Source organism: Passer domesticus, chromosome 13 (assembly GCF_036417665.1).
Source record: "Passer domesticus isolate bPasDom1 chromosome 13, bPasDom1.hap1, whole genome shotgun sequence".
Taxonomy (NCBI): domain Eukaryota; kingdom Metazoa; phylum Chordata; class Aves; order Passeriformes; family Passeridae; genus Passer; species Passer domesticus.
This window is the reverse complement of record NC_087486.1, coordinates 19,715,015-19,779,024: the sequence shown is the minus strand read 5'-3', so window position 1 is coordinate 19,779,024 and position 64,010 is coordinate 19,715,015. Positions and strand designations below refer to the sequence as shown.

Sequence of the window (64,010 nt, the reverse complement as noted above, 5' to 3'; positions counted from 1 at the left end):
CAAGTCCAGCCTGGGACAGTGCACACATTTGCTTTAGCTCTGTAGTGATTTATGCCCAGCCATCCTGCCAACCACACCCATTTCAATGTTGCAACAACCTAACTCTGGGTTGCAGTATGTGAATCACACTCTGCTGTGTGAGATGGCAGAGCACCAGAGCAGGCACTGAAGAAGGGGCATTCGGTACATTAGTGAAGTGAGTGCTGGAACCTGGGCTAGCTCTTAGAACTCCGGCACTACGGCAGGAGTCGGGAACTGCCTCGCTATGGGGATTTACCAGAGGCAGAACCTTTAGTGCCACTTGCTCTCCAGTGCCAGACACAAGCCACGACAGGGACGAGGCACAGGAGAAAGGAGGAGGCTCCCTGTCTTCAGGTGCGGCAAGGAACAGCTTAGTCCAGGCGAAGACAACAGGATGAAAAGCCCCTAGCTGTACTGCCCAAGGGGTTTTGTACACATACAAGTCATGGGGTGGATGCAAACAATGAGCCAATAGGGAATCCTCAGGAGAGGAGTGAGGGGATTACATCAAGTCTCTGGGGCCAATTCGGGTAGGAGGGTGGAGAGGATGGGTCACAAGGGCCAATGGAGCTTCCAGGAGTAGGGGAATTCCAAAGGGGAGTTGCAGTCAGGGATTGGCCCAAAGGTTCGGGAACCAAGGGGCTGGGTTGCCTTGACAGGCAGGGAAAGAGCTGGAACAAGGGGTGGGGAAGGGCACGAGGGACAGTTTGGAGGGAGGGTAAAACCCAAGGGTGAACCAACTCAGGAAAAACATGGGGGCACAACAGACCCCTTAAACAACACTTGAAATGGAATCAATAAAATAAATTTGAACTGCAACAATCAAGAGCATCTTGAGGGACGCAGCCTGGCCAGCACTGTCAGCAGGCAAAAGAAAGGTTTTGCTGAGCAATGGCCCTTTGATGAAGCAAAACATTTACAATCAGGGCAGTCCATTCATAGAGATGGGCGCACACTCTGGGGGTACAGCTGAGGCCATGAGGTCACAGCAGGACTCTGGGGTCACAGCAGGCTGAGCTCTCAGCAGGCCCTGAGGTCACAGAGGTGCCAGAGGTGCCAGAGCCCCGTGGTTGCACAGCAGCACAAGGAGCCAGCAGTCAGTCCCTGAGCACAACTGTTGCGGCAGCAGCGGCGGTGGCAGCAGCGGTGCTGACGTTGGGACAGCGGTGTCAGGACAGCGGTGGCAGCAAGAGCTGCGGGACTGGCGGAGGACAAGGCACCATGGCCCTTGCTCTGCGCCTCCTACTCCTGCAGCTCCTGGCCGTGGCCCTGCCTGCCAGGGCTGCCCAGGCTGCTCCGCTGCAAGCGCGGCGAGCAGGTGAGCCAGCAGCCTGGCTGCCCTTTCCCAGGACAGCGCTCCCTGCTCCCCGGGAAGCGCTGGGGATGGTTTTGCCCAGGGCTTTGGGGAGGGTTTCCTCTGTGGGAGGAAGAGAGACCCCACGGGCCCTGCGCTACTCCAGCCACTTCTCCAGGGATGTTGCCAAGGGCCTGCAAAGAGGCTGGAGATTGACCAGAGACAGCCCCTGTGCAGTTTTGGCCTTGTCTATTCACATCTGTCTCCCACGGCCTTACCCAACCGCCCTCCAGTGCCCAGTTCCCTAAGGCAGAAGGAGATCCCAGCACACATTGGATATGGTTCTGGTCTGTGTTCCATTCCAGATGTGGATCGTGACTTGGATTATTTGGAAATGCTGGTGAATGATGGTGTGAAAACCTGGCCAGATCCTGGAGGCAAGTCCTCAATGTACCTTTCCTGACAGAATAATAGTGTCAATCCTGCAAGAGATTACTTGTAACATTTCCCATAAGTTCCTCTGAAGGTTGATGTATTCAGCAAACCTTGACCTTCTGGAGCCCTGAGGGATCCCACAGGATCATTGTCAGTGGGAGGAAGGAGCATTTAGCTGTCCATCTTCCTCCCGTGTGCAATGCCAGTGTGTCCTTCCATGTGCTCTGTGCAGTCACAGAGAAGAGCAGAGAGGGAGGGGGCCGGGCCCAGGGCTGTGGCCCGGAGCTGAGCCTTGTGGGCAGCCTGAGGATCTCCTGCAGTGCCACAGGAGCTCTTCTGTCCTGCCTTTCTTTGCAGCTGAACCTGCTGGTGAAGGCCCCACAACCAGGACTGAGGCTCTGGGAGATGCTGAGGGTAGGTCAAGGCCTTTCCCCTGGGAGAGCTGCCAGCTCAGAGCCCAAAGCTGGGCCAGGGGGCCATCGCTGCAGGTGCCAGCACAGAACCATGCACGTGTGTGCCCGCGCCCTGCATGATCCCCTCACCGCTCCTGTGGCTCAGTGGTGCCCGTGCAGATCAGCAGAGATGACAGAAGCTTCTGTGGCTAGAGCCCTGGTTTTGTGAAATCCACTGGGAAATGGAACTATGTTGCTCTAAGTTTCTCTGACAGGGAATTACCCAGCTACAGGTCACAAGAAACCCCATGAGCCATCCATAGTCAAGATGCAAGTACTGAAGGAAATGCAGCAGGGTGGAGAAGGTGGGTGCATTTCCCTCATGCTTCCCCTGGGTCTCAGCAGCCGGGGGCTTTGGCTGCACATCTGGACACGCCATGCCCGGCACAGCGGGAAGGGATCCATGGCAGCCTCGCTGCCCCGCTGCTGCTTTCACGCCCTGCAGGGCTGCTTCCCAGCCTGGCCTGGCTGCAGCTTCTGCCCAGCCTCTGCAGGAAGGCATTTGGCATCAGCTGACAGGCAGCCCAAAATGCACCATGGGCCTGAGATCCCCTTCAATTTCTTGGTCTCTTGGGAGATCAGGAAGGGCACCTGTTTGGAGAAAGGAGGGCCCTGATTCAGCATGAAGACTCTGGCCATCTTCCTGAGCCTAACCCTTTGAAAAGCATTCCCTCTGAAAATGCTGCCTCCCCAGTAGGCAATAGCTCCATCTGATCCAGCTGTCCATTTCCTTTATCAAGCGATGGACCAAAAAGCTGTACTGAAGGTGGCATTTCCCTGGGTAAGTGGCGGCTCATTGGAAGGCCCTGCAGGAAGGAAGGCGATGCCAGACACGGGCACGGGCACAGCAGGTAATTGCTGTGCTGGGCTCAGCCCTGGCCGGGGCTGTGTGGCAGCAGGTCTTCCCCCAGGGCCTACCCTTGCCCAGCCCGGCAGCAGCCAAAGCTGGAGGCGCCTCGGCTTCCAGGCCTCTGGAGCTGGTTCAGAGCCCCGGGGAAACGGGACTGGTGCAGCAAGGTCCCTGGCGCTGCAGCTGCTGCGGAGCTGGCCCTGAGTGCCCAGAGGCCCAAGGCACAGGAGCAGCCCCGAGCGGGAGCCCTGCCGCCAGCCCAGGGCCAGAGCCAGCCCTGGCTCCCGACTGGGCAGGGGCTGCGCTGGGTCCTGACAGGGCCTGAGCCTGTCTCCTGGGGCTGGGAGAGCTGTCACGGGGTAGGGAGTGGTGAAATGAGTGACACCTGTGGCATGGCTGCCTGTAGTTTTTCTCAGGCCTTTAGGGAGGGTTTCTGCAGTGGAAATGAGAGAGTCTTGCAAGGCCCTGGTGTGTTCCCCCACCTTTCCAGGGATGTGTCACAAGGCCTGAAAAGAGTCTGGAGTGTGACCAGAAGCCAGCTCACAGCTCCCCAGGCTGCTGTGCAGCTTTGGCCTTATCCATTCACATCCAACTACCACAAACTTACCCGACCCCATTGCAGTGCCCAGCTCCCTGAGGCAGAAGGGGACTCCAGCACACCATGGAAATGGTTCTTATCTCTGCTCCCTTCTAGATGAAGTGTCTGGGAAGGCTTCTCCATTAGCTTGGCTGCATAAAGTGTTGGTCCTATCTGAGCCACTGTCAGGTATGTTCTCAGTGAGCCACCAAGGAATAATTGTTGACAACCTGGCAGGAATCAGGTGACAGAAGCTTCTGTGGCTGTTGTGTTACAGGTGTGTCTGCAAGGAGGACTTCTCCAGCTCCTTTGCTGATTCGTACACAGAAGCCTGGCTCCCATCACAGGGGTGAGTAGTGTGTCCCTGCTGACCCCACAGGCTGAGCCCTGCTTTTGTGGGATCCGTTCCTGGGAAATGGAACTCTGTTGCTCTAAGATCCTCCGAGGGGAAAGAACAAAGGCAAAGGACACCAGAAACCCCATGAGCCATCCAAAAACATGAGGCAAATGCTGAAAGAATTGCTGCAGGCAGGACAAGGTGGGTGCATTTCTCTCATGCTTCCCCTGGGACTCAGCAGCCGGGGGCTTTGGCTGCACATCTGGACACGCCGTGCCCGGCACAGCAGGAAGAGATCCATGGCAGCCTCGCTGCCCCGCTGCTGCTTTCACGCCCTGCAGGGCTGTTTCCCAGCCTGGCCTGGCTGCAGCTTCTGTCCAGCCTCTGCCGGAAGGCATTTGGCATCAGCTGACAGGCACCCCAAACTGCACCACAGGCCTTGCCCACCCTGAGATCCCCTGCGATTTTGCAGTCTCCAGGCTGATCACTAACGGCGGGTGTTTTGATGAAAGTGGGCCCTGTCCTACCCAGGATGTTTATGTCTTTGACAAGAATTGCCTCCTGAAGATGCCACCTCTCCAATGGGGATCAGTCTTACCTGATGAGCTGTTGCTTTTCCTTTCTCCACAAGTGGATGGAGAGGCTGTACGGAAGGCGGCGTTTCCCGAAGGAAGCAGTGGCTCCATGCCAGCCTCTGCTTCAGGAAGGGACGTGATGCCAGGCACAGGCACAGGAGGTAATTGTTGTACCTCTGGACCAGAGACCTGCTACGGTTTGAGCTGCCCTCTCTGCTGCCTGGCAGTGCGGGCACAGCTCAGACAAGACTGGCAGAGCCCAGGGGAATTATCCCGAGCAGGCTCAGGGCGCTCGGGTACTGAGCAGTCCTGCTGGGGTCCCTGCGTGGGAGGCAGATCCTGAAACCTGGGAGCGACTGCATTCCCATGGTGGGGAAAGGACAGAGGGGCAGAGCAAGGCTCCAATGTGTCCTGTAAGGGCCTGGCTATTGGCCCTTGGGCTGGGGGAGCTGTGCCAAGAGAGGGAGGGAGAGAGGGACTGCAGGAGGGAAGGAGGTAGGAGTGGTTCTGGCACTACATACTGTAGTTATCCCCAGGGATTTAGGGAAGTCTCCCTCAGTGAGGAGGGAGAGAGCCCCAGGGCCCTCGGCTGCTCCAGCTGCCCCCTAGGGATGTTGCATAAGGCCTATGGGGGGCAAAGATTGTAAAGGGTGTGGAGATTAACCAGGAGCCAGCCCAGAGCTCCCCAGGTCCCTGTGCAGCTTTGGCCATGGCCACTTACATCTGACTCCCACGACCTTACCCAACCCCCTTGCAGTGCCCAGTTCCCAAAGGCCAAAGGGGAACCCAGCAGAGCATGGAAGCAGTTCTGTTTTATGCTCCCTTCTAGATTGGGATCGTGACATGGATTCCATGCTTGTCTTTCTGGATGAGAGTTTGAAGACCTCGGCAGATAGTAGAGGTAAGTTCGCAAAGTCCCTTTTTACTTAGAGAATAATCAGTGTCAGTGTGGCAAAAGGTCATGCATGTCCCACTTTCCTTAAGAGTAGGAAGGTTGTTGAATTCTGGAAGCCTTGCCCTGCTCCCATCCTGAAGGATTCCACAGGATTGCTGTCAGTGGGAGGAAGGAGCATTTAGCTGTCCATCTTCCTTCCATGTGCAATGCCAGTGTGTCCTTCCATGTGCTCTGTGCAGCCAGGGAGAAGAGCAGAGAGGGAAGGGGCCGGGCCCAGGGCTGTGCCCCAGGGCTGAGCCTTTCGCAGCTCCTTTGCCAGCCCCAGGGAGCCTGAGCTGCTCCTGCTGCCACTGCCAAGCCCTGGCCCTGCCCGGGGCTGGCTTTAGAGCTGCTGGCAGCTCCAGGGAGTCCTTATTGCCCCGACTGCCCCGCAAGGGGCTCCTTCCATCCCAGTGTGGGGCCACTGCAGGCATGAGGTCCCCCTGCCCCTGCTCCAGAGTGGAAGGCAGAGCTGAGGGAGTGCCTTGGAGGGCAGCAAACACCCAGGTGCACCCACTGCCACTTGGGCCTGAAGGAGAATCTTCAGCAGGATCACAGCAGCTGTTCTGTCCTGCCTTTCTTTGCAGCTAACACGGTTGGTGAAACTGATCTGGCTTCCCAACCCACGTTCAGGATTGAGCCTCTGGGAGGTGCTGAGGGTAGGTCAAGGCCTTTCCCCTGGGAGAGCTGCCAGCTCAGAGACCAAAGCTGGGCCAGGGAGGCATCGCTGCAGGTGCCAGCACAGAACCATGCACGTGTGTGCCCCCGCCCTGCGCGATCCCCTCACCGCTCCTGCGGCTCAGTGGTGCCAGTGCAGATCAGCAGAGATGGCAGAAGCTTCTGTGGCTGTTGAGTTCCAGGTGTGTCTGCAGGGAGGACTTTCCCAGGTCCATTGGTGGATGTTGCACGCAGGCCCAGCTCCCATGGCAGGGGTGAGTAGTGTCTGCCTGCTGACCCCACAGGCTGAGCACTGGTTTAGTGGGACCCATTCCTGGGAAATGGAAATATTTCTCTTAAGGTCTCCTGACAATGGAGAACAAACTTAGAGGAGAGAGTAAGTTCCTGGAGGCATCCAAACACATGGAGAAGATGCTGATGATCTGGAGAGACGCTGTAGTGTGTGCATTTCCCTCATGCTTCCTCTGGGTCTCAGAAGCCGGGGGCTTTGGCTGCACATCTGGACACGCAGTGCCCAGCACAGCAGGAAGGGATCCATGGCAGCCTCGCTGCCCCGCTGCTGCTTTCACGCCCTGCAGGGCTGTTTCCCAGCCTGGCCTGGCTGCAGCTTCTGCCCAGCCTCTGCAGGAAGGCATTTGGCATCAGCTGACAGGCAGCCCAAACTGCGCCATGTGCCTGAGATCCCCTGAAATTTCATAGTCTCCAGGATGATCACTAAGGGTGGGTGTTATGATGAAAGTGGACCCTGGTCTACCCAGAAAATTTTATGGATTCCTGATCCTTAACCATGTCTTTCACAAGTACTAGCTGCTGAAGATGCCAGGGCCCAGTGGGGAACAGCCCCACCTGATCCTGCTGCCCCTCTTCCTTTCTCCAGAAGTGGATGGAAAGGCTGGGCAGAAGGCGGCGTTTCCCGAAGGAAGCAGTGGCTCCATGACAGCCTCTGCTGTAGGACTGGAGGCCATGCCAGGCACATGCCCAGGAGGTAATTGCTGTGCATCTGGGCCTGAGTCCTTCTGAGGCTTGAGCTGCTGTCTCTGCTGCCTGGAAGTGAGGGCACAACCCAGGGGAATTATCCCGAGCAGGCTCAGGGCGCTCGGGTACTGAGCAGTCCTGCTGGGGTCCCTGCGTGGGAGGCAGATCCTGAAACCTGGGAGTGACTGCATGGGCTGCCCATGTTGGGGAAGGGACAGAGAGGGAGATCAAGGCTCCAGTGTGTCCTGAGAGGGCTTGACTATGTGCCCTTGGGCTGTGGGAGCTGTCCCAGCAGATGGAGGAAGGGCGGCTGGGAGGAGAGGCAGGAGGGAGTTTGCGGGGGATACTTGCAGCACTGCCCCCTGCAGTTCTCCCCAGGGATTCAAGGAGCATTTTCCTTGTGCAACTGAGAGAACCCCACGGGCCCTGGGCTGCTCCAGGCACCTCTCCAGGGATGTTGCACAGGGCCTGCAAATAAGATAGGGATTGACCATGAGCCTGCCCAGAGCTCCCCAGGCCCCTGAGCAGCTTTGGCCTTGTCCATTCACATCTGGCTCCCATGGCCTTACCTGACCTACATGCAGTGCCCAGTTCCCTGAGGCAGAAGGGGATCCCAGCACATCATGGAAATTGTTCTGATCTTTGAAACTTCTAGGATGGGATAAAGACATGGATTATCTGGGAAACCTGCTGGATTATGGCTTGAGACTCATGGGAAATCCTGGAGGCAAGTGCTCAATGTACCTTTCCTGAGAGAATACACAGTGACCAGGTGGCAAGAGCTCATATATTTGCCCTTTCACTTAAGATCATCTGAAGGTTGATGGAATATGGAAAATTTTCCCTGCTGCCTTCTGGAGCCCTGAGGGATCCCACAGGATCACTGTCAGTGGGAGGAAGGAGCATTTAGCTGCTCCATCTTCCTCCTGTGTGCAATGCCAGTGTGTCCTTCCATGTGCTCTGTGCAGTCACAGAGAAGAGAAGAGAGGGAAGGGGCCGGGCCCAGGGCTGTGGCCCGTGGCTGAGCCTTGTGGGCAGCCTGAGATCCCCTGCAGTGCCACAGGAGCTCTTCTGTCCTGCCTTTCTTTGCAGCTGGACCTGCTGGTGAAGGTGGTGCAGCTTCCAAAGCCACGTCCAGGACAGAGCCTCTGTTAAATGCTGAGGGTAGGTCAAGGCCTTTCCCCTGGGAGAGCTGCCAGCTCAGAGCCCAAAGCTGGGCCAGGGGGGCATGCAGGTGCCAGCACAGAACCATGCACTTGTGCTCTGGATCTTCGCTATCCCCTCCCCGCTCCTGTGGCTCAGGCATGGCAGCTGTTTGGAAAGTGAGAACCCTGGCCCTGCCCCAAAAGCCAAGACATTTTCTGAAACCTATCCCCATGTTGGACAAGCATGACATCCTGAAGATGCCAGCACCCAAATCAGGAACTCTTCCATCTAATCCAGCTGTCCTTTTTCCTGTCTAAAGTGATGGACCAAACATCTGTGCAGAAGGAGGCACATCCTGGAGGAAGCATTTCCCCATGGGCAGCCCCTGCAGCAGGAAGGAAGGCGATGCCAGACACGGGCACAGGCACAGCAGGTAATGGCTGTGCTGGGCTCAGCCCTGGCCGGGGCTGTGTGGCAGCAGCTCTTCCCCCAGGGCCTGCCCTTGCCCAACCTGGCAGCAGCCAAAACTGGAGGCGCCTCGGCTTCCTGGCCTCTGGAGCTCGTTCAGAGCCCCGGGGAAACGGGATTGGTGCAGCAACGTCCCTGGCGCTGCAGCTGCTGTGGAGCTGGCCCTGAGTGCCCAGAGGCCCAAGGCACAAGAGCAGCCCCGAGCGGGAGCCCTGCCGCCAGCCCAGGGCCAGAGACAGCCCTGGCTCCTGACTGGGCAGGGGCTGCGCTGGGTCCTGACAGGGCCTGAGCCTGTCCCCTGGGGCTGGGGCAGCTGTCACAGGGCAGGGAGGGCCAGGGGTGGCAGTGGCTGCTCAGGGATGGCTTTGGCCCATGTCCCTGGCAGCAGCCACTGCCCAAGCAGCTGCGCTGCCCCCGGGCTCTCCTCCCGGCCTGCTGGGCTTTGTTGGCTGGCACAGCCTGTGCCAAGGGCCGGCAAGGTGCCTGCAGGCCTCAGCTCTGGGGGAAACAGAGAACGTCCTGCCCATATCCACCATGCTGCCAGCTCAGCAGTGCAGCACAGCATGGGCTCACGATCCCCTCGCTCCCTCAGATGCAGCCGGCACCACAACACATCTTCCCGATGCCCAGAAGGGCCTCGGAAGTGTCTTCTATATGGGAACAGGCTGCTGGGCAGGGGTAATGGCAGGCCTGCTCTTTTTGGACCTTCTTCTCATGTTGTGCTGTGTCAAAATCTGGTGTAACTGGAAGAAGAAATGGTGAGTGGTCATCTTTCCCAGAAAGAGCTTCTTTTGAAAGTCTAATGTAGACAGGAAGCATTCCCACTGAGGCTGCATTGGAGCTGTGGCCAGTCCATGGTTCTCCAAACAACTCTGCTGAGGGTTCTGCTGCTGCCCAGTGCTTCCATTGGCCTCTCAATTGCTGGGCCTTGTCCTGGGGGCCCGCTGGGGCTGCAGCCAGAGCTGGCTCCCACTGAGGCTGCCTGGCCAAGAGCAGCCCCAGGGGCACGGGGCAGAGGCAGAGCGAGGTGGGGAGGAGAAAGAGCAGGGCCGAGATTGCCCTTGAAAGGCAGAGGCGCTCTGGGGCCCACTCTAGCCAGGGACCCTGCCCAGAGCCATCCCTGCTGGCCGGGGCCTTGAGGGGCAGCTGTCCAGCTGGGCCCAGCTGTGCCAGCAGCTCCAGCCGTGCTGGGGAGCCTTGCCAGCTCTGGGCCCTGCTGTGCACGAGGGTCCCTGTGTGCCACTGGCAGCTGGGGCCTCAGCCACCTCCTCTCTGCACAGGAGCACCTCTGGAAGTTCACAAGACCGGCCAAAGGCCTCAGTCATGGAGAACTGGGCCTGTCATCTTTCATCTCCGTGCCAGTGTCCGTTGTCCCTTCCTCAGGTGCATTACCAGCTTATTGCTGGAAATATGCTGCCACCACCACCTACCTCTCTCCCCGAAGGGACTGACCTTGCTCTCCATCCAGTACAGGAGGTGCAGCCCTCTAGCCAGGGAATGTATTGTTGAAAAAGTTATATTTACTTCTAAAAATTTTAAATGTTTATTAAAAACTTCATAAAAAATTTTACAAGAAACCCAATAGGGAAAACGTTACGTCGCCGGGAGTAAAGGATTTTTCCCACCATGTGCTCATCCACACAATGGAGGTTTCACCTTTTAACTCTTTTGCCCTTCTTAAAGTTCTGTCCATCGACTCCTTCTTTGATGTCCAGTGGTGGAGTTTACTTCCTTACATCTCAATTGGAGGTCAGGTGCTGCTGTCGTAGCAAGGTGACCCTCTTAAATGTCTCAAACTCAGGTAATCCCAAGATAACAACACAACAGGGGGTAAAACATATCTATAAATGTATAAAACTTCTCTTAACATATATACATGATATTTATCCTTTATTGTGAGAGTCAACTGTCACATTACTCATCTATCAGAGGCTTGAGTCCAGCTTCAGCTCAGGTGTCTGTGTGCTACCACCAGCACTGGCGGAGCTGCTCGTCTGGGCACAGCCAGGCATGGGCAGGCAGCAGCTGGGCATGGGGCTCATCAGACCAACAGCACCCTCATGTTATCTTTGTCTTTAACTTTCAAACATTTAGATATATTTTCCTTTGTGGCATTTAGAACAGTTTCTCATAGAATACGGACACCAGATATTTGTTCCCCTTTCCTCCAACAGTTCTGTATTTTTCCAAGGAGTTTTACAGTCAGGGAAACCTAGAAACTTCTGACACTTTGACAAAAAAAAGTAAAATTGCTTTTAATTCTTAATGTTTAGTCTTACACAGCCTGGACAAGACCGGCATAGCTCAGGGGAATTATCCCAAACAGGCTCAGGGCACTCGGGTTCTGAGCAGTCCTCCTGGGGTCCCTCCATGGGAGACACGTCCCGAAACCTGGGAGTGACTGCATGGGTGCCTATGGTGGGGAAAGGACAGAGAGGGAGAGCAAGGCTCCAGTGTGTCCTTAGTGGGCCTGAGCCTGTCCCCTGGGGCTGGGGGAGCTGTCACGGGGCAGGGAGGGCCAGGGGTGGCAGTGGCTGCTCAGGGATGGCTTTGGCCCATGTCCCTGGCAGCAGCCACTGCCCAAGCAGCTGCGCTGCCCCCGGGCTCTCCTCCCGGCCTGCTGGGCTTTGTTGGCTGGCACAGCCTGTGCCAAGGGCCGGCAAGGTGTCTGCAGGCCCCAGCTCTGGGGGAAACAGAGGACGTCCTGCCCGTATCCACCATGCTGCCAGCTCAGCAGTGCAGCACAGCACGGGCTCACGCTCCCCACGGATCTTGTAGAGGTTCAAAGCAAGACAGGAACACATGCCCTGATTTCACTTTGATGAATCCCAATGATCTTCTGCTTGCAGGACGGGCACAAGCAGTGCATCATAGGTATAGCCAAGACTCTGTTCACTGTTTCACTTGCCATAGCCTCTTTCACAGTTGTATCTTTCCCCCTTCATATGTCCTGCCAAACACCTAAGGGAGAACTGGACCTCTAATTGCATCGCACATCTCCATGCCCATGCCCGATGTCCCTGTGCCAGCTGCTTTAACAGCTTGTTGCTGTGCAGATGCTGCCTCCAGCCAGACAAGGTCCTCTGCCCCTGAAGGCACTGGCCCTGCTCTCTGGCCCCTACTGAAGGTGGGCAGGGCTTGGCCCAGCTCTCCTCTTGCAATACAGAGATGGAGCTGTCACCCCAGTGTCCAGATGGTAGCAGCAGCAAAGCCCAGCCAGGATCAGCACTGGCTGAGCTCCGTGCCAGGGGCAGCTGGGGATGGCCACGGTGTGGGCAGGCAGGAGCCAGGCAGGGGCTGCTGTGACCAGTGGCGGGTCCCCGGGGAGGATGGGGCAGCCCATGCTGAGCGTCCCTGGGCTGAGGAACATTTCCTTCCCTGGGACCATCTGGGCCTGGACCTCCCCCGGTAGCATGCCCAGGAAAAGAGGGAAGCCATCAAGAGCCTGTGAGTTACGCAGGGATGGGGTGCAGCTTCCTCCCTCCTTGGTTAGCGGGCGGATTAAAAGAGGCCTCTAGGGTTTGCGGCAAACAGGAGTGGGCAAACAGGGCCGTGGCATGTCTCTGAGGGACAATTCACGAGACAGTTTGCACAGGCAGGGCAAGCAGGCAGGGTTGCAGGTTTTCTTGCTAGGAAGGTTTACTGTGTGTTGTTTGCAGTGTTTCTGTGGTTTTGGGGTTTCTGGTAGTAGTGGTTTTTATGCAATCGAAAACTGTAGTTAGTACAAGTGCATGTAACTAGATGGAACCCTCCAGAAAGGATGTGTCTGTCCTGACCCATTCCTGTGCAGAGTGTTTGAGCTTAGCAGTGGTTTCAGGGGGCAGTGCGGAGAAAAGCTGCCTGCACTGTGAACAGGTGAATGATCTCCATTCACTGGTGGCCGAGCTTAGGGGAGGAAGTTTAAAGACTAAGGAATATCAGGGAAAGTGAAAGGGAAATAGATTGGTGGAGTTCAGCCCTTCCATCCTTATGGGAGGCCCAGCAAGAGTCACAGGACTCCTATGCTGCTGGGGTCGACTGTCAGTTGTCTCTGCCCCAGCACGGGAAAAGGTGGTTCTGGGCATGCCGCGCTCTCGAAGAAGGAGTCTGGACTCTTGCTTTTCGGTTTTGAGTTGCGTTTATTGTTCCTTATCTGCAAAGTTTTTCTGTCTCTCCAGCCGAGGTCTGATCAGCAAGACAGCCAAGGGCACTCTCTCCCGCCCACGGGGCAGTTGTCTCTTTTATAGTGAAAACTACGTATTAGATATTTACCTTTAATTTCCAATACTTTCTGCCCTTGTTGGCAAGTGCACCTTCTCTATGAACCAATGCACACATGCCAACATCATCCTGAACATGGATGCCAAGAAGAAGAAAGAAGAAGGACAGGGCACGCCCAAATTCCTCCATCTTAGAACTCCTGACCCCCACGTACAGAATTTCAAACCCCCCTGTACAACATAAAAAAGCCCCTGTATAGTGCTCCAAAGTTTTTCCCCTCACCCTGTGATTCCTACTACTATGCTACTTAAAGTTTTGTGGCCTGTAATTCTTTATATAAGGTTGGCAATTTGCTCCGTGAATTAAGGTCAAATTTCCAGGTGTCTTTGGCTTCCTGCCAGGGTCTCCGAGCCCCTGCCAGGGCTTTGAGACATCCAGGGCATCCAGAGAGATGGTCTGGGTTCCGACACTATGCTGCACACTGTCAGGCAAGAGAAGGACACCTGGTAGATGAAGGGGAGTGGAAATGGTTCCTGCATGGGGAGGTTATGATAAAAATTCCTCCCGACCCCCGTCCCCTAGCCAGGGGCCACTTCAGAATAGGTATGAGCCTCTGGATCTAGAGACGCAGACAAATGATTAAGAAGAAAATTATCTGCTCAGAGAGCCTCCAAATTATGATTAATCTGTAACATGGATTGCCACCTCTAACATCAAGAAGGAAAGAAGGGTAATCGTGGTGGGTGATTCCCTTCTGAGGGGAACAGAGGGCCCCATGTCAACTGGACCCACCCCACAGAGAGGTCTGCTGCCTCCCTGGGGCCCAGGTACAGGATATTCCTGAGGCACTTCCTGGGCTCATTCAGTCCTCTGAATATTATCCACTGTTGAAACTCCAGCCTGGCAGTGATGAGATTGAGGAGTGTCAGGACCATTGAAAGGCACTTTAGGGCACAGGCACAAGTGGTTGATAGGACAGAGACACAGGCAGTCTTTTCCTCAGTCCCTTTGCTGGCTGAGAAAAATGGTGAAAGCAATAGGAGAGCTCATATCATCAACAAGTGGCTCAAGAGTTGGTGTCATTGGCAGAATTTTGGATTCTTTGATCAGGGCACAGCTTTTATGGCACCCGGCCTGCTGGAACCAGATGGGCTCCATCTCTCTGTTAAGGGCAGAAGGTTTTTATCTGATGAGCTTGCAGAACTTGTTGAGAGGGCTTTAAAGTAGGTTTGAAGAGGGGACGGGATGCAGCTGGGCTGTCTGGAAGCAGGCCCAAGGGTGGTAAGCCTGAGTTAGGGATGAAATCAGCAGCCCAGCTGAGGTGCATCGATACCAGTGCACACAGCATGGGTAACAAACAGGAAGAGCTGGAGGCCATGGTCCAGCAGCAGAGCTGTGATGTCATTGCCATCACAGAAACGTGGTGGGATGCCTCACATGGCTGGAGCACTACACTGGATGGCTACAAGCTCTTCAGAAGAGACAGGAAAGGGTCTCTTCCAACCTGGTCATTCTGTGATTTCTGTAAGAATTCTTAGCATCTCCAGGGACGCAGCCTGGCCAGCACTGTCAGCAGGCAAAAGAAAGGTTTTGCTGAGCAATGGCCCTTTGATGAAGCAAAACATTTACAATCAGGGCAGTCCATTCATAGAGATGGGCGCACACTCTGGGGGTACAGCTGAGGCCATGAGGTCACAGCAGGGCTCTGGGGTCACAGCAGGCTGAGCTCTCAGCAGGCCCTGAGGTCACAGAGGTGCCAGAGGTGCCAGAGCCCCGTGGTTGCACAGCAGCACAAGGAGCCAGCAGTCAGTCCCTGAGCACAACTGTTGCGGCAGCAGCGGCGGTGGCAGCAGCGGTGCTGACGTTGGGACAGCGGTGTCAGGACAGCGGTGGCAGCAAGAGCTGCGGGACTGGCGGAGGACAAGGCACCATGGCCCTTGCTCTGCGCCTCCTACTCCTGCTGCTCTTGGCCGTGGCCCTGCCTGCCAGGGCTGCCCAGGCTGCTCCGCTGCAAGCGCGGCGAGCAGGTGAGCCGGCAGCCTGGCTGCCCTTTCCCGGGACAGTGCTCCCTGCTCCCCGGGAAGCGCTGGGGATGGTTTTCTCTGTGGGAGGGAGAGAGTCCCAAGGGGCCCTGTGCTGCTCCAGCCACCCCTCCAGGGATGTTGCAAAGGGCCTGCAAAGAGGCTGGAGCGTGACCAGAGCCAGCCCAGAGCTCCCCAGGCCCCTCTGCAGTTTTGGCCTTGTCTATTCACATCTGGCTCCCACAGCCTTACCCAACCCGTGCCCTGTTCCCTCACGCAGGAGGGCATCCCAGCACACACAGAAATGGTTCTGATTTCTGCTTCCCTTTTAGATTGGGATCGCAACTTGCATTATCTAGATGCCCTGTTGGATGACGGCTTCAGAATGTTGGAGAATGCTGGAGGCAAGTTCTGGTGTGCTTTCCCTGACAGAATAATCAATGTCCATGTGGCAAGAGCTCACTCATCCTCCATGTCCTTGAACGTAATCTCATGGCTGAAGGAATCTGGACATCTTCCCCTGCTCCTTTCTGCAGTCCTGAGGGATCCCACAGGATCACTGTCAGTGAGAGGAAGGAGCATTTAGCTTTCAAACTTCCTCCCATGTGCAATGCCACTGTGTCCTTCCATGGGCTCTGTAGCAGCTGCCGAGAAGAGCAGAGAGTGAAGGCTGTGCCCCAGGGCTGAGCCTTTTGCAGCTCCTTTGCTGGCCCCAGAGAGCCTGAGCTGCTCCTGCTGCCACTGCCAAGCCCTGGCCCTGCCCAGGGCTGGCTTTAGAGCTGCTGGCAGCTCCAGGGAGTCCTTTCTGCCCAGACTGCCCTGCAAGGGGCTCATTCCATCCCAGTGTGGGGCCACTGCAGGCACGAGGTCCCCCTGCCCCTACTCCTGAGTGGAAGGCAGAGCTGAGGGAGTGCCTTGGAGGGCACCAATCACCCAGGAGCCCTCACTGCCACTCGGGCCTGAAGGAGAATCTTCAGCACTGTCACAGGAGCTGTTCTGTCCTGCCTTTCTTTGCAGTTGAACCTGATGATAAAGGCGATCCAGCCTCTAAACTCATGTCCGTGAATGACCGTCTGAGACATGCTGAGGGTAGGTCAAGGCCTTTCCCCCGGGAGAGCTGCCAGCTCAGAGCCCAAAGCTCAGCCAGGGGGGCAGAGATGACAGAAGCTTTTTTGGCTGTTGAGTTTCAGGCGTATCTCCAGTGAGGACTTTTCAGACTCCTTTGCTGGTTACTGCACGCAGGCCTGGCTCCCATCGCAGGGGTGAGTAGTGTGTCCCTGCTGACCCCACAGGCTGAGCCCTGCTCTTGTGGGATCCATTCCTGGGAAATGGAACTATGTTGCTCTAAGGTCCTCCGAGGGGAAAGAACAAAGCTAAAGGACACAAGGAATCCCATGAGCCACCTGAATACATGAGGCAAATGCTGAAGGAAATGCAGCAGGCAGGAGGACAAGGTGGGCGCATTTCCCTCATGCTTCCCCTGGGACTCAGCAGCCGGAGGCTTTGGCTGCACATCTGGACACGCTGCACCTGGCACCCCGAGATCCCCTGTGATTTCGCAATTTCTGAGCAAATCAGGAGGCGCAGCTGTTTGCAGGAGGGAAGGCCCTAGGCAAAGACCCCAAAGCCCATCTGATTTCCTGAAGCCTATCCATGAGTTTGACAAACCGTGCCTCCTGAAGGTGCCACCTCCCCGCTGGGGAGCAGCTCCATCTGATCAAGCTGTCCCTCTTCCTTTCTCCAGAAATTAAAGGAGAGCCTGTGCAGAAGGAAGCATTTCCCAGAGGAAGCAGTGCTTCTGTTCCAGCTTCTGCTGCAGGAAGGGAGGCAATGCCAGGCACAGGCACGGGAGGTAATTGCTGTGCCTCTGGGCCTGAGCCCTGCTGAGGCTTCAGCTGCCCTCTCTGCTGCTTGGCAGTCCTGGCACGCAGCAGGACCTGACCCCCTCACAGGGTTCAGTTCCCTAGAGAAGGGGATCCCAGCACACCATGGAACGCTTCCCATCTGTGCTCCTTTCTAGATTGGGATCGGGACTTGCATCATTTGGAAACGCTGGTAAACCATGGTTTAAGGATCTTGGAGCTTGGTGAAGGTAGGTTTTCAGCAACCCTTTCCTAACAGAGTAATCACTGTCCAAGTGTAATCATTGTCCAGAGTAATATTCCTCTGTCATTTCCCTTAAGATCCTCTGAAGTTTGATGGATTCTGGAAATCCTGGCCTCAAAGTTTCTACTATTGTGCCCAACAGCGATCATGCAGGATCACTGTCAGTGGGAGAAGGGAGCATTTAGCTTTCAGCCTTCCTCCCATGTGCAATGCCAGTGTGTCCTTCCGTGTGCTCTGTGCAGCCAGGGAGAAGAGCAGAGAGGGAAGAGGCCGGGCCCAGGGCTGTGCCCTGGGACTGAGCCTTTCGCAGCTCCTTTGCCAGCCCCAGGGAGCCTGAGCTGCTCCTGCTGCCACTGCCAAGCCCTGGCCCTGCCCGGGGCTGGCTTTAGAGCTGCTGGCAGCTCCAGGGAGCCCTTTCTGCCCCAACTGCCCTGCAAGGAGCAAGGGGCTCATTCCATCCCAGTGTGGGGCCACTGCAGGCACGAGGTCCCCCTGCCCCTGCTCCAGAGTGGAAGGCAGAGCTGAGGGAGTGCCTTGGAGGGCACCAATCACCCAGGTGCCCTCACTGCCACTCGGGCCTGAAGGAGAATCTTCAGCAGGGTTACAGGAGCTGTTCAGTCCCGCTTTTCTTTGTAGCTGAACTTGATGAAGATGATGCCGTTGATGAAGATGATCTGGATTCCCAACCCATACCCATTACTGAGCCTCTGGGAGATGCTGAGGGTAGGTCAAGGCTTTCCTCCCTGGGAGAGCTGCCAGCTCAGAGCCCAAAGCTGGGCCAGGGGGCATTGCTGCAGGTGCCAGCACAGAACCATGCATGTGTGTTCCCTCACCCTGCGCGATCCCCTCACTGCTCCTGTGGCTCAGTGGTGCCTGTGCAGATCAGCAGAGATGGCAGAAGCTTCTGTGGCTGTTGAGTTTCAGGTGTGTCTGCAGGGAGGACTTTCCCAGGTCCTTTGGTGGATGTTGCACGCAGGCCCAGCTTGCATCGCAGGGGTGAGTAGTGTGTCCCTGCTGACCCCACAGGCTGAGCCCTGGTTCTGTGGGATCCATTCCTGGGAAACAGAAATATTTCTCTTAAGGTCCTCCAAGAAGGAAGAAGAAACCTATAGGAGCTATTAAGTCCCTGGAGGATTCCAAACATCTGGAACAAAAACGGAGTGATGTGGACAGCCAGCGTGGTGGGTGCATTTCCTTCAGCCTTCCCCTGGGACTCATCAGCCAGGGGCTTTGGCTGCACATGTGGACACGACATGCCTGGCACAGCGGGAAGCCATCCATGCACCACAGGCCATGCACACCCTAAGATCCCCTGCAATTTCCCAGTCTCTGAGCACATCTGGAGGGGCCGCTCTTTGCAGGAGGGTGAGCCCTGGAGCAGCTCCAAAACCCGGGCCATTTTCCTTGTCCTTTTCCATGTCTTCGACAAGTGTTGCCTGGAGCAGAAGGGCACAGCACAGAGGAATTATGGCATGCAGGCTCAGGGGGTTTGGGTACTGAGCAGGCCTGTGCCAAGGGGCAGCAAGGTGCCTGCAGGCCCCAGCTCTGGGGGAAACAGGGAGCGAGAACGTCCTGCCCGTATCCATGGCACTGCCAGCTCAGCAGTGCAGCTCAGCATGGGCTCACGCCCTCCATTGCTCCCACAGATGCAGCCGACCCCACAGCACATAATGACAACATCTGGGAAAGCATGAGAAGAGTTTTCTGCTGGGGAACAGCTTGTTTGATTAAGTTGATGGCCATTGTTGCTGGTGTGGCACTGTGCCTGATGATGTGCTGTGCAGGAATCTGGTATTGCTGGAAGACAAAACGGTGAGTGTTTTGCGATTCTCTGCCTCAAACAGCTTCCTTTAAAGGCTGCTCATAGTCAGGGAACATTCCCACGGAGGCTGCAGTGGAGCTGTGGCCAGTCCATGGTTCTCCAAACAACTCTGCTGAGGGTTCTGCTGCTGCCCAGTGCTTCCATTGGCCTCTCAATTGCTGGGCCTTGTCCTGGGGGCCCGCTGGGGCTGCAGCCAGTGCTGGCTCCCACTGAGGCTGCCTGCCAGGGGCAAGGGGCAGAGGCAGAGCAAGGTGGGGAGGAGAAAGAGCAGGGCCGAGATTGCCCTTGAAAGGCAGAGGCGCTCTGGGGCCCGCTCCTGGCCAGGGACCCTGCCCAGAGCCGTCCCTGCTGGCCGGGGCCTTGAGGGGCAGCTGTCCAGCTGGGCCCAGCTGTGCCAGCAGCTCCAGCCGTGCTGGGGAGCCTTGCCAGCTCTGGGCCCTGCTGTGCATGAGGGTCCCTGTGTGCCACTGGCAGCTGGGGCCTCAGCCACCTCCTCTCTTCACAGGAGCGCCTCTCCATCTCCAGAAGACCAACCTAACAAAGCAGGCAGCGAGAACTTGAGCTGTGACCTCACCTATCCACTTCTGCCCCTATCTGCCCTGCCATGGCTGCAGCACTGTCGTCACGAGGCTGTCCCAAAACCCACCACTCCACAATGGGACCCTCTGCCCCTCAGCCCCCTGGTCCTGTTCCCCAGCCAAGACTGAAGGTGGGCAGCCCTTGTCTGCCAGGGCAGGGCTTGTCCCACATTTTATGTTGAAATAAAGAAACAGAGTTTTCACAACCATGTCCTGGTGGTAGCAGCAGCAAAGCCCACCCGGCACCAGCAGTGGCTGAGCTCCATGCCCAGGAGCAGCCGTGGATGGCCACGGTGTGGGCAGGCAGGAGCCAGGCAGGGGCTGCTGTGCCCAGCGGCGGGGCCCCGAGGGGATGGGGGAGCCCATGCTGAGCGTCCCTGGGCTGAGGGCACATTTCCTTCTTTGGGATCATCTGGGCCTGGACCTGAAGAGGCACAAAGGGATATTTTGGGGTCCCTGCTGAGGGGTGCAGGGATCCCTCATGAGGCACAAAGGAGTATTGTTGGCCTCTCCTAAGGTGTGCAGGGATCCCTCATGCGTTGGGCAGCAGGGTTAAATTTGATGGGATTTTTTACTCTTCTCAGCACAGCACAGGGACACTTGGCCGAGGTTTTGCCAAGCTGGGAGAAAGCCTCTTGCAACGCCTTGGGCCCAGCCTGTGGGCACAGCGGGCGGGCGCAGCCCATCCCCTGGGCCAGTCCGGGCTGCTCAGGCCGGGCCGGGCGGGGCCAGGCTCGGGCCCCGTCAGGGAAGGGCCGCGGCCCTGGGCTCTGCTGAGGCTGCTGAGCTCCGGCCTGCCCTGTGCTGCAGCCCAACACATTGACAGCCATGGCCGTGCCCTGGGCCACCGCAGGCACCCGGGGCTACAGCTGAGGCCGCGCCTTCTCCCACTGAAGGGAGGCTGGCTCTGTTCCCTCGGAGGGCACAGCTTAGCTCCCAGCACCTTTGTGAACCTGCCTGCTGGGGAAGTGCTGGGAGCCAGAGAGTTCCAACCCATCTCACTCGGAAGTGTGTCTGGTGGTGTAGGGATTTTAAAATTTTTTTCCCTCTAAATTTGTGTCCTGGCAGAGAGTTAAGTTTGCTTGCTCTCAGTAGGGCGCTTTTCTTCTTGGCAGTCAGTGGGGCTTCAATGCAGCCAGGGTTGAAGGAGGATCTCTGGCCGCTTGCGCTGTGGTTGTGGGACACCTTGGCTTCATCCTCCCTTTGGCTGTGATTTGCACTGGTGCTTGTGCAGGCATTTTACTGTAAGTGGCTTCAGTTTGTTCCTCATGGTACCAAAAACCGAGAATGAACCTCTTTTACACCACTGTAGTATTAAGAGGCAGGCCTTACTTTCTTGACTTGCTGGATGCACAGGCCATTGGCATCACAGGGCCTTCTTGGTGGGGTCTTCAGATACCCTGGTGGTCACTGAAGAAGGAAGCTGATTTTTCTGGGAAAAAGATTGTTTCCCATGTGTGGAAAAGAATAACCTGTCACTTCCCCATCCCTTTCTTTGTAAAGTGATACAGGCAAGTGCATTCACATATCTCTATCTGCCTTGTCAATCTATCTATCTATCTATCTATCTATCTATCTATCTATCTATCTATCTATCTATCTTACTAATCTGTTGTGGTGTTGCATTTTATTCAAATGGTATGCTCTCAAAAATGTACCTCTTGAAAATATATGGTTTATTCCAATCTGTGTTCCTCCCCTGAAGGCCCATGAATCTGTAATCCCATTGGCCCAAATCTTATTTCACACCTACTTTGAATTTCCCTCTTAAGCTGTGTGAGGAAGACCAGATTCTCTCATGGCCCATCTCTCCCCTAGGCTCACCCTCTCTCCCCCTCCCTTTCCCTTTCCCCCTTCTCCCTCTGAAACCATGTTACTCCCGGGGCTGGGTCCCCCAATAAACCCTCATCTAATCAGCACCCTCAGAAGCCGTGTGGAGTCTCCCTGTGTGCCTGCTGCTGCCAGCGAACTCACAGCCCAGGGGGCCCTCTGGGGACTCCCCGGGGAGCTCCCCTCAAAGGAACTGCTACAATCTATGAAATATTTCTATGCATGATATTTTGTTTATTTGGAAATTATGACATCTCTTGAGAGCTGGAAAAGAATACCATCCATCTTTGATACAGCAAAGCTTGGGTGCAGGAGCAAACCTGAACTGTGATTTCCTTCTTGCTAGACATATCCTGGATTGTTTAGATTGACTTTAAACTGAAATCCTGCAAAGCTGGAAAATGACTGGTGGCTGTAGCAGGCACAAGGCCTGCAAGGCCTTGGAGATCAGAAGCCTGAGCTAGGAAATACCAAAGTCAGCATGACTAAGGTTTTAGAAGCCCCTCTCTTCCGCCTTTCGGACCCTGTTATCTCCCTGTATATCCATAGGTCACTTTTCCCCTGACCCTTACTATTGGACAGTTTTCAATCCCCCTGTAAGGTATAAAAACCCCTAGCCCTGCCCGGTTCGGCAGAGAAGAGCTGTCACTGGAACCTTCGCGGAGACCCCAATAAAAGAACCCTGCGGAACCCACACAGCGCTGCTCCCTCTCTCTCTGCGTCTGCTGCGGCGATACCCAGGGTGACGGCCCCAGGCATGCTAAAAGAGCTGAAATCACTAAAGAGCTGACTGCAAATCACTATAGCTTGCCTGGGTTGCCTGAGCCCCCCGCTGGGCGATCCTGGACCCTCCATGCGCTATCCTGGCCGGCCTCCCCGCTGGGCTTCTGCCCCCCGGGAGCCATAGCTGGCGCACCAAACATAGCGGACGCCCGAACAGCGAGGGGCCCCTGGGACGAACATCTGAACCGCCGTGATAGCCTGGCCGCGGAACTGAATGCCGGACCTGGCATTTCAGAGGAGCAGCATTTCTTCGTGAAATTGTCACTGCCTCCGCTCGCCAGAGATCCTGGCAGGAGAAGCTCTTCGTTTTAGAAGGACTCTTCTGAACAGGAGGTCAGCCGACCCGCACCCCGACACCCGGGCACGCGAGTGTCCGTGGAGGCTGACGAGCAGACGACCCCCAGCAGAACTTTGACCCACAACAGGCTGAAAAGTGTAAGTTTAACACAGCCTCTCTTGCGCGCAAAAATATTTTTCCTTGGGTCCTTTTTTTTTGGGTTTTTTCTTTTTTTTCTCTTTTTTCTGCTGGCGGGAACTGAAAAATGGGATCAAAGCTTAGTAAACGATCCCAGAATGAGAGAGATTTATATTCCCTAATCCTAGAAATCCTATCTTCTAACAACTTTTCTTTTTCTAAAGGTAACCTTTCAAAAACTAACCTGAAACATTTTATAAAGTGGATTCTCTGCCACTTCCCAGACACTAATACACAGACTATTACCTTAGACTCCTTTTGGGATACAATTGGGACCACGATATATAAGTTTCAAACTAACCAAGACTTTTCTGTAACCCGGTTTTTACCTATGTTTCACGCTATCACTAAAGCTGTAGAAAAAACTAACAAAAAGATTTTAACCTCAGGGCTAACTTCTGTCGAACGAAACGAAAAGTTCTTATCTCACTTAACAGAAGCGCCTATTTCAAATGCTAATGGAGGAGATAACACCCCCTCCACCCTGGATTCCAGCACTTTGCTGGGTCCTAGTGCCCTGCCATCTGCGCCGCAACCCCCCGACCCCAGGGCGCCCATGGCCCCTGCCCACCCCCTCTTCCCCCCCGCCTTCCCCTCGGGAGCCACACCCTGCGCGCCTCCTTGCTCTGCGTTATCTCCGAGAGCATCTGCGCCAGTTCCCGCCGGGACCGACCCAAACCCCACCCCTCCCCCTGTTCCCCCCGACCCTACTGGGACCCCCCCCCACCCCCTTTGCCGTCCCTCCTGTCCCTGCCGCGCCCGCCCCCCCTCCCCCCCCCGCCCTCGCCCCCCCCGCTACCATCGCGTCTTTCCCTGCCCCCGGCACCGTCCCTGCTGCGGCACGGGATCAGCCCCCCTGGGTACCCGCGCCCCCCCCCACCACCGCGCCTTCGCCTGCCGCCGGAATCGTGTCCGCTGCACCCTCTTCCAGTCCCGCCGCCTCCTACATCCCGCACCCCCCCTGCCCCCATACCCTTGCTGCGCAACCCCATACCCACGCTCCGCAGCCCCCGGTCGGGACCCCCCAGACTTCCTTCAGTTCTGCCCCCCTTCCCCACGCCCCCCAGTCCTGTGCCTGCTGTATCACGCATTGCACGGCCACCCCGGCCATGCGGCCTTCCTGTAGCCACGTCCTCCCATGTGCTGCCTTATACCCGGTCCAGCCACATGCACCTCTGCCAAATGCTGCTCCAGCCAGCCATAAGAAACATAAGGCAAGGCCTGATAGCTCTCACTTCTCGTCACCTGATGACAGCAGTGACAGCGATTCTGATTTGGAAATAGAGTATATTGATCCGTGGGCAAAAATAAAAATGGAAGCCACACAGGCAGGGGACTGGCAATTAGCTCAGAGAATTACTGCCTTTCCAGTAGAATATAAGAAGGGAAAACGAGGAGGTGCCACCAATAGAAAGACATGGGAACCTATTACAAATAAAGAACTTGTGCAATTAAGATATACAGCCACAGAACATGGTAGAAGTTCACATATTTTTAGAAATTTCCTAGAAGCTACGTTCTCAGCACATGTTCTGGTACCCCACGATATTAAAAATATTGCCCAGTGCCTCCTTTCTCCCGCCGAGTACATGCTTTGGGAAAGGCATTGGAAAAAGCAATTAAAAACATTATCAGATAACTATGCTGCAGATGCTGATAAGACAAATTTTACACTCGAACAGCTGGCTGGTGAAGGGGATTTGCAGAAACCCTCTGACCAAGCTGATACTTTACCTAAGGCAACATTACAAGACGTGGCTACAGCAGCAAAAACCTCCTTACTTCTCACCCCAGATGATTCTACCCCCACCCAATATTTTTCTACTATCAAACAAGGAATAGATGAAAGCTTTATCAAATTTGTGGATAGAATTAAGGATGCTCTGGAAAAACAGATAGAGAGCACAGAGGCAAGAAAAGAACTGTTGTGTAAACTTGCCATGAGTAATGCAAATGAAAAATGTAAAGCAATTCTGAGAGCCTTACCCTTAGACACAGAGCCTACCATAGAGCAAATGCTGGAAAGCTGCACACGCCACTTGTCCACTGAAGATACAGTGGCACAAGCAGTTACTAAGGGTATTGCAGAAGGAGTTTCTAGTGCATATGCAGTAATAGCTTCTAAAGATCAGGTCCGCTGCTACCACTGCGGAGATTTTGGACATTTTATAAAGGACTGTCCAGAGAGGTCACCTCCCAGGTACCCTCGCAATTTCTACCAAAGGCCCCAGAACCAGCAGTACTACCAGCCGCGTCCGGGAAACTTCCAGCGGAGCGTGGTGGGGCCCCACGCAAGGACACCAAATCAAAGGCCATCCAGACCCAGTCACGCACCGTCCCAGGAGATTCCAGACCACATGAGGAGGATCCAACACACGGAGCAATACCAAAGGGAACGCGCCGTCAGCTGGTAACTGCACTGTCCATTGACTTTAAAAATGACAATGTTTATCATGTTCCCACAGGCAAACGTGGGCCAAAAGGAGGTCCCTCTAACATCCTAATTATAGGTGATTCTCTCCATAGCCCAAAGGAAATATTTGTTGTTCCAGAAGTACAAACAGTGCACCCGGGACAAGAAATCTTTGTCCAGGTGTACTGCACAGACTTACCATATTTTCTTCCAAAGGGTACCCCATTTGCACAAGCCTTTCTACTCCCTAAGAATCACAGGGAACAGCTTCCTCTCAACCCCACAGCAATGTGGATACAAGTTGTGGGACCGAGTAAGCCTGTCATCGAGTGCGGTCTTACCTGCAGAGGAGAGAAGTTCCACCTACCAGGGATGCTGGACACCGGTGCAGACGTGACCATCATCGCCTGCTCGGAATGGCCAGCACACTGGGAGCTACAACCTGTGGCAGGCATGATTACAGGGATCGGTGGAGCTACAGTTTCCATGCGGAGCAAGAACAACATCCTCGTCGAAGGGCCTGAAGGCAAGTTGGCTACCATCCGCCCATTTGTGGTAAGGGCCCCCATCACCTTGTATGGACGGGACATTTTATGTCAGTGGGGAGCCTCCCTACGTATTCCCAGTCCGGATTTCTAATTGGGGCCACTGAGGAACGCGCACTGCCAGACACTCCTCGTCTCACCTGGAAATGCCACGACCCGATCTGGATCGAGCAGTGGCCCCTTTCTAAAGCCAAACTACGCGCACTACATGCCCTTGTGGATGAACAGCTCGCCAAAGGCCACATCGTAGAGACCACCAGCCCTTGGAATTCTCCAGTCTTCGTACTACAAAAGCCTGGAACGGACAGGTGGAGGCTCCTCCACGATCTTCGCAAAATCAACGAGGTCATCGAGGACATGGGTCCCCTCCAGCCTGGCCTGCCCTCACCATCGATGCTGCCTAGAGACTGGACACTTGCTATCATTGATATTAAAGACTGTTTCTTCAGCATCCCGCTGCATGCCCAGGACGCTCCACGGTTTGCCTTCTCCGTCCCCTCTCTTAACAGAGAGGCTCCACTCAAGAGATATCACTGGCGTTTCCTTCCTCAAGGACTTAGATGCAATCCCAGTCTATGCCAGTGGTATGTTGCTCACATCCTGTCTCCTGCTCGGAACCTATTCCCAGGTGCGATCATCCATCACTATATGGACGATATCCTGGTCTGTGCACCAGAAAAAACGTACTTGGACAGAGCAGTTAAAAGGACTATTGAAACCATAGAAAAGGCAGGATTTGAGATCCGTGAGGACAAAATACAGTACACCAACCCATGAACTTACCTTGGACTCCAGATCCGGGAACGGACCATCGTACCCCAGCAGCTCGCCATCCAAGACGACCCAAAAACCCTGAGAGACTTACACAGTCTGTGTGGATCCATCAACTGGGTACGTCCACTGCTAGGAATTACAACAGAGGACCTCGCTCCACTGTTCAGCCTTCTCCGGGGCAAGGAGAATCTGGACTCTCCATGCACTCTAACACCAGAGGCCCGAGATGCCATCACCAAGGTCCAGGAAGCCCTGTCTTCACGCAAAGCCCATCGCTTCGAGCCCAGCCTGCCTTTCCAGTTCGTCATTCTGGGAAAAGCACCTAGGTTCTATGGACTGATTTTTCAATGGGACACTCAACTTCGAGACCCTCTACTAATCCTGGAGTGGATCTTTACAAATAACCAACCCACAAAGACAATTACCACCTTCCAAGAAATTATGGCACATTTAATAAAAAAGGCTAGAACTCGCCTCCGTTCCCTTGCAGGGTGTGAGTTCACATGCATATATTTGCCAATGACCACTGGGGATCTGGAACATTTGCTCCAGACCAATGAGAGTCTCCAGTATGCCTTAGATAGCTATACAGGCCAAATTTCAGTGCATATCCCAAAACATAAGCTTTTTAATCGTGATGTGACATTTCATCTGACTCCAAAATTAGTCCAAAGTAGGACACCTCTCAAAGCTCTAACCATCTTTACAGATGGCTCAGGGTCATCCCACAAGTCGGTAATGACATGGAGGGACCCTAAAACCCAAAATTGGGAATCTGACATTAAAATAGTGGAGGGATCTCCACAGATTGCGGAGTTAGCAGCTGTTGTCAGAGCCTTTGAGAAATTCAAAGACGAGCCTTTTAATCTGGTCACAGATTCAGCTTATGTTGCTGGCATAGCTATGAGAGCAGAACATGCTCTTCTCAAAGAGGTTTCCAATCCAAAGTTATACCAATTGATTTCCACATTAACACGCTTAATTTCCCACAGAAAACAACCTTACTATATAATGCATGTGAGGTCACACACTGACCTCCCAGGTTTCATTGCAGAAGGGAACAGGAAAGCAGACACCTTAGCCATGGCAATAGAGACTGCTAATGTCCCTAACATCTTTGCCCAGGCAAAGTTGTCACACTCATTTTTTCATCAAAATGTGCCTGCCCTTATCAGAATGTTCAAGCTTTCAAAAGATCAGGCAAAAGCTATTGTTGCCACATGCCCGAACTGTCAAAACTACCAGATACCATCTGTGGGGACGGGAGTCAATCCCCGAGGTTTAAACAGCTGCCAGCTGTGGCAGACAGATGTAACCCACTTTGCACCTTTTGGAAGGTCAAAGTACGTGCATGTATCGGTCGATACATTCTCAGGAGCAGTATTTGCATCAACACATACAGGAGAAACTGCGCAGCACACCATAAAACATTTTCTCCTCGCATTTGCAACCCTGGGAGTACCAAAGGAGATCAAAACAGACAATGGACCTGCCTATACCTCTCGTAAGTTAAAAGAGTTCTTCAGTGAGTGGGGAATACAACACAAGACAGGTATACCTGCAAACCCCACAGGACAATCCATCGTGGAAAGGACACATCAAACTCTCAAAAGAGTCCTCAATCAGCAACAGAGAGGAACAAAAATCACCTCTCCAGTTGAAAGACTTTGCAAGGCTCTCTATGTCATCAACTTCCTGAACTGTACAACCTCAGAGCCTGATCCACCAATACTTCGCCACTTTGCAAATACCACCCAAGCAAAGCTCACAGAGAAACCACCTGTGCTGGTGAAGGACCCAGAAACACATAAAGTCTCTGGACCTTTCGAACTCATTACCTGGGGAAGAGGATATGCGTGTGTTCTGCTACCATCTGGTCCAAGATGGTACCCAGGGAAAAACATAAAACCATACCTAGGCACTGCAAATACCACTTCCACAAGCAGTGACAAGAATCCTCCTGAGTCAAACACAAGACCTCCTCAAAACCAGACCAGCTCGGCCTGGAGACGAAGACGTCGCCAAACGTCCACAAGTGGAGGAGACGACTGTCCCATCACACAGCAGCAGACAAAACAGAAAGCTGAACAACATTCTGTGGCATCAAGCCCTAGGCCAGGCACAGCCTGAAAACAAAACTGTTCTCTGAATTAGATGTTATTACCCTTTTTTACCCTAAAAACCCTATTGTCCCTTTTATCTACCCTTACCAAAAGCCTCTAACCTTTTACCTACTCCCCCACCCTTAACACCATAGAAAAAAAAAAAAAAAAAACAGAAACAGTAAAAAACTAAAAATAAAGGGGGGAGGTGGAAGGAACAGAGGAAAGGAACAAGAAAGGAACCCTAACCCTCCCCTCCTACCATAAAAATAACAAGTTTTGCTTATATTCCCTATCAGAAGCCCCATTCCTGCCCAAAGATGAAAAATATCTCCGTTGGCGCTGTCCTCACTGCTGCCTGGATGTTCCTCACTGTGCCATGTGCCGTCGGTTGGGTCAGCCCACAGCCGAGCCATAATGTCTGGGTAACCTTAGCAAGAACATTGAAACAGGATAACATGTGCTTATCCATGGGGAGCGTTGATAACCCACTTTCCACATGTCTAGTAGGAATTCCTTTCGTAGCCGATGACTGGCCCGCCTATAATTCAGAGCTTCTCCGCACCACAGGTAAGAGACCCCACCAGGTAGAAACTTGGGACCAGTGGACAAAAATACTGCCCAATGCTCTTGAGGAACCTCAAGAATTGGATCTATTGGGGTCCTCTAAGGCCACATTCTGTGTCAAATTTTACTTTAGACGTCCAAAGAATAATTTGCCTGAAATTGACCTGAACAAAAACACATACCGAAAAGACATATCACCAACTAACAAAGCCTACAACCCTCACGATTGGTGTAATTACACTGCTCGTGTGATCTCTGTGTCCTCTCTCCATCCCAAAGTTCTACCCAAGGGAACGTTTCTCATCTGTGGTGACAGAGTATGGGCTGGGATCCCCTCACGACTCCAGGGAGGTCCCTGTACCCTAGGAAAACTTTCCACCCTTACTCCAAATATCACCTTGTTGCACGATTGGAAAAAAGAGAGCGAGTTAAAACGCCACAAAAGGTCCTACACAGCATTTGATGAAAATTGCGATCCCAAATTCTACGATTGGAACAAACCTAAAAAGATAGCGGTCTCTATATTCCTACCATGGATAGCTGCAGCTAAGGCCCTGGGTGACATAAATCACCTTGGGTGCTGGCTCAGTAAGCAAGCTAACGCTACTTCTGCTGCCCTGAGCGATCTCTTAAAGGAAGAAGAAACCACAAGACATGCATCACTCCAAAATCGAGCAGCGATTGACTTCCTGCTGCTTGCCCACGGACATGGCTGCGAGGACTTCGAAGGGATGTGCTGCTTCAATCTCTCTTCACGCTCGGAATCCATCCACGCCAACATCCAGAAACTGAAGGGACTTGTGAAGGACTTAAAAGTAGAAAAGACCCCAGACTGGGTCAATGACCTCTTCGGTCAATGGGGATTAACGGGATGGGTTGCATCTTTGGTTAAGGGAATGTTATGGATTTTTCTTGTAATTGTCATCGTGTTACTTATGTTCTCATGCCTTGTCCACTGTTTTAAAGGAACCATAGGGAACGCCTTTTTTCTAAATACAGAAAGTGGAGTTGTAGCAGGCACAAGGCCTGCAAGGCCTTGGAGATCAGAAGCCTGAGCTAGGAAATACCAAAGTCAGCATGACTAAGGTTTTAGAAGCCCCTCTCTTCCGCCTTTCGGACCCTGTTATCTCCCTGTATATCCATAGGTCACTTTTCCCCTGACCCTTACTATTGGACAGTTTTCAATCCCCCTGTAAGGTATAAAAACCCCTAGCCCTGCCCGGTTCGGCAGAGAAGAGCTGTCACTGGAACCTTCGCGGAGACCCCAATAAAAGAACCCTGCGGAACCCACACAGCGCTGCTCCCTCTCTCTCTGCGTCTGCTGCGGCGATACCCAGGGTGACGGCCCCAGGCATGCTAAAAGAGCTGAAATCACTAAAGAGCTGACTGCAAATCACTATAGCTTGCCTGGGTTGCCTGAGCCCCCCGCTGGGCGATCCTGGACCCTCCGTGAGCTATCCTGGCCGGCCTCCCCGCTGGGCTTCTGCCCCCCGGGAGCCATAGGTGGCCACAACTCTGGTATCCTTGAAAGCCCTTTTTTGATTTTAATTTTTTTCATTTATGGTGGCTGGTAAATACCTTTCTTCCTTAAGCTATGTGCTGGTAATATTGGAGGTAGAAAATAATATAATACTGCATAGTTTAGATACTTGATAGTTTTCTTGTGAAATTTTATGGCAGTATCTCCTGCCTAAAACTGCCTCAAAACTAAAGCTGTGCGGGCCAGGCACAGAGGTGGAGAGTCCTTCCTTGAGCACTTGGCCGGCCTTGGTGTGTCCAGGGCTGCATTAGACACTCGGGGCAACAGATTCCTTCCAACCGGGGGCACCTTGCCTTGGGAGGGGGTGGCCCCGGGGCACACGGCAGTGTCTCCAAGGGCCCCTTGTGACACGCTGCAGTAGGGTCACCGTGGGGCGGAGTGGGACAGGGTGTCACAGCAGCCTTTTGTGACACGTGCTGACATAGGTGCTGGCAGCGTCGCGGCCCGGCCACAGTGCTCGGTGCATGCGACGGGACAGGACAGGACAGAGCGGTGCTGTGAGGAGCCCCCACACAGCCAGCTCATTCCTTGCTGACCCAGAGCTTTTCCAAGGCATTACTCCTGCGGCTGGTCTCACGGCCAGACCTCGGGACTCACTGACTTGGAGCTTTTCCGAGGAACCTCCCATCCCTGCGGCTGGTGCCTTCGTGGCCAGGCCGTGGGACTTGGTGACATCCATCGTTCACGACGAGTCTCCTGTCATTGTGGCAGGAGCCCTCGGGAACACAGTGCAGGACTTGCTGTCCTGTAGTCTTTCTGAGGCCTCTCTGTTGCAGGTGCCTGCAAGACGCGACTGCGGCATCGCTGACTTGGACCTTTGCCAAGGCGTCTGTCTCGAAGGTGTCCTCAAGGTCGGACAGCAGGATGGCGAGCAGAGTGTTCAACCTGTTCAGGAGGCTTCGGGGGAAGAAAAAGAACGGCCCTGCAGCTGCCCCAGCGCAGAAGCCTGCAGAACCAGAGCAGTTGCAGCCACTGCAGGATGGTGAGTGGTGGAGCTGGGCTGCAGGGCTGGTGCCTGCAGCCAGCCTGGCCCCATCCCATCCCATCCCATCCCATCCCATCCCATCCCATCCCATCCCATCCCATCCCATCCCATCCCATCCCATCCCTGTGGACATGCCCACTGACAGGGCCGGGACTGCCCCCCTGATGGCAGCCGTGCTCCGTCCCCCCGGGCACGCAGGGGGCTGTCCCTGCCTGGAGAGCGCAGGGCTGGCCTGTGTTCTCCAGCCTCTCCCACGGCCCCTCAGCTCTGGTTTGCTCTCTCTTTGCCAGATGCAGCCAAGGACCAGACTCAAGAGCAGGACCCCACCCGCGGCCGCTTCCGCAGAGCAGTGCAGGTACCTGCGGCCATCCTCACCTGGGCCGGGCCTGCTGGCACTGCTTGGCCCAGCCCCACGCTTGGAGCAGACCATGGAATGTCCCTCTCTTCCCGCCCTTCCTTCTGCTGCGGAGGTTCCTGCGCATTTGGCGCAGAAAGACCAGAGCCAGCGTGACCAAGGGCACGGCCGAGCCCAACTCCAGGCCCAGCGAGCTGCAGACAGAGCCTGCTGCCAGCACAGCGTTCTCTGAGCTCGCTGCAACCTGTGACCGGGCAGCGGCCGAGGGCAGGGCAGAGGCTGGCATGTCCCTGACTGAGGGCATGGCCAACTCAAACAGCCAGACTCAGGCCAACTCAGAGACTGACATCATGACTGCACGGACTGTGAGTCCTGCACCCAGGCTGGAGTTTTTCCAGAAGGGTGTTTCTTCTCCGCAGCAGGCAAGCAGCCTTGGGCCAGGGCAGGAGGCCTCTCAGGATCATGTGGCCCCTCAAGCCACGTCCACTAGGCTCACTCAGCCTTTGGGGCCATCACAGTGGGGTGGGAAGGCAAGCACTTCCTGGGGGAAGCTGGGGAAGTTGCTCCCTTTTTACACCACACCAAGTCTTCCCCATGCTGCTTCCTCCAGGTGTTAGCCACGGTGAAGGACATTCTAGAGAGACTCGCGTCCTGCGACACTGTGGACGCCAAGCTGCAAACGGACATTGTGAGCCTGACAGAAAAACACCCTGCTCACGTGGTCATGAGCCTCCTGCACTGTGCCCCATTGTGTGACAGGTACGGGGCACAACTGCATCAAGAGCTCAGTGCTCATGGGCCTGTAGGGCCCCTCGCCCTGTACAGCCTGTCCGGTGGGGTCTGTCAGACAGCGGAGAGCTCCGGGACTCTCGGGCCCCTCTGTTTCCCCAGCCCTCTGCCATGCTCCCTCCTGGCCCCTCAGGGCACCGGGGCTCTGTCACCCAGCCCCACGCAGCTGCATGGGGCAGGGTGCTGACGCACAGCTCTGGTCCCACAGAGCTGCCACACTGATGTGGAGGGCCATGGGCAGCTCGGAAGTAGCCGCAAAGGAGGTGCTTCCAGCGCTGCTCTCTGTGCTAGAGAAGCAGCCACCGTACAGCACATTCTTCTGCAGCGGGGACGAGGCCATCTTTGCCCTGGCTGTGAGTTTCTGGAGCTGGCCTTTGCTCACCCTCCAGGTCACCTCTCCAGCAGCTCTCCATGCTCTCGCCATGCTGCAGCTCCTGGCCTGGGCTGAAAGCTGGGCTCAGGGCAGGCTCAGGGGCAGCAGGCTGGCTGCTCGCCCTGCATCTCCTCTTCTGTCCTGCCTCATGGATACCTTGGCACTGAGAGCTGTCTCAGGGTGCTTTGTGTCTTGCAGGCAACTCTGGTGCTGTGGAGGATTGCCCCCATGTCTGAGTGGCACGACGCAATACTCCTTCATTCTCCCCAGCTGTTTGTGGATCTGCTCTTGCAAATTTTCACTACCACAGAGCAGATGCCAGAGGACGCTGAGACCCGGAGTTTCTGGAGAGTGTGCTGGGAGGAACATGGCCTTCCCAGTGACCCCAACAGGTCTCAGTCACCCTGTCCTTCCCATGCCCCCTGTGGCCAGGGCCCGTGCTCCCAGCGTGACCTGGCCTTTGCTCGGCACACAGGTTTGCAGCGCAGACCATGAAGGCTCTGCTCTCCCAACTGGGTTTTGACAAGAAGCTGGTGGCTCTGGAGCACCTGCAGGTCTGGGACGCCCTGCTCTCTCCTGACACCCAGCACGAGGCAGCGGGCCTGCTGGCCAGGTGAGACCCCCTTCTCCCCACCGCCAACGCCAGCATTTGTGCCCTGTGCCCGGAGTGTCCCACACAGTCCCTGCGGTTGTAAGTGAGAGGGCCTTGCCACCGAGGGACGACTGAGCAGACTGCAAAAGCCTGGCAGAGGAGGATGCCCAGGAGCAGCCGCCTCCCAAGGGGCCCGTGTCCCCTTGCAGAGTGATGGGAAAGATCAGACCTCTGCCAGTCTATCCTGGGAGAGGTTTGCCCCCCGGCTCAGGGCCTGGGTGTCTTTTTCCCCTGCCAGGGAGATGCGCCATGGCTTGAGCCCCCTGTGTCCCCACATGGCCTCGCACCTGCTCAGCCTGCTCATCGGGAAGCAGCCACGCTGGGAGCTGCCTGCCCTGGCGTTCTTGGTGGAGGTGAGCCTGATGGCCAGCGCTGCCTGTCTGAGCTGCCTCCCAGCTCTCTGGCCTCTGGTAGCTGCAGCCGCCTGGGACGCTGCCCGTGCCCGCTGCTGCTGCCTGGGCCCGGCCCTGTGCGGCTCCGGGCTCCTGCCGGCTGGGTGCCCATCACTGCCCTGTGCCTTTCAGCTCCTGGAGTGTCTGGACTTGAGCCAACACGGTCCCAGTGCCCTGTGGGTCGTATCCAGGCACCTGCCGAGCGAGTGCAGGGACAGGCTGCGCCTGCAGCTCAGAGGCCTCGTGGTGCTCAGCAAGGAGCCCTCGCTGGTGAGAGGAGGCAGTAGCTGAAGCCGCGCTGGCAGCGTGGGGCTGGGGAACACAGACCTTTGGCCCTGGCTGGGCTCTGGCAGCAGAGGCAGCTGCTCCCAGCTCTCCTGCCTCCCACTTCAGCTGCCCCAGTGCCCCAAGCAGCTCTTGGTGCTGCAGCCATTCATGGCTTCACAGCACAGCCTCATCTTGCACACAGAGCGGAGAAATACGCGGCCTCTATCAACACCTGCTGGAGCATCTGGCTGATCCCGATGCAGAGATGGTCTGGATGACCCTCTCTGTGCTCACACATGTGCTCCAGGACAGAGACCATAAGATACCCAGCATCACCACCCTCAAGCTGGCTGAGGCCATGCTGCCACACTTTGACAATGTAAGGCTCTGTGCCCCCAGCCAAGGGCACTGGACGCTGCCTGGAAACTTTGTGCTCTCTGCAGTTTTGGGCCTTTGCCCCTGTGGGCCTGGAGTAGTTGGTGCTTAGGACTTTTCCTTTCCTTCCAGGACAACAGCCAGGTGCAGCTGCTCTCCATTCAGCTCTTCAGCAAAGTGATGGAGCTGGTAGTGGAAGAGGGGGAAGAGCCTCTCACGAGAATCGTGAGCCAGAGCCTGCTCCCTCTATTCCTGCGCTGGCACGATGAGAACCTGCACGTGGCCAAGGTGAGGTTTTGTGGCATGCTGCTGCATCCCTGGGAAGGGGCTCAGCCGCCTCCTGCCCTGGCTCCTGGTGGGCTCCAGCCTCCTCCTGGCCTTGGCACAGGGACACAGGTCCTGTGCCCTGGGCTCTGGTGCCACCTGTGGCTCTCTGCTGCTCTCCAGGCCTCTCACAAAGCCCTGCTTTGTGCGGCACGCTTCCTGAGGAGGACAGACCTCGAGGAGCTGCTGACGAAGGAGTAGCGGATGAAGTTTGCCCAGAGCCTGGTAAGGACAGCCCGGGAGCCCCAGCTGCAGGCTGGAGAAGCCCCCTGCCCCCGGTGCTCAGCGTGGGGGGCTGGCAGCTGTGTCCCTGCCCAGCGCCGCACCTGGGGCCGCCAGCCCGCACCCCGCACGCTGCTCTCTGCCCTGGGCCGTGCGGGCCGGCTCGGCTGGTGCTGGGCGCAGGGAGTGCCCGGCCGAGGGGCAGAGCCCGCGCCGAGCCTTCGCTCCCCGCAGCTGCTGCAGGACGCGAGCCGAGCGGCCGAGCACCTGCGCTGGGCCCTGCCGCGCCTGCAGAGCCCGCAGCGGCCCCTGCGAGAGGCGGCCGTCAGGATCATCGGTGAGCCACAAGCCCGGCGTCCCTCCCCACCTCCCGGCCCGGCCACTGCCCCGGCAGCGGGAGCCGCGCCCAGGCCACTGCAGCCCCGCCTGCCCTCGGCGCTGCTGCCGCCCTCCCGCAGCCGTGCCCTCCCTCGGGCGGCAGCGAGCGGCAGGGCCCGGGCTGAGCCCTGCCCGGGGAAGAGGGCGTGCGGCCCCGGGGCTGGCAGCGCCCGTGTCAGGCAGCTGTGCCGCCTGGGGCCCCACAGCCTCTGTGTTGCCAGGGGTGGCCGGATCGCTCACGACGGGGCAGAAGGAGGAGCTCCGGGTCTTCGCCGAGGGTGAGTGAGGGCAGCTGCGGGCCAGCGGGGACCGCCGGGAGCAGCTGCACATCCCGGCCCCGGAGCTACAATCCCTGCCCGGGCTGCCCAGGGCTCTGCTCCCTGTGCGGACCAGGGGCGGCGGGGGCAGAGCCCGGAGAGCTTTCAGGGACACGTGGGGGATGCGAGGCCAGCACCTTCCAGCCCAAGCACTTGTCTGCCGCTCCCTCCTGGCCATGACAAGAGCCGGCTGCGATGGCCCTGGCAGCAGGCTTTCCTCACATTCCCTCAATCTGGCCTCTGGCCGTGGCTCTGTTCCTCTCTCTTCCAGTTCTTCAAGCCGTCAGGGAAGATCACAGCCCATCCTGCAGGAATACACTGATGCAGATTGCATTGGAAAGAAGATCTGAGAGACTTAGTTTGTCTGCTGCATCAGAGTCCTTCAGTGGTTTCCAGCTCCCATTGGCGATGGGAAAACCTGCAGAGGAGAATGGACCAGCTGGAGCTCCAGGCACAGCTCTAGCTGCTCACAGCTGAGCCTGTGGAACGCTCCAGGAGCCATCCCTGCTGCCATCTCTCTCCTTGTTGCAGCTCCCTCCCTGTAGCCCTCAGACCCTGCCCATCCCCTTTTTTACCTCCCCAGCTGACCCCTTTCCTTTGCTTCTCCTTAATAAACAGTTTGGCTTTTTCCAAAACCCAAAGGTGGGAGCACCTGCAGAGCAGAATGGACCAGCTGGATCTCCAGGCACAGCTCTAGCTGCTCACAGCTGAACCTGTGGCAAGCTCCAGGAGCTCCTGCCATCCCTCTCCCTCTTGGCAGCTCCCTCCCTGCAGCCCTCAGACCTTGTCCATCCCCCTTTTTACCTCCCAGCTCACCCCTTCCCTTTGCTTTCCCTTAATAAAGTTTGGCTTTTTCACGTTACCCATGTCTCCGTGGAGCTGAAGCGGTGCAAAACCTGAGCCCAGGGACACGCAGGGCCCTGCTGCCCTGCTCTTCCGTGCTGCGTTCTGTGCACGGACAGAGAGGAACAAGGGCAGCTCAGGCTGCAAAGGTCCCTGTCCTGCTGCTCCAGTTGCACAGCACCGTGGAGTTAAAGGTGGTGCTGAGCACGCTGAGGGGGACAAGGACCTGGGTTTTAGAAGAGCCAGCTTGAATATGCTCTGAACCCAGCCGTGAGGGATTCCATTTCAGCCCGTGCTGTGAGCCTCCTGTATTGCTTTGCTCTCCACAGTACAATCTTACTTCTTTTTCTGCGAAGTCTCTTGTACCTACAGACAGTTACCCACAAATAAGTGTAAAATTTTTCTTTCTTCCTTCAGTTCCGTGGTTTTAGTAAAGTCTTACTGATACTTCCTATCAGAAGGAATCCTAAACACTGGTCCCCTGTTGATCATTCTTTTCCTGGCAAGTTGCACTCACTACATAAAAGAAGAGGCAGTCCATGGGCAGGGATACTCTTTGTCAGCTAGAATGAACAGCCCAAGGCTAGGACTGGTGGCTAAGTGATCTGCAATACCAGGTACTGGTTTTTTTTGCACGTTGCTCTTTCTTTTATATATACATCACATATACAATGGATATGGATTTCAAGAATTATATAAACAGCATTCACAAAGTGTTAGAGTAGGTAATGATTTCCCCAAGGCATTTGTCTGAGGTTTCTATGCAGAATTTTTATTTCCCTTCTGTATGTTTGAGCTTCTTTTCAGATGGTTTGTAATAAATAATAAAGTGGCTGGGACTGCTGTGAAGGCTCTTGTTAAACACCTTGGTTAGTAAAAACTTGGGAATCCATGATCTGCCTTTAGGGCAAGGCCTGGATACTGGAATCTTTCTATGTCATCTTTACAAAAATAACTAAGTCCCATCTTAAAAGCCCTTACTATGGGAAGTACCCCAAAGGAAGTATACCTTTCTTCAGGAAGTCCCTCTGTCACCAAGCAGACCAAGTGCTGGGGTGACATCCAGGTTTAAGTACTCTGTTTTTCACTGGGATTAGGTAGGAAGGCCAGATGCAGCATCTCATCAGCATCAGCAAGCCTGATCATATCTACTTGCAGAACTGCTTCAGGTGTCTCCACACATCAATGTCAAGCATAGCATGGCCCTGGGCTCTGGGCTTCAAAGACAGAGCAGTTGGTTATAATCTACAAGTGAAATAACTTTAATAGAGAAAAAAAAAAAAAAAGATAGCTTTTCTTCCGGCTTCTTAAACTGTATTTCAGGCTTTTATAATCAGATTCCTTAGCCAGAGAAATTAGTTTTCTTACATCGTATCCAGGAATGTAAACATTTCTTTATGCAGGGTCTTACATGTGAAATATGGTATTACATCACAGTCTAGGGCATTTAATTGTCTTTCCAACAGAGCTTTGGGGAGGAGTTTTAGTTTCACCCACTTATAAGTCCCAAATCCTCCACAGACCTCACTGAATTTTGTCACTGGGGAAAAAAGAGGCTAAGATTTCACCTTGATCATTTGATTAGTAGTTTACAAAGTTTAATATATTACCTAAAGTTGATTTATTTGATGATTAATTTAAGATTTCTAGTTCATGTTAACTTTGAATGTAAGTTTAAGTTTCAAGTATTTGAAGCAATTTTGACAAAAAAATCACTGTTTTTAATAGTCATCTCTCATGGCTCCAAATCCAATCCATACTTGGCCAGAAACCTTTACTTTGTAAATACAATTCTAAGTGAGGATAAAAACCAGAAATTGAAAATTTGTATCAGCAATACCTGTACCAAGATGATTCACAAGTTTATTCCAGTCTGCCATAATGTGAAACGAGAACTCAGCAAATTGTTTTATTAGAGAACTTCAAAATAGTCCACATACAAACAAAGAAAACAGCACGTGGTAATTGCAGGTGTTTGGAACGTACTATATTGGTCCTTATTTTTCAACTATTTTTAAACATGAAAATGTGCTTTGTGTAACTTTTTTATTTATTTTGCCTCTTCCTACTACACAACTGACAAGTTCATCAAACAAAAAATGCTGCAGCTTTTCTTATCTGGGCTGTTTAATTTCTCACTTTTTTGAGTAGAATCCAAATTTAAGCCTAACCATTTTTAGCAATTTTCAATCATTAACAAATTCATTAAAAGCAGAAAGAAACTTTTTAGCCCACCATGTAATTTAAGGAAAGTAATTAAGTATATTACAATCAATCACTCAGTTTGCTTACTTGGGAGATGCTCAGGCAGCTTTCTGTCTTTGCTGCTCTCACACTCCTGAGCTCAATGTGGTGTAAATGCCAATGCTCCATGATTGCATTGAGAAACATTCTCTGTGTATGAATATTGGATGGAAAGGAAATAAATATTAGGCTGAGTTCTTGTCTAGAAAAGAAATAAAAGTTAAACTAAGCTATCCCCAAAGCCCACAATTTCATCTTCAAACAATGGAAGTCAAGCTACACAATTATTAAAAGGAAGCTTCTTCCAAAAAAATTGTGTGCATATTTTAATATTTATAAGTATTTTATGAATAAGTGATATAAGGGACATAAATATTGCAAAGAAACTGAGTCCATCTCTCAAAGTAACAGTTATTTTGCTACCATTTAATCAAATACTTTATTGCATTGATATCAAACCAATTTGTGGGGTTTTTTTAACTTCAAAATTGCTCTTCTATCAATTCATAATACTTAATCTCTTAATAAACTTTTCAAAAATCACTGACGGTGATTAATTTGCTATCAAAACCCTCTCCTCTAATTTTAACAGATAGAAAGGTGAATTAATCTTGCCCTTTCCCAAAGTGTGAGCCAGCCACTTTAATGATGAACAAGGAAAAGGAGAGCAGAATTTTTTGTCTTCCAATATGGCATGTTCATGTCAGGCAAATCCAGTCCAAATTAACTTTATTTTAATGATATTATTTTTGTGTCACTGCAAATCCTGATTGCTCTGTGGTTGTTTAAATAACATAAATGGAAATCTATTAAACAATATTATCTTTGTTAGAGATCTTAAGAGATGGGAATAGTTTATATATTATGCCTATATTGTACTGACTGAAGACATTATTTGTGGTTTATTTAAATATTGATTAAAAATATTAAAAAGGAAACCTTAGAAATAGATAATATATCTCCAAGAAAGAGCAGAACCTGCTGGGGATACAGCAGCACCATGAAACAAATGTGGTCTGCTTCTTCCATGCTAAAATTAACAGGAACTAAATCAACAGCTTTAGAGTGCTAAGATGTGTATCCTGCCTGACAAGGCTTAGCTGCTGAATTAAATCTGTTGCTGAGGCTTTCCAGTGTGTCTATATACTATGCTAATTATAAAATAACAACCTGGATTTTCAAGGGGAACATCAATTTGACTCTGTAACTGTGGTCACAGCTTTAAGCAGGTAAATATTGTTGACATTAATGAAGGGGATGTCTACACTGCTTATCAGAGCCAGCTCTGGCCCCAGACCAGAGACCTGTGCTCACCTGGGGCCTCTTCAGTTGGCCTGAAGATAGATCTCAGCCACTTCTCCCCAGTGTTTCTACTTTCTGAACACTGTTTTCAACCATGGTTTTTGAGACTGTCAATACTATAAAAGCTTGTGCAGAGATGAAGGTTGTTGATGATAACCATAAATTTTGAGAAAAACAGATTTTGTCATTTCTATTAAAGCTGATTAGAAATGTTTTGACAGAATCTGGTCAGATTAATTAAATTCAAAATTAGCTGAATACAGTAAAAATAAGCTGTTGGTCTCATTTGACCAAAGCTCAAAAAAAAATTACAAATTCCCAGGAGACTGGAAGCTGTGTTTCCAAAATCCACTGATGGGCCATGTCCAGGAAGTCCCACAGATCCATTTAAGCTCTCTGCAGGCTGTGCCTGCTTTAAAAATTAGGATTAATCATCCTCACTACAAATCAAGAACATACAGTTGGCTAGCCAAAAACAATAGAAGAAAAAAGAAAATAACCCATCCATAATCAGCTCACAGTTTAGGAAAAAAAGGTAAAAATTATAAGCTTATTTCAGTACTAAGGTTTAGGAGGTGAATATTCTGCCAGTACATATATGATACAGAAATAATGGCATTAAAATTAACAGTGCCCAAACCCTTGGCACACTTCTGTCAATACATCTCTACCAATTCAGAGCTTCTGATGGTTGGGCTTGGTGTTTTAATCTATTGTCATTTCATTGTCATTTCATTGTCAATTCCACTTCTGTTTTTATTAATCATACCAGTAATGTCTGAATAACTAACTCCAGAGAAACTGGATTTAAGGGTTGGTAATAAAGAATAGAATGTACAAGTACAGAACTGATGAGCAGGAAGATATATATTGGTTCTTTTTAGGTGATATGTATTGCTGCGTACACCTTCAAGGTATCTGCGGGCAATTTAGGTGTGCTTTCTGGCAGCTGTCACTGGTATCTCCATCAGAACAAGAGCCCTGGCCAGTAACACTTTGCTGAGGTGCTGAAGGGATGTGGATTTTAATTCTGAACAGCTTTATATGACAGATAGTGGGAGGGATGAATGCCAGAAAAAAAATATTCATTATAGAGCTTGCATAATTATAAATAATTAAGCCATTTTTCTTGTAAAAGCAGCCGCTGGACTGTTGCTGTAGTTGCTTCAGCAACTCCTCCCAGGCTCCATTTTTAAGCCAGGGATGCTGGATGCTGGTGCTGGGATCACACAGGGCGTCTGACCATGCCCTGTGTGATCCCAGGAGGAATGTGGTTGTTTCCATGGCCATGGGATGTTTTAGCTGAGTGGTTCAGACACAAATTGCACTGTCACCCAGAAAGGGGAGCTTTTAACACAAGTCTCTGCAAGTATATCTCCAAAAAGAAATAATCAAAGCCATCACTGGTCTGGTATCAGCTGGAGTACAGCATGGATAGTAGCCTCGGGCTCGGTTTTCTATACTTAGAACTTAAAACTAGAAAATTGCTGAGCTTCAGACTGTACCATCAAATAAAGGCTTCCACTGCTCCAGTGTGAGCCAGTTTGGGGATTACTGGTGGCCTTTGCCAGGGAATGCAACACAGGGGACCCTTCTCTAGCACTCAGAAATCGAAGAAGTTTACAAGATTCTGTCACACATGGCCTGTACATATTTGAAGCCTGTACAAGAAGTTACGTTTCCCTGCTGAAAATTTATAAGACTGTTTTTCCTACCCCATGAGTCTTTGATATCACAATTTGAATGTTACACTCTATGGCACTATATTAAACATGCAGCTTTTTAGTTTAATCCTGGAAGCCCTCAGTACAGAAAGATGCCTTGAATAAAGGCAAGTATTTCACCTTGAAAATAAAACAAATTGCTAAAAATAGTGGGGGAGGAGAAGAGAAAAGAGAAGAAACAGACCTAATTTCAGCTCTCCTGTTAAAGGAGGACTAATTTTTAGGAATTCTGAGAAAACAGCCACTGATTCTGAAAATCATAACCTACCATATAAATTTAGCAATTTCCTCATGAGTATTGCAGAGTTTATTATGATGTTTTTTGCTTTTACCATAATAAACAATTGGAATTGTTGCGTGTTGAAAGCATTCTGTTTCTCTCCTGAACTAAATTTAGATTATTGTCACCCTTGTAAGGAAAGCAGTAAGAGAAATTTATTAAAACAAAAGGAAAGGCATTTTTAAAATAGGATGCTTGAGTCTTCCTTTGAAATTATGTATATTTTAATAAAAAAACCAATGTGTGTTTAAAATACCCAATGTGCTGATTTATTCCACGCAGAAAATATGCTGTAGCATATTCTGAATTATTTTAAGTAGGTAAAAACTTCTGTCAAATTAGAAGCTGTATTTTCTGTATTTCATTCTGAATTTAAATAGTAAAAATAGCAGGAAAGAAATTCTTTCCATAGAAGAGAAAAATCCATTTCAGATATCTACACTCTGTAGGTCTGCACTAATGAAGCTGCCTCCCTTATATCAGAGTGGCAAAAAGGATGTGTTTTTAGGCTGGTTTGTTCCAGTTTGTGCCCAAGGACTCTGGGTGACCTTTAAGCTGGGGTGAGGGCAAGAGGGAAAGGCCTGGGCAATGTGGTTGCTGTGGAGGGAAGGGAGCAGCTTCCATCTGGTGATGTGTCCAGCAGGGAAAGGTGTTGGGGGATGTGAGGATGTGAGACTAGCAGAGGAAAGAGGAGGACCAGGAGCAAAAGTCTCAAGGTGGCAGGAGGAGGGAGCCTTTGCTTTGGGTTTCTGTGGCTATAAAACCCAGGAAGCTGCAGGGAGCTGCTGAACTAGAAAATAATACTGGAGGGATTAACTTACCTTTCAAGGACAGAAGCAAGAGGAGTGTTTTTCAAACCTTTTTAATATATCTTTCCACTACATTTCCTATTTAATCTGACACCTTGTTATAGTTTATTATTTTGCTGTTCTGATAAATATGTTTTGATATCCTTTGGCACATTTGCTTAAAAAAGTGGGGGGGGAAAAGTGTGAGCAGTTGGTGGTTGAGCAGGTGGCCAGAAAAAAAATCTGTTTTTTCCTGAGATGTGCTGAGTTTTTATCCTCATCACCCTTTGAGGCATCATGGGAAGTAACACCAGCACCAAGTTATACTCAAGTCACCCAAGATAAAAAGTAATAATGGCTATCAAACTCTGAATTGGAACTTTCTACCCCTCAAACTCAGCAAATTAAGGTTTTTCTGTAACTGTGAAGTATTTTCAATGTAATCCTTCCTCTCTCCCAGCTGTCTTCCTTTTGTTCTGTCCTTTCTCTCTTGCTCAAACACTCTATACTGTATGTGGTGTGTTCCCATTCTTGCCTGCAGAATATCCTGGCAAGCTTACAGTGATGGGCCCTTGGAAACAACTCCAGGTCCTCCCTTTGTGATACCAGGAATCCATTCTGAGCAACTCCATAAAGAATCCTCAGAAAGAAAGGTGGCTTGGTAAGAGCCCACCTCACCTTTGAAGGCCGCCTAAATGTGTGATTGTTCTTGGTAATAGGTTTTAACATTCTTTCTGTACCTTTGGAAATGGAGAAAAGAGAAAAAAATTTTTTTGAAAGATAGGACTTAAGGATACCAGCTTATCTATTTGATTTATAGTAGCTTGAGAAGTCTGTACAAAGAAAGCAAGAATGGGGTAAACAAAAGAGATATCTCAAGGTTGTGCATTTATGGTTCACTTGTGCTGAGGTACACTGGTACTGGGGAACACTGGCAACACTGTGGGAGATGTAACAAACAGGGCAGGAGATCTTTCTCCTTTTTAATGCCTTTATTAAAAAGAATCAGCTCAGGTGGAGACAAATCGACAGGTCGCCCGCACCCCCACTGCTCCCAGGAGTGGCACGGAGGAGGATGGTGCAGCTTTGTCCGCTGGTCTGCAGGCAAAGCTGGGGCTTCCGTCCTCACGGGAGAGTAGGAAATTCCACCTTTTTCAGTCTAACATTCCGGGTCCTCTTTCTAGTTAAGACCTTTTCAGGTTATGGTGAGAAGTAAAAGGATCTTAGCAGATACTGGATTAAGTTCCTCGTCCTTAGACATCACTTAGGTCTCTTAATTCCATGTTGGCTAGTTGTTTTTAGGGTTTTTTTCCTGAAACTTACAGGTGAAATGCATTCTCTCATCTGCATACTAGCTCTGATGTCACTCCCCTGCCCCTACTGCCTGCGGGGTCTGGTATCACCCCTGGCAAGCATTAGAGGGAACAATGGCTAATCACCAACCATTAACAGGTAATTGAAGAAGAACTCTTAACAATAGGTGGCTGCAACATGCAGGTAACCTTCAATTTAACAGCAATTGGTTCAACTTTTTTTAACTTTGCAACCTTAAAATATTGATAATTTTTTTATTCATAACAGTTATGAGGGGCTCTGGGGCCGTGGGGGATGAGAGGAGATGAATTCCCAGAAGCGGCTGTGACAGGGGTTGGGGTTGGGAGCACTCAGGGGATCCAGAGACACTTTTGGGAGGTTCTCGAATGGATGCTGAGGGGGCACTGAGGGATCCTGGAGCGTCTGGGGGACACTTAAGGGATAGATGGGGGGCGGATACCGCGGGGGGGGCGGGGGGGGGGGGCGCAAATGTCTTTGGAGCGCGGGGCATGACGGTCGTTGTAGTCCCGGCTCCAATGGGGCTCTATCGGGCCGCGGGGCATGACAGGAGTTGTAGGCAAAAACAAAAAGATGGCGCCGATTCTAGGCACCGCCCCTGAGTCCCCAGTCCCCTGTGCTGATTGGTTTTAGGTGGTGATGGGCAGGAGCCTCGGCAAATGAGAGGCAGCAGAAGCGGGAACAGCCCTTTCAACCCCTCCCATCCCTCCCAATACAGCCCAGTTCATCTCCAGCACAGCCCAGTGTGACTGCAGTGCCTCTCCAGGCACTCCCAGTACAGCCCAGTCCCTCCCAATACACCTGAGTTCTTTCCCAGTCTCCTCCAGTTCCCCCCAGTCTTCCCCACCTGCTCTCAGTGCCTTTGGGGTTTCAAACCTGGACACTGGGGCTGATGGCTGTCCCAGGGAAGGAGCTGGGACAAGGTATCCATTGCTCAGGAGCTGCACTTTGGATTGTCACTTGCCACTGTTCCTCTGAGCTCTTCTCAGTTTTGGAGATGGGTTCCTAATGAGCTGGTAGCTCTCCAGTGATGGCCCTGGGAGCAGCCAGGGCAGAGAATGAACTGAGTTTCTCCTGCTGCCATTGTTGGTGCCCTGTCTGGGTGTGCAGATGAATCTCTTATCTGTTAACCTGGCACAAGGCTGCAGGAGCACCAGTGTCCTGAGGCAACCCTGTTTGGAGGCTGCGCTTGCAGGCACTGGTATTGTGTAGCAGATGTCACCAGATTCTTGGGGTGGCTTTCCAGAAATGCACCATGATTAGGTGGATTATCAGAACCAATCAGAACAGCTGTAAGTGAAGCCACATTTGGTACAATTGAAGGCTCTGTTGCAAAGGACACTCTTCCAATGTGAGTTATTCCACAATTCAATCTTTTCCCTCAGGGCTCATCAAAGAATAGGAGAGGAAGAAAGAAAAGAGACTTGGTGTTAATCAATGTGCCCATTGTAAGAAAGAGAGGCATTTGAAAAATTTGAAAAAGGACTGTCTGCAGTTACAACACAAAACCCCCCTCTCGTGGCTATCATCGATGGCCACTGAGGGGGACCAGAGGATTCTTTCCCAGCAGAACCTCTGGTCACAGCTAAGCTGGGAGGGAGGAGGTCAATGAGGAGTTAGAATTTTAGTGGCTACAGAAGCTGGTTGCTCTGTGCTAAATACAACCAAAGGAAGCTTGAGTAATGATTCTATAACAATCATTGGTGCAACAGGGAATCATGAAACTCAGCCATTTTCCCGGCCCATTGATTTTAAATTAGGAAAACAATGAATCTATTCAATTTACTAAAGCTTCTCCTTGGAGGATTTATTGGAAAACCTGAATGCTAAAATCAAGATTATAATGGCAAAATGCAGGTTATTACTCCAAAATGTAATTTGGAGTAGAAGCCTCTATTTTTGCACTGCAGTCTTCAAAATCAGATGTGATCCATCTGCCATCTGTATCACTTAAGGATGCAGTAAATCTGGTAGTCTGGACTGGAGAGGTGTACCAGTGACCCAGAAAAGCAGCGTCTGTAAGAAATAAATTGAAACTCTGAGCAGGACGAGTAAGGCAAAAACAATACCCTTTGAAAAAATAAAGTTTTAGGGGGTTATTATCCCTTGTGGAAAGATTTCTAAAATAAGACCAGTTGAAGGAATATTAATCCAAATGTAATATCCTTATTTTGCCAGTTAAGAAGGCAGATGGAGAGGATTAGTGGCTGGTACAGGATCCTAGAGCCATAAATGAGACAATGGAAGATATACACACGTCAGTAGCAAATCCTTGTTAACAACCTGGAGTGAAAAATTAAAATGGTCCACAGTATAGAATTTGAAAGTGGCTTTTTCTGTATCTCTTTGAGTAGTGAAGTCAAGAACTATTTACTTCTGAATGGGGAAGTCCAAACACAGTGAGAAGAACCCAACTGACTTGGCCAGTTCTACCAGAGGGGTTTAAAAATACCCCCACCTTATATGGAAACCAAGTGGCAAAAGAACTGGAGGAATGGAAGCATCAGAACCCTCTTGGAGTCTTGGAGTCTTGTTCCAGGCTGGAGATGGCATTCTGAGGCCACTGAAACTCAGCAGCAATGCAGGGATAAGACTGTGGCATTGTGGAATTTTCTGGGACTAAGTGGATACAGAGTACAAACAGTCCAGACCACAGAAGCCTACCTGGGATTCAAAATCCTCCAGGGACAAAGGGGGTTGGGACAGGAAGGAAAGGAAGCAATTTGCCAACTCCCACAGCCATGAACGATGAGAGAGTCGCAGGCGTTTCTCAGGGCAGTGGAATGATGTCAGCTGTGCATCAGCAATTATGGGCTGCTGGTAAAGCTGCTGTGAGAGCTCTTGAGGGCAGCTCAGCAGGACTTTATAGTCTGGACTGGTGTGGCATGGGCTGCCTTTTCACAGCTCCAGCGAGCCCTCATGCAGGCCCTGCTTTGGGGCTCCCAGACCCTATGGAGCCATTGGATCTGTTTCCCTATGAGAGACAAAACCCAGCACGGGGAGGGCTGTCACAGTTCCTGGGGGCTGCAGCAGGGCTGTGCCTACTTTTCACAGCAACCAGACAATGTCAGCCAGGGCTCTCTGGGCTGTCTGAGGGCAGTAGCAGCTGCTCTTTTATTGATCCAGGAAGATCAAGAACTGACTTTGGGACCGAGTATTATAGTTTAAAAATTCTTTCAATGGACAGCTCAAGATGAAATGTCCTGGGGATTTGAAGAAATCTGGACCAAACTTCTTTCCTGACTACCCAGCTGAGTTTGGTTAAAACATCTGTTTAAAATGGTCACCACAATAATTGCTGTATGGATTTTGCTTCCATCACAATTCAGTGCTATAGTGCCCTACGCTATAAAATGGAACTATTGAGAGACCAGTCCATATAAGGAACTGAGTCTCAAGAAAAGGGGGGATGTGATGAGGAGAGTAGAACAGAACAGCACAACTTTGGAGAAGCAGATAAAGGATGTTACTCACACAAAACACAAGCAGGATGCCAGCTCTGCTCTGCAAGGCCGACAAAGCAGAAGTTATGCAAAACAACAAAATTGCCCTTACTCAAAAGCAGGAGTTGAGGAACAGCCATCTAAAAAGGACAACAGATGTTGGAAACAAACCCGCAAGAACCCCATAAAGATTTCTGATAAGGGGTGCAACTATATTAAATAAATTCAAAGGATGTGGGGAGAGCTCATGAATATGTAATCAGTGTGTCTGCAAAAAACTCTGTTCACTTGATGTTCAGTGCACTCGAATGGAGGAAGGATGGCCCAAGTGACCACCATGCTGTAATGAAGAATACCTGCTTTCAAATATTCAAAACTGTGTTCAAAAGTTTATGTCCTGTGGATTTCAGTATCAGTGGTGTCCTTGACTCTGTTATGCCCCACAGTTTCACAATGGCCGCTTGGTTCCATCAGGCCCTGCTGTGTAACAATGGACCCTTGTTTTCATTGGGTTCTGTACTGTCAGAATGGTTGCCTTGGTTCTGCACTGCCACAATGCTGTCCTTGGTTCCACAAGGCCTTGGTGTGTCACAACAGCCCCTTGATTCCATGAACTGCTATAGTGTCACCCTGGTCTCTTGGATCTGCAGTATCAAAATGGACAATTGGTCACAAGCAGCCCTGCTGTGTCACCATGAATATTTGGTTCCAGGGGCCCCACAGTGTCACAATGGACCCTTGGTTCAATGAGGTTCCGTGGTATCACCATGGTCTCCTTGGATCTTCAGTATCTCTATGGATCATTGGTTCCATGCAGCCCTGCTGTGTCACAGTGCTTCCTTGGATCCATGGAGCCCCACTGCTCAACAATGGAATCTTGGTCCTGTGAGGTTCTGTACTGTCACCATGGTCTCCTTGGTTCTGGACTGTAACAATGAACCCTTGGTTCCCTGAGTTTCCATGATGTCACCATGGTCTCCTTGGTTCCACGAGGCCTTGCTTTGTCCCAATGGATCCATGGTTCCATGGGCTTCCATAGTGTCACCGTGGTCTCCTCAGAGCTGCATTGTCACAATGGACAATTGGCTACATGGGCCCCTGCTGTGTCACAATAAACCCTTAGTTCTCTAGGTTCTCTAGTGTTACCATGGTCTCCCTGGTTCAATGACACCTTGCAGTGTCACAATGGCTGCTTGGTTCCATGAATTTCCATAGTGTCAGCAATGGCCTCCTTGTTTCTGCAGTGTCATAATGGACCCTTGGTTCCTTGAGGTTCCTAAATGTCACTGGCCTCCTTGGTTCCATATGGCCCTGCTGTGTCACCATGGCCCCTTGGTTCCATGAGTTTATGTAGTGTCAACAATGGTTCCTTTGTTCCAATGAGGCCCTGCTGTGCCACAACAGACCCTGGGTTCCATGAAGTTCTTCAGTGTCACAATGGCCCCTTGGATCCATGAGGTTCCACAGTGTCACCATGGTCTCCTTGGATCTACATTGTCATAATGCACAATTTGTTCCGTGCGGTTCCACTATGTTACAGTGGCCCCTTGTTTCCATGAGGCCCCACTTTGTCACAATGGATCCCTGGTTCCATAGGTTTTATCCTGTAACAATGGACTCCCTGGTTCTGTGAGTTACCCTGCTTTTTACAGAAGTTTCTTTGGTTCCAACAAGACCTGACTGTGCCTCAATGCACCCTTGGTTCCATGAGGATCTGGAGTATCACAAAGGCTCCTTGGTTCCACAGGGCTCTGCTGTGTCACTATGGATCCTCTGTTCCATGAGGTTCCATGGTGTCACCATGGTCTCCTTGAATGGGCAGTGTCACAATGGACCACTGGTTCCATAAGCCCTCGCTGTGTCACAAGCGTCTCCTTGGCTGCATGAGGAACCGAAAACCTTTGCATAAACATTGAGCAACACCTGCTTAACACACCTGGGAACATCTGTTTGCATTCAAAAGAGGGGTTAAAGGTGAGAATGGCACCAGCAGCTTCCATCTGCAGCAGAGATCCAGGGAACAAACAGGGACAGAGAATTCAGCTGCAAGACTTGGAGAATTCTGCTTCCAGAAATCATTTCTGGTCACACTGTCCCTTGTAGAAAGGTGACACCATTCCAGGCAGCCTGTACTGAGCAGGTGGTTCTGAGTGGGGTTTGTTGTTCAGGAAATCTGCTCAGGCTTTTCTACGCCTTCCTTACAAACAGGAAAACTTCTCATGGGCCTGCATGCAGGCAGAGCCCTGAGGAGAGAAGGTGGGACATGTTGCAATGGGCTGGGATGTAGAGCTGCAGAGCTCAGGGGATAGTTTCTGCTTCAGGGCACAGGGATGTCAGTCCCAGGTGGGCGATGTCAGACATGGTGAGGCTGGGGATGAGGAGCAGGTTGTACAAAAAGAGTCAGCCCGCAAGGGGCTCATTCTTCTCCATGCCAAGACCTCCTAAGGAGACATTCAGCATCAAGATCACTTGAGGAATGCTTCTATCACGTCTTCTCTGCAATGAAAAAAAACAAAACAAAACAAACCCACACATGTGATTAAAAAACCAAAAATCATGAGGTGCACTTTATAATCTCCCTCCTTAACAGAACTCCAAACTGACTCCAATCACTGCACAAGCCCTGGAGACTTGAAGACAATTGAAGGGAGACAAAGAGCTCCTGAGGGCTTTCTGTGTTTTAATCAGCCCCACGGTGGATTTGGGGCTGGGTCCAGGAGCCTCAGGCACTGAGAGAAGGATGAAGAAGCTGCTCAAGGAGTCAGCAGCAAAACTCCAAGTCCCCTGGAGCATCACTGGGCCCCAGTGAGGGCAGGGAGTGCCAAAGGCTCCCCAGGGACTGCTGAGAGCAGATCCTTGAGGCCAGGAGTGCAGGGAACCCAAGGCTCTGGCAGGGAACTGCAATGCTGAGCAAGGCCTGGCTTGGCTGCAGGAAGCAGAAAGGCCAAGCCCTGAGCCCAGCCTGGGCCAGCAGGGCCTGTCCCTCACGGGTGGCTCAGGGCTCTCTGTGGGGCAAGGGGATATGAGGGGCAGCAAGGACAAATGCCATAAACCCATGTGACACTCCAGATGCTCAGGGAACCGAGGGCCAGTGTGACACACTGGGGCCTTGTGGAAACAAGAGGCCATTGTGAGCCTGCAGGGCTGTGACACCCCAGAACACTCAAATGCTGGGGACAACCAAAGGCTCCTTTTCTTGAGTTTGGTGCACAGGAGAAACACCAACCAGATATTCTCAAGAGGTCAAAATGACACAAAATTTTACTGGCAAAGTACAAAAAATCAAGTAACTTTGGTAAAGGGTTTAATACAACATCCAATTCAACATGAAAAACTTATAGCAGTAACTTCATTAACTTAGCCCATTTAACCTGGAAACCAAATAACCATAAAGATGTTAAATTATCCAAAAATATTCCAGGTAAAGAGGATAAGCAGAAGAAGAAATGGGGAAAGACCAAAAGACAGAAGATCTACAGGAAGACACACATTCAGCTACCAACTGCTTGGGTTCCAGCATGGGTGAGACACAAAGCCCAGGAGAAGGAGGGTTCATACCATGGACTGAGCTCATGCTCTGTTTTTTAAACCCTAAGGCCTTCGTGCAGCCATTGTGACACTGGAGAAGCAAGGAGACATTGCTGACAGCACAGAACCTCCTGGAACCAAGGGGCCATGGTGACTCTGAGGTGCCTCATGGAATCAAGGAGACCATTGTGACATGCGGGGCCCCAATGGAACAAGGGGACATGAAAGAGGTCTGGCTGGTTTGGCCTCCTGGGGACCACCTGACAGGTCCAGCTGACCTTGGCATGGCAAGGGCTGCTGCATGTCTGCCCCTGGAGCACTGGGGCTCTGTGCTTTCCTTCCTGTGGGAAAGAGCTGTCCTTCTCCAGGTGTCCATGGCCAAAACTGGGTTTCCTCCTCCAAATGTTTGTCTATCCAAGAGTTGTTCCCAGATGAAATCTGCCAGGACAGACAGATCTGGCTGGCTTGGCCTATGGTGGCCACCTCTTATCTTCTTCCAAAACACTTAGATTTCACACTTTTATTTCTTATGGAAAAACCATCCATCTCCACCAGGAGCCCATGGCTGAAACTGGGATTCCATCTCCAAAACTGTATTCATCCAGGGATTGCTCCCATGTGAAAGCTGCCAGGACAGACAGGTCTGGCTGCCCTTGGCCTCTTGGGGGCTGCCTCTCACCTGGTTTTGAAACACCAGGGCACAGTGCTTTCCTTCCAATGGAAAGGAACCGTCATGCTTGTCAACATGTCTGTGGTCAAAAGTGATATTCCTCCTCCCAAAATATATCCAAGGATCCCTCTGTAAAAGCAGCTGCCAGGATAAACAAGTCTGTCTTGCTTGAGGTCCTGAGAGCCACCTCTCATCTGCCTTTGAAACACTTGGCCTCTGTGCTTTCCTTCCTATGGAAAAAAAAACCCATTCTGCTTATCAATGCAGAAATGGCAGAAATTAGGATTCTATCTCTGCAATTCCCTATATCCAAGGCTTGCTTTCAGACAAAAGTTATCAGAATGGAGAGGTCTGGCTGACCTTGCCCTCTGATAGCTGCCTTTCAACTGCCCTTGGAACTCTTGCTTTCCTGCCTATGGAAAAGATCTGTGTTTCTCCTCCTATCATCCATGTCCAAAATTGTTATTCCACCTCTAAAATTCTGTATATCCAAGATTGCTCCCAGACAAAATCTGCCAGTACCATCTAATCTGGCTGCCCTTTGCCTCTGGTGACTGCCCCTCATCTGCCCCTGCAACACTGGGTCTTGGTTGTTTCCTTCCTATAGAGACCACTGTGACACTGTGAGGACCACGTGGAACCATGGAGACCATTGTGACACTTCTGGATCTTCATGGAACCAAGGGGCCATTGTGACACTTTGGGGTAGCATGGATCCAAGGGATCACTGTGACACTGTATGGCCTCGTGGCAGCAAGGACATCACTGTGGCACTGCTGGGCCACACGGTCCCAAGGGGCCAGTGTGAAGCAGCAGGGCTTTGTGGAACCAAGAGGCCATTGCTGCACTGCAGGGCCTCGTGGAGCCAAAGGGCCTTTGTGATCCTGGGGGGCACCGTGGATCCATGGAGAGCATTGTGGAATTGCAAGGCCCCATGGAATCGTGGACACCACTGTGACATTGTGGGGCCCCATGGAAGCAAAGGGCCACTGTGACCCTGCAGGGCCTCATGGAATGAGGGGAACACGGAGCAGGCCTGGCTGATTCCGCCACCTGAGAGGCACCTGACAGGTGCAGCTGATCTTGGCATGTCGAGGGCTCCCTGTCATCAGCATGGATGCCGCCCATGGAGCACTGGGGTTCCATGCTTTCCTTCCTATGGAAAAGAATCTTCCCTTCTCTTCTCCCTTTTCAGGTGTCCATGGCTGAAATTTCCCTATATGCAAGGGCTACACCCAGACAAAGGCTGCCAGGACACAGAGCTCTGGCTGGCCTTGGCCTCTGGTGATGACATCTCATCTGTCCCTGAAACATAGGGTGCTGTTCCTTCCTTCCTATGGAAAAGAACTGTCCTTCTTGTCCAGGGGCCATGGCAAAAATTGGAACTTGGCCTCCATAATTCCACTTATCCGAGAATTGCTCCCAGACAAAAGCAGCCATTACAGACAGGTCTGGCTGCCCTTGGCATCTGGCGATTTTCTTAGAGTATGAGCAGAAGGTTTTCATTTGCAAACAACTTGGAGAGGGCCCAGAGACCTCCCAAAATGGAGTTTGGAGGCCTCAAGCACATGACCACAATACAGGGACAAAGGAGCTCTGTGCTCAGAGGGGTGAAGACTGAGGAGAGCAGAGGAGAGCCCTGGGAGGGACAGAAGGGTGGTTTCAGAGATGGTGGATCATTTTGACATAGTAGAGAAAAGCCTGAAAAAGGAAAAATTAATGCCAGCTACAGCTGAGGAGGCCCAGACTGGCCATGATTTAAAAAGGAATTTCCCTCCCAGGGCAGGGCTGTGGTGCAACACATCCCCAGAAGGAGCCTGGAGCAGCCCAAGGCTTTGTGTGGGCAGGCAGAGGCAGGCAGGAGGCAGAGGTGTCAGCAAAGGAACGGGCCAGCTAGGTGGGGCAGCCGGGGGATGACGACAGCCTGCAGGGACAGAGGCACAGGGCAGGGACACTGTAGGACAGCCTGGGCTGCACAGGGCACAGGGATGGGCAGCAGCTGCAAGGCCCTGACAGAGCCAACTTGGGCAGCACTTTGGCCATGGCTACTGGCCCTGGGCTGCCGGGGTCGGCTGTTACTTGTCTCTGCCCCAGCATGGGAAAAAGTGGTTCTGGGTAGGCCGCGCTCTCGAAGAAGGAGTCTGGACTCTTGCTTTTAGGTCTTCAGTCGAGTTTATTATTTCTTATCTACAAAGATTTTCTGTCTGTCCAGTCGAGGTCTGATCAGCAAGACAGCCAAAGGCACTCTCTCCCGCCCACGGGGCGGTTGTCTCTTTTATAGTGAAAACTATGTATTAGATATTTACCTTTAATTCCCAATACTTTCTGCCCTTGTTGGCAAGTGTACTCTTTCTATGAACCAATCCACACATGCCAACATCATCCTGAACATGGATGCCAAGGAGAAGAAAGAAGAAGGACAGGGCACGCCCAAATTCCTCCATCTTGGGACTCCTGATCCATGCACAGAATTCTAGACCCCCTGTACAATACATAAAACCCCCCTGTACAGTGCATTCTAACTTAAGTTCTAAAAAGTGAATAACATCCCCTCACTATTCAGACCTGAAATTCTCTCATCTCCTCACCTTCAGGTGTAATTTCTTTAAAAGTATCAAAGTCAAGCCACCAGGTACTTTTGGCAACATTCCAGGGCCTCCGAGCCCCCCGAGGGTTGTCTTGGTAGCTCTGGACATCCGGAGTGATGTACTGAGTTCCCACATGGGCCTGAGGCCACGAGGGGACAAGTGACCCTTGCAGCCCTGGGGCCTCATTGCGTCCTTGTCCTTGCTCAGCAGCCTGGCAGGGGCTGCCCCATGGTGCTGCCCTTGGCACTGCACATTCCCACATCCCAGTGCCCATCCCGGGAAGAGCCCTGAGCAAGGAGGGAGGGACAGGATCTGCCTGGCCAGGGGCTGGGGCTCAGGCCTTGGCCCTTTGCATTCCTGAAACACATCCAGGTTTGCTCAGCATCAGAGACACCTTTGCCTTGTTTGTCCCCAGCTGTCATCACTGCCTCCAGTGTTCTGCTCAACCTGGAACCTGGGGACACTTTCTCAGTCGTGTCCCTCAGTGGGACCCATTAAACTTTAAGAAAGTTCAGAGTTTCAGTTTAACCTCTAGTTCTTGAAAAGTTCTTTGAACACTCTCTCAGGGACTGAGTCTGATGTAAACAACACCAAAGCCCCGAGAGGGTCATTAAAGTTTTCCAAGTCCAATTATGGAGAAATATTTGAAAGAGCTTGTAAGGCATACACATACCTATTTTAAAGGGTTTATTTTATTACATTTCTCTTTAGATCAGAGGTGATTGCAGCATTCTGTGATTGATATTGACCCAGGGTCTTTCCTCATGACCTTTGGCCTGCTCAGAGAAGCTGTACTGCCTTGAGCTCTGACCCAGTGTGGACAACCTTGCTCCACATTCCCCAGCCCCATCCTGTCTGTCCTCACTCACCTGGGACCTGCTGGGCTTGCAGAGCTGGCTGCACTCAGCCTAAGAGGGGTTTTCCCTTTTTGGGCTTTTTTGAAACAATCTCAAACTCCTGAGTTTCCCCACTGAAAACAGACACACTCCTCAGGTGTGTGCCAGCCTGAGGTGCCACCAAAACCACTGCAGAGCTGCCCTGGGCCAGCTGTGAGGGTGGATCATCAGCCCAAGCTGCACTGGGTCACTGCAAGGGGCTGTGGCCATGGACACTGCCCTGACCCCACTGCTGGGAGTGGCTGCCACAGCAAGTGTGAGAAATTAAACTGTGCTTGGAAACACTGGGGAGGACTGGGACATACTGGGGAACACTGGAACGCTGTGGAAGACACTGAGACACACTGGGAGTGACATTGGGGAGGACTACGACAACCTGGGAACACAGGGAATGCTGAGGGGGAATCTGGGCAGACTGGGAGGGACTATGCAGGTACACTGAGACACAGTGTGATATACTGGGACACACTGGGAGTGATACTGGTAGATACTGGGACAAACTGGGAACACTGGGGACACAGTGTAGAAGACTGGAAGGCACTGGGCCATACTCTTGATGACAATGGGAGGAACTGGAAGTGACTAGGAATGAACTTGGGTGTATTGGAAGGGACTGGAGAGGCACTGGGGTCATACTGGTCTGTACTAGGGATGAACTGTGCTGTGCTGGGAGGGACTGGAGGAGTTGAACGGGCTGTTCCCGCCTCCACTGTCTCCCATTTGCTGATGGTCTCGCCAATCACAGCCAGCAGCCAGTCAGCGCAAGGATCAGGGTCTTGGGAGCAGTGCCTGGTGTCAGCGCCATCTTTTATTTTTGCCTACAACTCCTGTCATGCCACGCGGCCCAATAGTGCCCCATTGGAGCCGGGACTGCATTGCCTGTCATGTCCCGCGCTCCACCGAACCCAGCCCGGTATCCGCCCGCCATCTGTCCCTTAAGTGTCCCCCAGACTTTCCAGGATCCCTCAGTGCCCCTCAGCGCCCATTCGGGACCACCCAAAAGCGTCCCCGGATCCCCTGAGTGCTCCCAACCCCACAGACGCCCGGTACAGCCATTTCTGGGAATTCATCTCCTCTCATCCCCCGTGGCCCCAGAGCCTCTCATTACACAATCAGGAGCGTAAAACTCCTGCCATGCTCCGCGCCCTAAAGAGCCCGTTTTGAGCTCCCCACAAGGGCTCCTGAACCGTTTGCATTCCCCCCGAGGACCTCAATTCACGGCTCGGACCTGAAGTGTCACCCGAAGTGCCTTCTGTTATGAATAGAAAGTTATCTATTTTTTTTAGGTTGCAGAGTTAAAAATAAGTCACACCAGTTGCTGTAAGTTAGTTTCACTGTTAAAGTGCAGTTCTTCAATTACCTGTTAATGGCTGGTGATTAACCATTGTCCCCCTGATGCTGGCCGCCTGCCAGGGAGGGACACCAGTATCCTCCCAAGTACCAGGAGAATAGGAGTGACATCAGAGCCAATATGCAGCTGAGAAATGCATTGCGCCCTGAATTTTTACAGTTTTCCTAGGAAAACCCCTAAAATTACGAGCCAACAAGTGACCTAAGTGACGTCTAAGGATGAGAGCGTAGTCCCGTACCTGCCTGAATCCTTTTTGCTTCTCACCCTCACCTGAAAAGATGTTGATTAAAGAGACGCCCCGGGGTGTTAGACAAAAAGGCTAGGAATCTGCGACTCTCCCGTGAGGACGGAATCCCCAGCTCTGCCTGCAGACCAGCGAACAAAGCTGCGTCATCCTCCTCCTCCGTGCCACACCTGGGAGCAGCGGCGGTGTGGGCGCAACCCGTCGATTTCTCCCCACCTGAGCTGATTCTTCTTAATAAAGGCATTAAAAAGGAGAAAGATCTCCTGCCCATTTATTTCACCTTCCTGAACCCCCAAATACCGCAGTCCACTTCCGGGACTACAGCTCCCATCATGCTCCGTGGAGCACGTACAGCGCTCTTTGAGCTGGGACTTCATCTCCCATCATGCGCCACCCCACCGAGAGCCATTGCAGCTGCGCCTATAACTCCCGTGATGCTCCGCGGCCCCGTTTAACTGTATTATACCAGCGCCTACAACTCCCATCACACCCCGCACCCCAGAGAGCCCCATTCGAGCCCCCCGAGGGCTCACCCGGACCCCGAAGGGCCCCGAATTCCCCTCCCTGACATGCAAGGGCCCCTCTGGCTCCACAAGTGCTCACCTGGACCCCGGTCCCTCAGAATTCCTGAGTGCCTCTCCAAGTGCCTACCTGGCTCCCCCAAGTGTCCTCCAGACCCTCCAGTTCTCTCTGAATTCCCTGCCCAGACCCAAATGTGCCCCAAATGAGCTCCAGAAATGTCTCCATGGACACCAATGGGTTCTCCCTTGACCCTCTCTGGGAAAAAGATCATAAAAAAAGATGACAAAATGACTGGAAACATTACTAATTAACATTAAAAGGCAGAAATTAATAGCCAATAGACTTTAATTAAGGAAGGGAATGGTGTTACGTAGAACCAAAAAACATTAATTATCTTGGCTACTAAAAATGTATAGATTTTTTAATGCAAATATTGTTATAAATGAGAAGCTTGACTAGGCCAATACTCAAGCAGCAATCAATTTATTAATTAATATGGTAAATTATGAGCAATACAGCGCTGGGTACAGTGGGGAAAATTGTCCCTCCAACTGCACACCAATAGTTGGGGCTTACAGGTATTTATAGGGGAACTCATAAGCTTTCTCAGCAGTTTCTATTCCCAATTTTTACGTCACAATTCTATACACTATTGTGATTTAGTTTTTCTCAGGATGTATCCCAGAAAGGAGTATCCCCAGCTGGTGGAGTCCAGCTTCCAAAAGAAGAAAGAAGTCTCCCAGCTGGTGAGGTCCAGATTCCAGATGTGGGTTCACCTTTTAATTGCAAGGACTATAAATCTCATACCAGTGATGTCCAGCTTCCCTTGGTCAAAACTATCAATCCTTGAGTTGATGTTCGTCGTCCTTTCTCAAGATGCTTATCAATATTTTGTTAAGACATCGAGATAAGCATGTTTCCTTTTTATGTATTCTAAAGCTATAGTTCCAAAGATCCTTACTACAAGCAATATTCTAAAATGATACTTCAAAAGGTTATTATTGAAAAATTCTTTAAGGCTTAGCTAGAAGCAGAAAGTTCCTGTCAAACAGCAACATGCTTAAAGCTTTAATTCAAATGCTCCTAAATCAACTGAAGACTTATAAAGGTTAATTGCAAACAAAGGAAAGGCTCAAAGGCCTTCTTCCATGCTTTACTCCCTCAGTTATTTATTAGAATTGTCTTTACAACTGTCCCACGGTCAGTTTCCACACATATCACAATCACAGATATGCAGGTTGCCTGTATGTACCTGACACAAAACACAGCTTTGTATTTCACACATCCCCCCAGCCCAAGCCCCAAATTCGCTCCGGGGACACTGAATTCTGCAGGTCCACCTGGCAACCGTTGAGTCATCGGAGAGAAAGGCTCTGGTTGGCTGGTAATTGTTCAGCACGTTCTCTGATTGGCTGGAATTATGAAAGGCGCTGCGCGCTGCGGGTGACCCCGGCAACCGTTGAATCCAGGCCGGAGCCTTTTCCTATTTCTTTCTGTCTCTCTGAGACCTCTTCCCCATTTCTTTCTCTCCCTGTTTCCTTCCCATTTCTTGTTCACTTCAATCCATGTTCAATACAATCCTTAGGTTGCATTCCCACCTTAGGTCTCATTCGCACCTTCACTGGGGCAGAGGCGTCTCTCCCTCATGGGATCGTAACCCACGGGCCGGGTGCCTTCCCACCGCAATTGTTCCGGGATTCTGTCAGGGACTCGCTTCCCTTCTTCCCTCTGCTTCCAGCTGGGAATGTGCTCCACCCATGGTTCCTGTAGCTCCTGGACTGGGAATTAAATCAGGGGAGGGTCTTTGGTGGGAGCTGCCCTGGATCAAGAGAGACACTGAGAGAGAAACAGAGCAGGCAAAGAGAGGCAGGAGAGAAAAGAGGACACAAACACAATCAGCTGAGAAGGTGGCACTCTGAAAACCACCTTCCGTGGTTTTTCCCAGAGGCAGCTCCTGGCAAGGGCAGCGCTGCAGAGAGACAGCTCTGGCCAAGAGAAGCTCCTGTGCCCAGCCCAGCAGGGCTGGGGCACTGCCAGGGCAGCTCAGGGACACGAGCAGGGCACAGCCAGAGCTGACGGGGCTCAGCACTGGCAGGGGCTGGGGGATGTCCCAGAGGGGGCTGTGTCACAGCGGCACCTCTGTGGCTGTGTCCTAGAGGCACAGAGCAGCTGTGATGTCAGCAAGGGGCTGTGTGACAGCACAGAGTGGGCTGTGTGAGGTCACAGGTTGGGCTATGACATCACAGAGTTTGTTGTGTGAGGTCATTGAGCAGCTAGAGCATCATAGAGGGGATTGTGTGACATCACACAGCAGGCTGTGACATCATGGCATGGCTGTATGACGTCATAGGGCAGGATGTCAGTTCAAAGTGTGCACTGTAACATTACAGAGTGTCAGTATGACATCACAGAGAGGGTTTTGGCACATCACGGAGGGCATTGTGATATCACAGAGCTGTCTGTGACATCATGGAGTAGGGTAAGAGGCCAAAGAACAGATCCTGCCATTATGGAGGGTGGCTCTGTGACATCAGAGAGTGAGTTGTGACATCACTGGGTGGCTGTGTAACATCATAGAGCAGGCTGTGACTTCACAGAACAGACTGTGACATCACATGGTGATTTTTCTGACATCACAGAATCTTCTGTGACATCACAGCACAGCTGCATGACATTCCATGGTGACGTCTCAGAGTTGCCATTGTGACATCACAAGGGTGCTGTGTGGCATTCCAGAGTGGGCTGTGACATCACAAGTGTCTGTGTGACATTGCAAAAGAGCTGTGTGACATCACAGGGGCTGTGTGACATCACAGCGAGGGCTGTGTGGCATCATTGAGTTGGCTACCTGATGTCACAGGGCTTGTGTGACATCACAGAGGGCTGTGTGAGGTCACTGGGGAGGTCACTCTGCCCCAGCCCCCCTCACAGTTCCCCCAGAGCAGTCCAATGCTGCTCGTGCACAGCGGGGTCCCCTGTCCCCCAGGGTCCCCCCGCCCCCGGTGCCGCAGCCTCCCCCAGAGGATGTTCCATGAGATCGACCCCAGAGCCTGACACGGGGACGGGGAGCCGGGGCCCTGGGGGGTGGAACAGGGGGACAGGGACCCCCCTGGAAGTGTCCCCGTGTCCCCCAGGGCCAGAGCCTGGGCCAGGGCTCCTTCACCCTGTTACAAAAGAAGGTTTGAAAGCACTGAAAAAATCCCCAGCAAGGGAGCAGCAAAACCCAGATTTAATATTAAGGGACAGTACCACAAAGTTCCTTGGTTAGAGTCACTCTGCTCCTGACTGGACACTTCAGGCACACCAAGGAAACAAAGCAACAACAAAACCAAACCAAATCCAGGCAATCAAACCAGAAATGAACCAAGAACTGTCCCTGTGTATGTGTATGACACAAGGACAGTGCGGGTAAGGATAAAAGGAATGCAGCCTAAAAGCTGAACAGAGCTCACACTCAACAGCACTTAATTTATAACTTCACCTTAACTTCCACCTTAACCTTAACTTCAACTTCACAATTTAGCAAAAGAACAGCCCTTAACAGTATTTAACCTAACTTATAACCTATGACTTTGCAATTTCACAAAGAAATAACATTTAACTGTATTTAACTCAGTTTATAATTCATATTAAACATAACAACTTAGCAGAAAAACAACTCTTAGAAGCTTTTAACTTAGGTTATTCCTCATGACTTAACCTCATTTACAGGCCTGACTGACTCAGCTATGCAAGGCACTCCAACCCCTCCGAGAGCAGCATTTCTGCCACATTTCCCCAGCACAGGCACTCCTGTGGGCACACAGACACAAAGAGTCAGTGCAAGGCATCTGTGAGAAATTCCCCTGAGGGCAGGAAATGCTCCCTGTGGATGCTTTGGCATCTCCCCAGTGGGTGAAAGGTTGAGCCTGCAGGAGTGGGGGGATTGGCCCAGGCTCCCTCGTTGTTCAGGGATCCCCGAGTGCAGCAAACGGGAGAGTTCCCGGCTGGGAGAGGCCCCACTCAGAGGGAGTCGCTGGCCCAGGAGAGCTCCAAGGGGCTCCTTTTGGACCGCTGTTTGTAGGGCCCCAAGAGAGGGGCTTCAGTCCCAGCAATGGTTCATCCTGGCCGCACTTGGCATCAACAGCTTTCTTTGGCAGTGTGAGAACAGGGATGTTGTGCCACTGAGGGAACAAAACCAGTTCCCAGGGCTGCTCCTACAGAAACCAGGAGCTGGTTGGGCAGCAGCAGTGGCTGGAGCAGACAGTGTTTGTGCTGAGCTGCAGAGGAGCTGAGCCCAGGGGCTGTTGGCCAAGGCCCAGGCCCAAGGAGCATTTGTCAGCTGGCAGGGCGGCCTGAGAAGGGGAGGGGGGAATGCAGCAGCACAGGGCCCTGTGAGACCAAGGGACCATTGTGACACTGTGAGGCCCTGTGAGACCAAGAGACCATTGTGACACTGTGAGACCCTATAGTGCCAAAGGTCCATTGTGACATTGCAAGGCCCCATGGAACAATGGAGAGACCATTAAGAGACTTCACAGCATCATGGAACAAAGGGGACATTGTGACACATGATGGAGTCATGGGATCATGGAGACCATTGTGACACTATGAGGCCACATGGCAGAAGCAATGCATTGTGACTCTGAGAGGCCTCATGGAACCAGTGAGACCATTGTGACCCTGGGGGTCCCCACAGAACCAAGAGACCATTGTGATGCTGTGGGGCCTTGTAAAAGCAAGAGGCCTTTGTGACACTTCAGGGCTGCATGGAGCCAAAGGTTCATTGTGACATTGTGGGGCCTGGTGTCATCAGTGGTCCATTGTGACACAGTGGAGGCAAAGGAGACCATTGTGACACTGCAAACCCCCATGGTCCAAAGGTCCATTGTGACATTGCAGGCTCATGGAACATGTCATTGTGGGGCCTGGGGAACCACAGAGACCATTGTGACACTGCAAGGCCTCATGGAATCACTGGGACCATTGTGACACTTCGGGGCCTTCTGCAACCCAGGAGCAATGGCATTGTGTGACCCCATTGAACCAAAGCACCATTGTGACACTGCTGGACCCCATGGAATCAAATCACCATTAGGACACTGAGGGTCCCCGTGGAACCAAGGGGACCATGGTGATACTGCAGGGCCTCTTAAAACCAAGGCAACACAGAAGAGGTCTGGCTGGTTTGGCCTCCCATGGACTGCCTGACTGGTCCAACGACCATGGCATGCTGAAGGCCTCTTCTCATCTGCTGTTGAAACACTGGTGCTCCATACTTTCTTTCATATGGAAAAGATCTGTCCTCCTGCAGGCATCCATGGCCAGAATTGGGATTTCATCTCCAGATTTCCTTATATCTTGGGATTATTCCCATAGGAATATTGCCAGGACAAGACTGGCTGACAACGGTTTAATGAGGGTCACCTCTCATCAGTCCCCAAATCTCTGGGGAAGGCTCCATGCTTTCCTTCTTGTGGAAAGAGCTGCCCTGCTTCTCCAGGCACCCATGGCCAAGATTGGGCTTCCACCTCCAAAATTCCCTAAATTCAAAGACTGCTCCCAGACAAAATCTGCCATTGCTGACAAGTCTGGCTGGCCTAGTGAGACTCTCTCCTGCCTTCCAAACACTGGGGCTCTGTGCTTTCCTTCCTATGGAAAAGAGCTCTCCTTCTTTTCCAGGTGCCCATGGCCAGAACTGGGATTTCACCTCCAACATTGCATCCTGTGACCGACTGGAGGAGATTGTTGGCTCAAAACATTTCATGTGTCCGGGAGGAAGGGGCAGATCCAGCCTTGCCCTGCCCTGGAACCCCAGCACTGCCCTGCCCTGGAACCCCAATCCCCCCAGAGCCTCTATCCCAGCCCAGCAGTGGCTGCCAGTCCCTGGCACAACACAGGCAATGCTCCACAGCCACCTCTGGAGCCCCCAGCCCAGCTCCTGAGTGACCAAAGGACCCCAAGTCCCACCTGAGGGAAGGGCCAGTCAGACCAGAGGGTATTTAAAGCTGACCACAAGGCAAGCACACATCTTGACCCTACCTCCTCTTGGCATTTCCATCTGAACTGCTGGAGTCCAGGAGTTGGTAGCTCTGTCTGTGCTTCTATAAATCTTATTTTTCTTTCTCTCTTTCTGTGTCTACTTCTTCTATTTTTGTCCTCTTGCAAACTCTGACTAGCTTTAAATTGAACAGGTTTAGAGTTTGTGAAGTTGAACAGGGCAAGTTATTGCTTTGAGAAGTGTTTTTTGGTGATTGAATGATGCATTAAACATTTTGACAAAATTTCTCTGATTTTCTAAAGTTGCCAGTAAAGGCTGTTTTGTTGTTTTGAGCTCCTCAGAATCTCT

At 52.1% G+C, this 64,010-nt stretch overlaps 2 protein-coding genes and 2 long non-coding RNA genes across 5 annotated transcripts; 3 read left to right on the top strand and 1 right to left on the bottom strand.

The window, feature by feature from the left end:
* Window positions 1–5,368: 5,368 nt before the first annotated feature.
* Window positions 5,369–6,409, top strand: LOC135280299 (uncharacterized). Its single transcript, XR_010347311.1, has 3 exons — window positions 5,369–5,442; window positions 6,063–6,134; window positions 6,336–6,409. It is a non-coding gene; the product is annotated as an uncharacterized LOC135280299 (long non-coding RNA).
* Window positions 6,410–12,155: 5,746 nt separating this feature from the next.
* LOC135280390 (uncharacterized) lies at window positions 12,156–19,598 on the top strand. Its single transcript, XM_064388231.1, has 12 exons — window positions 12,156–12,189; window positions 15,296–15,367; window positions 15,981–16,052; window positions 16,154–16,225; window positions 16,313–16,417; window positions 16,708–16,815; window positions 16,984–17,055; window positions 17,706–17,792; window positions 17,994–18,065; window positions 18,152–18,250; window positions 18,716–18,881; window positions 19,397–19,598. Exons 1-12 carry the CDS (start codon window positions 12,156–12,158, stop codon window positions 19,596–19,598), a joined length of 1,161 nt encoding a protein of 386 aa, XP_064244301.1.
* Window positions 19,599–32,080: 12,482 nt separating this feature from the next.
* On the top strand, window positions 32,081–35,232 carry LOC135280389 (maestro heat-like repeat-containing protein family member 6). The gene is made up of 10 exons (XM_064388230.1): window positions 32,081–32,203; window positions 32,449–32,597; window positions 32,836–32,980; window positions 33,199–33,392; window positions 33,476–33,613; window positions 33,891–34,005; window positions 34,177–34,314; window positions 34,514–34,690; window positions 34,819–34,974; window positions 35,134–35,232. Exons 1-10 carry the CDS (start codon window positions 32,123–32,125, stop codon window positions 35,209–35,211), a joined length of 1,371 nt encoding a protein of 456 aa, XP_064244300.1. The 5' UTR covers window positions 32,081–32,122; the 3' UTR covers window positions 35,212–35,232.
* Window positions 35,233–45,286: 10,054 nt separating this feature from the next.
* On the bottom strand, window positions 45,287–51,597 carry LOC135280305 (uncharacterized). 2 transcript variants are annotated; one of them, XR_010347314.1, is made up of 3 exons: window positions 51,442–51,597; window positions 48,240–50,379; window positions 45,287–46,456 (listed from the first exon to the last, which is right to left on the bottom strand). It is a non-coding gene; the product is annotated as an uncharacterized LOC135280305 (long non-coding RNA). The 2 variants fall into 2 exon arrangements; XR_010347313.1 differs by having other exon boundaries at window positions 45,287–50,379.
* Between the last annotated feature and the right edge of the window lie 12,413 nt (window positions 51,598–64,010).

Excerpts from the sequence above, each read along its gene's own strand:
- LOC135280390 (XM_064388231.1), top strand. The coding sequence starts at position 12,156 with ATGCCCAGGAAAAGAGGGAAGCCATCAAGAGCCT. Across the intron at positions 12,190-15,295 it reads AGGGAAGCCATCAAGAGCCT|ATTGGGATCGCAACTTGCAT; the intron begins GTGAGTTACGCA and ends CTTCCCTTTTAG. Across the intron at positions 18,251-18,715 it reads TGATGTGGACAGCCAGCGTG|ATGCAGCCGACCCCACAGCA; the intron begins GTGGGTGCATTT and ends TTGCTCCCACAG.
- LOC135280389 (XM_064388230.1), top strand. The coding sequence starts at position 32,123 with ATGTCCCTGACTGAGGGCATGGCCAACTCAAACAGCCAGACTCAGGCC. Across the intron at positions 33,614-33,890 it reads GCAGCGGGCCTGCTGGCCAG|GGAGATGCGCCATGGCTTGA; the intron begins GTGAGACCCCCT and ends TTCCCCTGCCAG. Across the intron at positions 34,315-34,513 it reads TCAGCAAGGAGCCCTCGCTG|AGCGGAGAAATACGCGGCCT; the intron begins GTGAGAGGAGGC and ends TCTTGCACACAG.